The 58418-nt window shown below is 40.1% G+C and overlaps 2 protein-coding genes across 8 annotated transcripts; one reads left to right on the forward strand and one right to left on the reverse strand.

The window, feature by feature from the left end:
- Positions 1–3159: 3159 nt before the first annotated feature.
- RAD51AP1 (RAD51 associated protein 1) lies at positions 3160–11301 on the reverse strand. Of its 5 annotated transcripts, none has more exons than XM_055711364.1 (10): positions 11174–11301; positions 10311–10360; positions 8811–8952; positions 7948–8057; positions 7551–7625; positions 6750–6899; positions 5441–5596; positions 4756–4902; positions 4028–4213; positions 3719–3854 (listed from the first exon to the last, which is right to left on the reverse strand). In XM_055711364.1, exons 1-9 carry the CDS (start codon positions 11284–11286, stop codon positions 4077–4079), a joined length of 1080 nt encoding a protein of 359 aa, XP_055567339.1. In that variant the 5' UTR covers positions 11287–11301; the 3' UTR covers positions 3719–3854; positions 4028–4076. The 5 variants fall into 5 exon arrangements, with proteins under 5 accessions (XP_055567341.1, XP_055567340.1, XP_055567343.1 ...); XM_055711367.1 differs by having other exon boundaries at positions 11166–11264; XM_055711366.1 differs by lacking the exon at positions 4028–4213 and having other exon boundaries at positions 3160–3854.
- Positions 11293–33777, forward strand: C5H12orf4 (chromosome 5 C12orf4 homolog). 3 transcript variants are annotated; one of them, XM_055711362.1, is made up of 14 exons: positions 11293–11428; positions 12732–12926; positions 13188–13333; positions 14677–14858; positions 16488–16587; positions 16679–16800; positions 19001–19107; positions 19837–20034; positions 23448–23576; positions 24688–24756; positions 26321–26523; positions 31258–31315; positions 32519–32586; positions 33527–33777. In XM_055711362.1, exons 2-14 carry the CDS (start codon positions 12749–12751, stop codon positions 33617–33619), a joined length of 1653 nt encoding a protein of 550 aa, XP_055567337.1. In that variant the 5' UTR covers positions 11293–11428; positions 12732–12748; the 3' UTR covers positions 33620–33777. The 3 variants fall into 3 exon arrangements, with proteins under 3 accessions (XP_055567337.1, XP_055567335.1, XP_055567336.1); XM_055711360.1 differs by lacking the exon at positions 11293–11428 and adding an exon at positions 12016–12136; XM_055711361.1 differs by lacking the exon at positions 11293–11428 and adding an exon at positions 12019–12136 and having other exon boundaries at positions 23448–23555.
- The last annotated feature ends 24641 nt before the right edge of the window (positions 33778–58418 follow it).

Raw genomic sequence — 58418 nt, forward strand, 5'->3', positions numbered from 1 at the left:
CAAAAGATCTCATTGCATTACCACCACCGAAAAGCTTTCTTAACAGTGTGCCCTGCTAGACTCAGGTTCCGGAACAGATCACTGAAGGAAGCTGGGGACTGTCCACCACTCTCCGAACACAATTAGCGGACCCTCCCTCCCCTCCTCCTGGGGATATGAACTGCTCAGAATCTCTTCCCCACTTACTTCAACCAATCCCCAGGAAAGGAAATTTTACAGGTAGTTTCTGTTACAAGTTCTTAGATAACTTTTGTTGAAATGCAGTGCAAGGCTGAGTCTCAGCATAGAAAAAAAAAAAGCCTAAAAAATATTTTCAGGAACTTACAAGTAAGTAGAAATATATTTTATAGTAAGCATCTCAAACACTAAACACCAGCTTTTTACCACAAAGATTACTCGCACATTATGTTATCTATACCGCTAATTTACAACTCATCAGTCACTATAACCAAGTATTTATCTATCCCCAACTCCCTCAATTACTGTTGTATACAATTACTTTAATTTATATTTTTCCTAATGTTTGCTGTTTATGTCATGAAATTATTTACTTTCGTACCTATGTACTAGAAAACTAGGATAAAGAAAAATCATATTGATAAAATGGATAAAAAAAATCTGTTTTGAGGAAGAGTACTTATTCTTCCAAATCAAAATCCCTAACCCCTTTACCCCACTGTGATATTTCAACACCACAGAAATAATCATCTGTGACCATGTTCTCTGAACACCACAGAGGAATTCAAAGTCAGTGCAAATACATGCTTTGTCAATACAGTGCCGATTTTCTTAGCACACTTTCAGATCTCATTAGTGAAGAAAACTCCAACAGAAAATAAATGTGACTTTTCCATGGACTGTGAATGTAGACTATGCAATGGAGCTCTTGAGCGCGAGAAAGAGTCAGTGAATATAAATGAGGAAGCTGGATCCAAGAGCTTGGTTTTCATTCTCGTGAATGTGACCAGAGGCCTTGCAAAGGGATCACAAGAGATTGAAGCACTGGGCAATCATCAGTGGCATGAAATTTAACAAGAACAAATGCCAGATTCTGCACCTGGAATGGAGTATTGCTGGGCATAAGTATAAATTGGGAGAGGAAAGGATGGAGAACAGCTCTGCAGAAAGGGACCTGGGCGTGCTGGTTGACAGACAGCAGGGTCAAGAGTTGCATTGTATTTAGAGCCAGCGCAGCCTCAGCTTTCTGATTGCTTTACAAATTGAAACCAAAATACATTTCATGTCATATCATTGTGCAACCCTTGGAGAAATTATACATTCTCCAATTCTGTGCAGCACTGTTTAAAATTTAGAGCAATGAGGGAACTGTAAATGTTACTTTCAGCAAAAGTTAATTTTCCAAGGTTGAAAACAGCTGGAATAACACAGACCACCACTCTGTTATTAACAGGGAAAAAAGAGTTACATAACAATTACAGCCCCAAATTCCATTTAGCTGCTTTTGACCATGTCCTTTAATAACCTAGGGCACAAAAGAAGTTGTCTTTTGTAACAATAACCTCCACCTACGAGCAGGACCTGTTTTCTGCAGGTCAGGTACAGAGTAGCTTTGAAGCATACAGTCACGAACGTTTACTGCTTCCCTTTCAAAGACTTTTTTTTCTAGTTGCCCATGTGAAATTTTTCACTCAAAGAAAAAAAAAGAAATACTGGAAAATCCTCATGAACTGGAAACCCATCTGAACTTTACGGAAGTGCTCAAGGACAGGTGACAGACTGAAAATTATGTAATTTTTGAAAGATGTCACGATTAAGACTAGAGGAACACAAATCTCAAACGTATGTTTCATGGAAAAAAAAAAGTGTGATGAAAGGAGAGTGGAGGAAAAGGGGTTACTAAAACTACCAGCTGTAGAAATACTTTCCTGAAGCACCGCATCGAGAAAATACTTTGCATTGTTACGTACATTTTCCTGTGGCAAGAAAACACGCAACCACATGAAATCTATATTTATCCCTGAAAAAATATAAAAGCAAAGATGACAGTTTGATTTCAGTAGAAAGAGACTTGGTAACTGTGATACATTGAGGGAGCTGCTCTTCTGCACAGCCACTCTCACAGGAAAGCAAAGGACTGAAGCAAAACTGGGGGCCAGCAGACTGGGATGCTGCACTGAACCACCCTGGGGCCCAAGGCTCTCTGTGCTTCCCGTTTTGCTGCAGTCACTTACCCACCCTACTCCTCAGAAAGGGGCTACATGAGTAGGCACAAAGAAAGGGAATCAAGGAGAGGAACAGCATTAACATACACACTCCATACTAGTTGTCACAAGCATTATTCTTGGATGCCTACCTTTTGTCCTGTGGGTACTCCTGCTTTAATCCTGTTTGGAAGCAGTTTCAAGCTCATCGGATCGCAACCTACTGCAAACTTCTGGGGTTTTGATGTGTCATTTTAGCAGGCTATGACAACTCATGATCAAGTCAGACAAGCACTAGAAGACAGCAGGCACGTGCCCCCCTCCCCTCAGTGAGCTCAGCCCAGCTTACTGGATCACACTTCACTCTGGGCTATGTGATTCCATGCCAGGAATCCCAAATGTGGGTGATGCGAGATTATATACCACAATGCCCATGTTTCCTTGTTTCTGGAAAATAGATTTTCATCCATAGATTTCTTCTCATATCTTTCCATAAGGCAAATGCATATTGTTTTAATAAATACGTATTTATTAGTATCTTGTTTTAATAATCTAAGTACTACACTGTCACAAAGTAATTTGTTATACCATAGTTTTATTTTAGGCCACACCATGCTTTTGTCTGTGTAATTACTCTGACTAAGGCTAAATATTCCTTTGTTAACGCAATGCACTCAGTCATGACCAGTTCCCTTAAGCAAGACAAGGAAAAACGCATCTGCTGGGTCATCTGACATAGTCAGTATGCTTAGACCGGAAATTACTTACATTGTGGACTAATAAGTTTGAAAGCTCAGTCTCAGTAACATACCACTTCAACACTTTACAAAATCCCTAACTATGCACAGTTTTCTGGTCTTCAGTGAAGACCAAGGAGCTCAAAGCAAAATCCTTACCATCTAAGACTGACTAATGCCATTGACTTCCAGCATAAGTATGCACATGCAAAAATATCTGCTGGACTGTAGCCAAAATTTACAAGTGAAAAGTCAATAAATTTGATTAATTATATATTTTATTTTAGTTTTTTTAAAAAATAAACATTCTAAAAAATTTTTTAACTATAATACATAAAAATTCATTAAAATCCACATACAAGATATGCAAACATTAACAGGTTTTGAGAGTGGTGACAAACTTTCCAAGAAGGGGGGGGGGGGGGGGGGGGGCGCGGATAGTGACCACTCTTCCAAGAAATACTTTTTAAACTGTGACTTTTACCTCTGTTAAGAATTCATTTCTGGTATCGAATTCTATAACTGTCATAGTGCTGTCTAAACTATTTTAATGCCAAGAGTTTATATACCAGAGAGCTAAAATTATCAGAAAACCATATCAAAAAGGTGGTGACCCAGATATCACCTTGATTAAATAATATTATTCATTAGCACTTAAGGATGCCTAGCATTTTGCAGAATAAAAACTCATTACATTATTAGACACATTCATAAATGACAGTCCTCCAAAATGAATGATGCCATGAAGCTTTTGTTGCCACCCTCTATTTATAAGGAAAACACTTCCCCAAATCTTTTCCTTCATGTGGCACCTTGTCACTAACCATTTAACTGCTGGCAGCACTGGGATGCAATGGTTTGACTCTTGCTAGTCTGGAGAGGCCAAGTCTAAGACACTGAGCAGGTGACTTAACAGAGACGTATTTCATAGAGTTATTACTGCTTCCTGATGCAGCTGAAAATAATTTTAAAACAAAAAAAGGTGTAAGAAGTTTAGAAGGAAAAAATAATTCACATGACTGTTGTTTTTTCATAGTTTTCACAGCAGAACAAAAAAGGTATTCTAAAGATATTGCAAAAAGGTCTGAACACCACACCATAGAAGCACATGAAAATCACCACACTTACTGGGAATCAATCTATTTGGGAGCCAATGCAGCAGGTGCGGTGCACAGTTTTAATTAACCAGCAACACACTGCAGCAACGCTGGACAAGCACATAAAAACTGTTCCCAGTGTACTGTGCATTTCCAAGTGCTCCACAGAGAATCACACAACACAATTCCACGTGGGAAAAGAAGGCTTGAGAGAAATCTTGGACCCAAACAGAAACAAACACATCCAGAAAAGAAGAGTAAATATGAAGGAAAAGCAACGTAAGAGGCAGGAGTCATCAGCAGCATGCTCAAACACCTTAAGAAAGCTTCTAAGCATTTCCTTTACTAGAGCAGTTAAAACACTCCAACATATTTCTAATATTATTTGTTAAAATAGGTAATAATGCAGCATATACCAGAGATAAAGCAAGCTCTTATTGAGAGAAATGATCACAAAACAATCTCTTGATTAAGATTGATCCACACTCTGGAAAAATATTGTATTAACCTCCCCACATAAAGAAGTTAAGAATAATGCTGTAAGAGGAAAAGAAGCCAGAGATAGCTTTTCTTTCTTCTTCTCTCTCTTTTTTTTTTTTTTTTTAAATCTAAGGTCAAAATAATACCTTTCATTGTAAAAGGGCAGCCACTTTTCTGAAATACTGTTTATTTGTTTGTTTACTTGTTTGCTTTTAGGAGAGACTGCTAAAAGCTTAAGTCAACTAATGTATCTGTTTATAGTTACAATCTTACAGGTACCTGGAGGTATCCATCTAGGCTTCTTGTCTGTTACAGGACTTGATGTATGTAGAGGCCTCCCAATTGGTTCTGACAAACTGCACACCACCTTTTGCGTCGGCTCAGATTTTTGTTCCGTTACGTGTGAAGGAGAAACTACAGGTGATACTTAGTTGGAAAATAAAAGCAACCTTAGAAAGATACTCTTGAGCAGAGAAAGCATCACACTGCATAAAATGATAGATCACTGTACAGCACAAACTCTCTGCACTGAGTGAAATAATGACTGTTACTAGATTGTCATATGTTTAACTATACATTAATACAGTCAGTGCCGTTACACTCTGGAATATCAATTCTGCTTTGAAAAGTGGAACTGCAAGAGGAGAGTATGAGATTATAATTTTTTAAAAAAAAAAATCTCAGATCACTCATTGTTATTTAACCTTTTCTTAAAAGCTATAGTTATATAAAAAGAAATGAACTTCCTATTCACTATTGTCTGTTCTTATTGTAAGGACTGTTAGCTTACTATGAAGAGTTTTTTCTTTCAGGATTGTTTTCCTACTCTCCTCCCTTTATATAGGCGCTTTCATCATAATCCTGCACATTCAGTCTGCCAGTCAAATCTGTCTATTCCTTCAGTGAAAATAAAAGGGACTTTTGTTACAAAGAAGTCTATTTCAAATTCATAGTACAAACTTACCTGTAGTATTAATCTTCGATTTGGGAGTTTTCTTCTCTCTTGCAGCTAGCATCTTCTCTCTTGCTTTCTTTTTATTCCCTTTGGCTTTCTTCTTTTCCAGAGCAAAGTCTTCATCATCACCTCCACTATAATCTGAATCTTCTTCTGACTCCACACCTACAGCAAGGAAAAGGGATGTCACCGTTGTACAGGAAATACAATTTACTATTACACTGCAGGGCCTTCTAATCACATTCTAGACATAAAAAACCAGGATATCTGAAGGACACAGTAGAACAAATTTGCACATATTTGTATGCTGAACTAAGAAAGAAATAGCTTCTATAAAATATTTTGTATTTAAAGAATTCTTGTTCTGTACTATAATAATGGAACACCCTGGTACAAACTGCATACAATAATGACTTTAACAGCAGAATTGTCAATATTCCACGTGTGCAAGATGAAAAAGTTAATTTTTTTTGGCAGGGCTTCTGATTTTTACATATTCTTAGTCATAACTACTTAAAGTGAAAAAAACACTACATCTAATTTCAGCTGTAAGAAATATTTTATAGATTTATTATTAAAAAACCCCAGACATTAGCAAATCTTAAAAATAGTTCTCTATCAACAGAAATATCTGGATTATTCCCCTGAAAAATTATTTCACTGACAATTCCAAAAACACTTTCCAATAAACCTTGCAGTAAGGAATAAAAGAACGGATGCATGCATGTTAACCATTGGGGAACTGATAGAGAGTCTATCATATTCTGCAGGTATACAATACTAGACTGCTACCAGAAGCAAGAGTATGATGCTAGACTGACCTCCAATCATATGTAGCATGGTCTTCTGAGAGTGGAGAATTGGGGGAAGGAAAGAAGGGAGGCGACATACTTTTTAGTAAACAAAGCTAATACTGAAAGCACTAACACCTGACACTAGTCCTGAGTCACTGTTTTGATGCAAACCCCAGTCAACAACTGGAAAAATTAAGAGACAGAATACAGACATGAAATTTTCCTGGACAAAAAGGGTAGAAGAAAATTGTTCTGACATACTGCAGCAAATGCAGAGAAGCAGTATCATTTTTGCCAGTTTGGGGAATGTGTATATATAACCTGTAACTTATTAATAATACTTTTATTTAATAAGTTTAGATTTAGTATCAAAGTGAAAGTAGTATTAGAAGATCCATTAAGGGAGGAGAGAGAAGATACAGTAGAAGCAGTATGCATTTCACTGACAATATAAACAACATAAAATATAAGGCATCACATTCAAAGCTCATCTAAGGAGGGTGTACTTATAAAGAAGAACTTACTGACTACAGACTCTGGCTCAGAATCAGCAGCATGCTCTCCGTCATCACTATCAATGGTCGGTAACTTCTGCTGTGCTGGAATTTTAGCTGCTGCTGTCGTCTGCCTACCATCACCCCTAGGTATGTCATCAACCATAACCTGATTGAGACCTAGAAAACAGAAGGCGGTCTAATTAATTCAAATTCACTGTAAAACTGTTCTCCTTCTCAAAAAGAAGCAGGTGTTTGAGTCCCCAGAATTCATCTGTGATTTTGAAGTATACTATAGAGAAGCATATCATCAGCACTTGGTTTCATGTGATTGGCATTTTGCTCTTTTAACTGACCAAACTGTACATTCTGGTTGTGATAGTTATCAAATATTTATAGGTAATCAAGCTAACAAAATGATAGAAGACCAAAAATAAAACTGGAAAAATGAAATTGTTTCCAATGGCACAGCAAATGTTTTAGTCATGTTTATTTGATGCTTATGCATTATGGACCCATTAAGGAGTTGGGGGTAAGTGTAACTTCTTGAAGAAATAAACTCAGCATCTAAAAACATCATGTCTGTTGCTTTTTCCAACTAACTTTTAGTGATCTGTAACAATCTCATGTAGCAACCCACAGGTTTTCCCATTTTACAACTGCAACCAAATTTTTAATGAAAAAATTGATGCATCCTTCAGTTTTTAAGATAAAGACTCTTTTTCCACTTAAGTGAAAATCAGAAACCAATAGAAACAAAGAAGAGATAAGCTACTTAAATGTATCTTGAAATGCTATTTCTGAAAAAACAAGAGTATGAGAATAACTTACCTAAAAGTTCACTGTCTACACTGCAGTTGGAAAAAAGGGGTCTCCTGTGTACATTTTCTGATTCAGTATTCTTACCTGTTTTAGGATCCAGAAAGCAAAAAAAAATATAATTTAAAATATTAGTATACAAAACCACATTATAAAAAGACATGATACTAAGAAATGAAAATGACTAACATTTTTATCTGTCTCTAATCAAACTATATGTTTGGAAGATCTTACAGAAGAGTTATCTTTTCGCACAGACCATAAAAAGACAGGCACTACCTAGAAATTCTCATTTCCTTCTCATGACATCTTGAAATAAAACTTTCAACCTATTTCACTGTAAAATAAACTGTCATGTTTGAATTCACTACATATAAATAAAGAGTATTGCATTGAACTGTAAAGTAACCTTGTTCTTCTGAATTTTGCACCTCCAGGATATTTGCAGATTTTTCTTTGACAGATAAGGCTAAGGCAACTTCCAAATCCCTTTGATAAAGTTTGTCATCCAAGGATATCCTGGAAAAAAAACCCCAAACATGCTAAATAATAAAACAATGACATGAGTGTTATAGATCTATTTCTGACCTGCTGAACTTTTAAAAATTCAAATACTTTTAAAGAAATTGATATTTCAATACATACTCATAGCGTATCATATTATGAATATCACTTCCTGAAACCATTTAGACAAAGTACACAGTAATATTTAAAGCTCACTACACTGGAAAGTATTATGATTGCAAAACATTGTGTATATATATATAAACTAATAACCGGCATTATCACAGAAAAAAGTTATTATGTTTGCTTGAAATACCAAACTGAAATGTAATATTTATACACACATTTACTACCAAAATAATCTGATTTCTTTTTTCATTGACTTTATATTTTCTATCAAGCTTTAAATACATTCTTTTTTAAAGACTCAAACTTGACTTTATATTTCTGTTTAATGAGTACTTAAGTAACTCAGAATTGTTACCGTTATTTTGCACCATAGACAGAAGACGACAACATCAGACATGCAAACCTGTTTCTGCACCTATGCTGAGCTCTTGCTGGAGTTTTTTTTACAGCTGTAGCAAAACAGACACAGCCCACTACCGAACTCAGGCAAGTTTTCTCAACTGCGTAATAATGTTACCCTTGATTTGCAACTGTACCATTAAAGTTGAAAGCTTTTATTACACTAATATATTAGCTGTTTATTCTCAACTGCTGAAACCCAGCTTTACACAGAGTTGACCACATTTCAACATTTTTTACCTTTTACCAGGTGTCTGCTTTTGTGATGGAACCAATTCTTTGTGTGGCTTTTTTTGCTTCTCTTTTTTCTCTTTCTTTGGTTCCTTGAGCTGTGTTCTGGATTTTTTGCTTGAAGGTGCAGCTATACAGGCAAAGTCTTCATCTGTTTGGGAAAAGGCAACAAGCTTTAATGAGTTTCCCTACATTTTTCCATATGGCCAAAAGAAGTCATTCAACTTAATTTCATTGCACACTGCAAATATGCCAAAGAGAACTTTTGAAACAAATTCTATTTTTAAAGAACACAACTACTATTGCTATACTATCCTTAAACGTATTTTAAATGAAAATTTAACAAGAGCTCTTTCGCATATGCTTTTATTCAAGTAGTAATGATTCCAATTTTTATTACTAATAAGGCAACGAAGCTGCAATGTCCAATGTGTTAACAGATTTTCAGTAACTAGAAGTTCACCTTTTGATATGCTGAACAGCTGTCACTTATAATAGTAATATATGTTATTAAACAGTTTTCAGTTCTTGGTGTTTGGTAAATTGTTCCCCTTAATGACTCCCATTCTTAAAAAAATGCAGGCTGCTCCCCTTTTCCTATCATTTGCATATTGCCTCTTACCAAATACAATGCGTTTCTGCAATTTTCAAAGAAAATTAGAATGCATGAAAACTGTCTTTCTTCCAACTAAGGACACTGCATATCACAGCGCAAAAGATGGAAAAAAGCAATCTTCAGTATTCTCTATATGATGGAGAACCTTAGATAAGATCACGAATGGTTCTTAGGATTTACACTTTTATATTACAAGAGGTCACTTATAAACTAAGAAAAGTCATGCACCACTTTTACACTAAGAATCTGCATTAATCCACATGATTCACACAAGACCTTCAACATTACCTATTTTTGCCCTCCCCTTCCCACCAATTCAAACTGTTCCCTGGATCCTGCAAACAGCACAGAACATAAACCCATGAAAGCAAACAAACACTGTAAGAAAAACGCATCACACCCATTAAGGCTTAGAAGACCAGTTACAAAAACAAACAGCCTGCGGTCTATTTTTCTTATCAATGGAACTCAAAATTCGACTGCTATGTCCTTACCCAAACCCCATCAAGACAGAGCCCTATACGAGAAGGGTTAGATCTAGGCATAGATGATTCAACACCTTCTTTATATTCTCATTTACAGGTTCTTGTGAACTGATAATCAGGAGGACAGGGACCAGCCAATTACCACTGAAAACTGAGGCAGGGAGAGAAACAGATTTTCCTGCAGCAAGACACAGTGTATTCACCAGGTTCCTGACAGACTGTGGTTATACTCTCTGGCTTACAACAATCATAGTCTCCTTGAATTAGGAAATTTAGCGCTGTGCCCAGAGTACTTCCAGTGAAAACTGCAACAGCCTTCTCAATGAACTAATTCATTAAAGACACTTAGATGATATTTTGGGCCACTAATTAGCGTACATTGTTTTCATATAAGAACACACCACTCACCGTCATCTTCCAAATCCCCAAACTGAGAATAATCAACAATTTTTTTGTTCCTGTGACAAAAAAACACACACTATTAATCTTTTCAGCCTGAGCACCTTGACTTGCCAAGACTTGATTTTGGGGTAAATCACATTTTACAAGAAAAAAGCAACACATTTTCAAACCTACGTAGAGCCAGTGCCACCGTACACCATACAGTTATTAAGAATAGCTTCTAGATTTTTTTAAATCTGAAAATAACAGTGCTTTTTGTGGTTCTCGCTGTGGGAGCGTTCTATTCTCCCGATGTACACACCGCCCTAGAGCTGCTACCGTGCCAGGGAATTAACTCCTGGGTCACTTTCGGGGACGTGAAACGCGCTTGCCGTGCTGCTTCCAGGCCGTGCCCTGTGCGGCGGGGCCCCGGGTGCTGGCGTTGCCCCAGGCGGGGGGGCACGGGCGGCACTGCCGAGCCCACCGCTCAGCCAGGGATCGGCCCAAGGGCCGCCACCCGGCGGGGCTGCTCTTCGCGGGACGCGGCCGCCGCCGCCCCAGGGAGAAGCCCCCGCGCTTCCTTCCAGCTGGAAGGGGGACGGCAGCGGGCCCGCCTCAAGCCCGGCGCCACGGCGGAGCTCGGTGCGGGGGCGCCGGGCTGGGAGGGGTCCGGCCCGACCGGCGGCCGCGGGGGACCCGCCCGCTCCCTCAGCGAGCAACGGCCGCCCGCGGCGCGCGCGCCTGAGGCTTTCGAGGAAACGTCACGCAGCGCCGCTGGGCGCGAGCTCCCGGCACCGCGCGAGCTCCCGGCACCCCGCGCGCCTCGGGGCCGGGCGGGCGGCAGCGGCTCGCGCCCGCCGCGCATCCCGGCGCCGCACGCACCTCCTCACCGGCCGCGCCATCCCCGCCGCCGCCCGCACCCGCCGCCCGCGGGGGGGGGGTACGCGCGCCGGTGACGACACGGCTGCCCCGCCCCCTCCGCCCCGGGCGCGGCCCAGCACATTCGCCACAAGGCGGGCGGGTGCCGAATCTGCGGCTCCGGACGTGAAGGCTCTAACGGGGAAGCGGGAACCACCTCCCTCCTCCCCGCCCTGCAGCGGTGCCGCTGCCCGCCGCGCCCCCTCACCTGCCCGCCCGCGACCCAGGTGAGCGAAGCGGGAGGACGGCGCCGCGATGGGGGAGCGGCTCCGGGCCCCGGGGGCCCTGCGTTTGTTCTGCGGGCTTGGCGCCTCCCGGGGGAATAGAGGCGCAGGGGACCCTGCAGGCCTTTCCTGCCCACCGCTGGTTTTGCTGCCGCATCTCTGTCTGCCTTCTTTGGCCTGGGCCGCCGGTGTGGCGGCGCTGAGCCTGTGGTGGAGCTGAGGCCGCGAACGCCGGTTTCGGCGGGGGGCTTGGCCCTCCCCGCAGGGGCACGGGGCTGCTCGGCTGCGCCGCGGGCTGAGGCAGCGGCCGGTGCCCCCCGTGTCCTCCCCGCTACACCTGGCTCTGTCGGGCAGCAGCAGGGAGGCGTTCGCCACATCTCTAAGTTGAAATCCCGTTCGGTGATGGGCCAGGAGACCGCTCTGGTGACCGTGAGATTTTTGTTGTTAGCGTGAAGCGATTTAGGTTTGTTCACAAAGAAAGACACCACACAAAAAACTATAAACTGGTCCCATGACTTTTGCTGTAGGAAATATGCTTTTTTTCTTTAGGTTTCTGCTCTTCTTCTGTTTGGACTGTGTCTTTTAGCACTGGGGAGGTTTCCCTGGGGAGATCCAGCTGGAGTAACATGTCTAGCTTTGCAGGTAATCCTCAAAAAAAGAGGAATTAAGTGAGATGAGGAGCCCTAGTCGAGAGAAAAATTACTGATATGGGTATGTGCTCCCCTCCTGTGTTTTCATTCTGTAGACAGTTCTTTTGCTTTTCTTTTGGCTTATTTCTAATGGGACTATTTAAAAAAATAATGACAAATCCTAAATCAGGTTACAAAGTGCCAAAATAAGCTTTTTCTGAAAGTGATTGCAAACTTCCACTCCACCCCAAAGTCTACCACCTGCAGAAAGGACAAAATAAAATCCTAGGGCACCGTGAAGGACTTCAGATTCTGAGACCTGCATGGCAGCAGTTACAGTGAGTCAGTTAAAGTTTGTTATTTAGTGAGGATTCCTTCTGTCCTGTTTCTGCTTTTAAGTCAGGAAGCTTAGGACTTTTAATTTGTAAGAGTTATTATCCAAATTCATATATTGGATACACTCAATTATAGCTTAGCATTCAGTGTTTTGAAAACTGGTATTTATGTTTCAGCCTCAACATAGGTATTTGGAAGTCAAAATTGAGAAGTGTATCTATGAAAAATTTGAGTGTTTAAGTTTTCTTGCCAGAAGCTATCAACAACATTGTTTTTAGTGAGCATTGTTTACTTAGGTTTTTACAAGAATGTAACTCATGTTATTTTCATTTCCAATGCAGGAAATCAACTCAAGAAGATGAAGCCTAATAAAGGAAAGACCTGCACTGGGGAGAGAGACTATGTGTACAAATTTAATGCTGGAAATCAACATTTAGTGCTTACTGTGCCTCTCAAATTCCCAGTGCAAGAGAATATTAGTCATTTGCATGGACGTCTAATGCTCCTGCACAATCTGCCATGCTTTATAGAAAATGGTAAGAATTGATTTCTTGAATTAGTGTCATATATCCATGTCCACAAGTGTCTTACAACCTGTTTTAAGAAACCAAAAGAAGGTGTTTATTAGAACAGTCTTTAATAAATTGTTTTTAAAACAGAAGAAAGGTTAAATAAAATTACTGTCAGTACTAGTAAGGCATCCAAGTAAAAAGCTTTTCAGTTCTGTTTCCTAGATGATTAATGATGCTTCTACTGACATGTTTTGTTGATGGACCATTCTCTTCTTGTTACAATAGACCTGAAGCAATCTCTTAATAAGTTCATAGAAGAGGAAACTATAAAAGATTATGACAGAGAAGCTGAAATGGCTCTGGAAGCAGTGAAATCAGGAAAAGTAGACATAAACCAGCTGGCAGATACTTGGGCTAAAGCTTATAAAGAGGTAAGATTAAGGCTGAAAAGTTAATGTTCAGGACTTGCTTTGTGAGTGTGTGTGTTTAGGTACAGACAGAATCGCATCTGTGAAGATGAAAAATTACACTGAAATTCACTTTTGCTGATCAATTCTTTCTATCTGAAAGTGATCATTAAGTCTTTATCTAACAAGTTCTCAGTCAAGTTTTTTCCTGAATTTGAGTCAAAAGATAGATAATTGAGAGGTATGTAGCTAGTGGTATTAAAACAAAAATAGACTTGAGGGTTAGTGCATTGGAATCGAAGCAAGAGATAGTAAAGTGCTACTTCTAAGTCTCAGTAATAGCAATGAAGACCCCTCTCTCCCCTCGGAGAGACTTTTTGGCTCATTTTCAAAGTTCATGTGACTATTTTACATTATTATAGCAGTGATGAGGCTTTGCATGTGTTCTTCAAAATATAGGAATGCAAAAGAACTGGAGGGGTCCTAGTGAACACAAAAAAAGAATGACAGAAACCGCAGCATCTGAGGAAACGTTTATAGGAATTGAATTTGCTTATCATGGTATATAGAAGGATGTTGTGAAAAATTCCAGAGCACACATCTGTTATAAAGAGAATTGGAAGCAAATCATCTACGTTAATGCATGTTAACAAAATGAAATTAGCTTAGCCTTTAAGAAGGAAAAAATCTGTATTGGGTGAGCATGGACATATGATAAAACACCGAAAGAGTTTGCAGTCTTCTGTGCTAGCAGTTTCTGTGAACAGGTTAGCCTGAGTGCAAGGGTTAGGATTAGATGATTTCTTGATGTTTCCAGTCTACACTTCAATGATACAATCTCAGTTCGTCAACTGAATCTGATGGAAATGATTGCAAAAGTAAGGAGTGTTTCAGTATAAAGGAGCTTGCAAAACTAGCATCTTTGGGCCATTCTTTGTTCAATAGAAATGGCTTTTCTTAAATTGGTGCTGTTTATCAAATTCTAGTGACATCAGTTTAGTCATGCTTTCTAGCAAAACATTTTTGTTTACACAGCTGGTGTTTTGGGCCCTATCTAAAATTCATCAATTACAAATATTGTTGTAGATGTTATTGTTCTTTCCAGGTTGGTGATGGCTCAAAATTGGTAGTTCCTTATTGCAGTCAGAACCTTAATGTTTCTGCTGTTAGTTGCTTTGAAAGAGAAAAAAGCATGAAAAGGGGGAAAATGTTAAAGCTCAAGCAGAATACAAAAAGCTCAAATTAGGAAAGATAATTAATGTATGTTGAACGTTGTGCATGCTTAGTTGGTTTTGCCCCACTGTTGCACGGGATCTTTCTATGTCCTAAAAGGTACCATATGCTTTTAAGTCTCTTGTAACTTTTAGACAACATTAGAATATGCAAAACCTGAAGAAACAAGCTGGGATGAAGACTTTGCAGATGTTTATCATGATCTGATACATTCTCCAGCTTCTGAAATGCTGTTAAACCTGGAACACAATTATTTTGTTAGCATCTCAGAATTAATAAGTGAAAGAGATGTGGAACTGAAAAAACTACGGGAAAGGTATTCCTTTTTTTTTTCTTTTTATTTTTTCTATCTTACTAAATATTGGTGCATGCCACTGGGTGTATACAACTCATAGGACAGCATGTGACAACTTGTATTTGTCTGTGTAAACCTATTTTAGTTGTGTTTCCCTCTTTAAAGTCGTTTAATACTTAGTCTGTATTGTTAGAGTCAGCTATCCTATATTTCCTCAGTTACTGAAAATAATAAAAACCAAGGTTATCAAAGTACTGTAAGGTTTGATTTCCGTTATTCTGTCGACGTTGCAAGTGGTGTGGCAACGTAAAGTGCTTGGGATATCTGGAAAATAAAGTATATGAAAAGATGAGCAAAAGACTTGAACCAGCTTAAGTCAGAAGCTGTTGAATTTGCAGTTTAGGAAAGCCTTTGCAGGATCACGTGCTTCCGACTGATTGAATGGTTGCAGGTAGCTGTTTTCTCCACAAGAGGGAACACATACAATGCAGGTTTTTCTTTCCCACCCCCGCACCCCCCCTTTTTTTTTTTTTGTTTTGTTAGGGTGACTAGGCTAAGGAAAATGAATGCACCCAAATACAGATATAGTATAGATGCTTGTGAGGTGCCTGAGTGTTCTGAGTAGGTCTGTTTTAGCAATGTAGGTGGCAATATTTCTCTTGAATTGTGTGTGTTTAAGCTTACGTTATACAGTGTGTACCTGCTTATATGGTTTCTTCTAGACTGAGTCATACGTATTTCTAATTTGTAGATAAATGTTATCAATAATGTTAGCAAACATTTTTGCTGCTTATTGACTCTTCTCAAGTATGCATATAGAAGAAAGAGCACTTAATCCCAAGAGCAGTAATGTAGAGCTCTTTTGTGATATAGCTGTGTATTGACTCCAGTGGCATTTATCATATCTATTTGTCATAATTGAGAAACTCCATATGGTCAGTGGCAGCTGAGACTATCCCAGATGAACGTAGGTGGTGTTCTGTTTACACAGGAGTTGGCTTGGAATCCCTGCCCCTCAGATTTGTTTTGTGGATACTCATTGCTAAGTCTGTGTTAGGGTAAATCGATTCCTTGCTGAAGAAAGGGCTGAATGTGTGTGAAAGAGTAAGTGAAGCCAGGGATTAAGAAGGCTAAGGAGGGACAGGGTATTGGATGAACTGATGATAGCAGGGCAGCCCTTTAACTTCAGATCCAGGTCCCCTTGTTGAGTGTTGTTTGAGCTGGAAGCTTATCTGACTATTAAAAATAGATGTGTTTTATCCTACTTCCTGGTGTTCACCTGTCTGCATCAACTGTGGTTTTGGTGGGATGAAGGCAAGGGACTGAGTAGGTCCATTTCAGAAACTCTCCTAATGATAAGGATAGCAAAGTGCTACATTAGAGCATCTGGAGGTACTGTCATACCATCTTTTGAGTATCTGTGAGTGCAGGCTTTAAATGCATGAATTCCAATTCCAAAATGAGCAGATGGACAAGGTGATGTATGACATATCTTTCAGCTATGTGTTCAGTTGTATCTCTGCTTGTGATGAGCGTTGACCTGCTGACTGGTATAAAGGATCATTCTGTTGGTAGCTGTATCAATGTTAATGGGTATTCTTCTGCCAGTTTTTTTGAAAAGGTTCCTTGTTGCATTTGCTTCTCTTTCAGACAAGGAGCTGAAATGGATAAGGTGATGCAGGAGCTAGGGAAATCGCTAACAGACCAAGATGTAAATTCATTAGCAGCTCAGCATTTTGAATCTCAGCAGGTAAACTAAGTTCAGTGAACTAGAATGTCATACAAATAATTGTCTTAAAAAGAAACCCCAAAACACTCAACTATCACTGATGTTTTCTTAGGATTTGGAGAACAAATGGACCAACGAATTAAAACAGTCAACTGCTATCCAGAAGCAAGAATATCAGGAGTGGGTGATAAAGCTTCATCAGGACCTAAAGAATCCCAACAACAGCTCAGTCAGGTATTTAATTAAACCAAGAGGCTTCTGTCTGTCATAGTTCAAAGGATTTGCTTTTATATAATCTTTATTTCAAATTAGCCATTTAAATAGGATAGTCACAGCACATAAACCATCATAATTAAATATTTTATTTTTAGCCGTTTACTTGTAGGCATTTATTCATTGTTTAATGTTACAGCCTTTCTTTACCAGAAAGTGTTGTAATGCACTGAACTACAAGTTGAGCTGAATACGGTTTCCTCCTATTTTGCCTTTATTTACCATACCTAGCTTTAACACTATTTCACAAGGCTATCTGGTGCTACCTAAGGATGTTCTGTAGAATAATTGTAGCTTGATAAATAGTAACAGTATCACACGTTTTGAATTAACAAGCCTCTTTTTTTTGTTTGTTTTTGTTTTTTTTCATGTATGCATCGCTGGACAGCTAAAAAATGGCAATGGCAATTTTTAGTGTGAACGCTTGTAAGAGTTGAATGAAAAGCTTTCTGATTGAGGAAACGGCAAGGAAATCAAAATTTGTAACTTGGGGAGATCCCTCACCATTAGTAACCATCTTTGCTACTAATAGGAAAACAGAAGTAAAACCTGATGCTTTCTCATGCCTCACATTAGTAGAAGAGCCTGTCTGAGTAGATTTAGGTGGATGCAGTAAAGAATTTCAAGGGAAACTACACCTTTGAACAAAGTGGATGCCAGTGATAAGAGGGAAAAGGCATGGATCATAATGCATGAAGTATTTAATCACTTAAGTATTTCCTTCTGGGTGAAGGAAGCTGAATGTGTGGAACATGAGGGAAGAGAGAGAGGAGGGGAAATATATTGGAAGATGATGCTGTATAGATTTCTCACTACTTTCCTCAGAATTTTGTTGTCTGGAAATTTGTTTTGGAAGTCTTTTGCAGTTCTTGGGTTTATCCCAGAATGTTCTAGGACTGCATAGCTCACAAGCAAACTGGCCTCTTTCTAACCTAGTGAGCAGGTAAAAGATTACTGCAGTAGTGACAGTCTGTTCAAGCTCTAAGCCAAATCCTAAAATATTTTTCTACATAATTTTCTTGTTAGCTTTGTCAGGTTTTTTTCCACGAATCTTTAAAGGTAGTGACGTTACAAAGGCTATTCATACTTACCACTGTGAACCTCTTCCAATGTGCTGGCCTTCTACTGTGATAAGACCAAGATGAAGCTGCTTGGAGCTGAAAGCTAGAAGAAATGGACTGCTAGAGGTCCAGAGTCAAGCTTCATAATTTTGGATGCTTATAACAGATGTGAAGTGATAGTATTTTAGTCATTGTACTCACATACAGTAGCAGAAAGCGTGATATCTCTGTGTCGAGTCCTGAAAACTGTAGGCCCCTAGTACGTTTGAAAATAATGCACGGGAAGCCTATAGTAGGGCAACTAGAAACTTGAGAGAGATAGAAAAATGTGTTCCATACACCTCTCCCTTTTATGTCTATATACATCTTTATGCATCTAGTTGCTTAGGGATGTGTATATATATTTATTAATGGTGTATCTCAGTTCTGCCTCACCACTGGGCATTTGGAATTAGTGGAATTGCTTGCAAATTTATAAAACACTTGAAGATGAGGCACTTTGAAAACAGATAAATTTTTAATTAATGCAGAAACAAATAGGAGAGATGTTCATGTTCTTTTGTGTCACAGAAACAGTATTACTTATGTTACTTAATACCAGATAGATTAGTTTAGGAAAAAAAAATTAAAACTGATGTCTGAAATACTTCCTGCTTGTTTGAACACTGTGGCATGTTTCGTTTAGCTTTTCTTAACCTTCCATTTTGTATAGAGAAAAAATAAATGTTTTATCTGGTCACTTCATGATTAAGGGTTTGGCTGTTATAAATGGGCTGAGAAGAGGTGGGTTTTTTTCCTTTTATTCTTATGTTCTTATTATCTTATAACTAGGTACTGTGATTTATTTTTATTTTTCAGTCTCAGGATGCTTTGCAAATGAGCTAGTTAATGTAAATCTAACAGTGGGGTCTATTCTTCCTACTGGTTTGCACCTGGAGTATTGCATGCCAGAAAACCCTCCCATGAATGGAGTTCATGCAAATAGGTTGTCTCTTGGTTTCCACAAAGCAGCTGAGAAAACATTAGACGGTTTTCACACAATATTGTTGGTCTTGAAAAGAATTAGGATGAACTTCTCAATACATTTCTCATTATTTTAGTGATGAAATTAAGGTTCAGCCCAGCCAACTGAGAGAATCTGTAGAAGGAAATGGAAGAATTTATGAAGAGCAAAGGCTGTTGGAAGAAAGTTTTACTATTCACTTGGGTAAGTAAACTGACACTAAAACCAAAGATGATAAAGGATGCTAATAAATAATGTATTTTAGCTATGTATTATTTACAGTATTTAACTGTCAATGTATATCGTGTATACAATTTGTAACTGTTTTGTATTTGCTCTTTGTTTGTAAGAGAAGTACAGTGTGTGTAAACTGTATCAAACAGTATTAGCTACCTGAAATATACATAAAGGAAAACATTCTAGAGGCAAGTTTTTGTCCACTCTAGCAAGGTGACTAGTATAGAAAACACACTAACATCAGAAGGCGTAGCAATTAAAAATCATATTTTAACTTATGTTTGGTAAGAAAACATGGGTATTAAATTCATTTCCCATGATCAATTAACAGAAAAACAGATACTTACAGGTTGGGGTTTTTTTGTTTATACGATAGAGGCTTCTTGTGCTGTCTGTTCTGACTACATTAGTATTTCATCTGTAGCCTTATAATAGGGATCAAGGCTCATTTCAGGTACAGATAAGCCTTGCTTTGTGACAGCATGTGAAAATACTTCATTTTTACTCATACTTTGTAAATTACTGATATGTATGTAAAACTGAATATATGGCTAAGAACTTTCTTTGAGTACTGTTGATTATATTTCCCTTAGATATTTTCACAAAACAAGGGAGCACTTTGATCCTTGTGTTTTACTAACAATCCTGAGTTTCCTCTTTTACTGTATGTATTAAAATCCTTTATATTCCATACAGGAGCTCAGTTGAAGACTATGCATAACTTGAGATTACTGAGAGCGGATATGTTGGATTTCTGTAAACATAAGCGCAGCCATCGAAGCGGAGTAAAACTTCACAGACTTCAAACTGCAATGTCTCTCTATTCAACTTCTCTCTGTGGCCTAGTTTTACTGGTAGACAACCGTATCAGTTCATATAGTGGCATCAAAAGAGGTGAGTCCTCTAACAGTGTGTATTGTGTCAGTGAAAACTAATGTTACTTTACTTGCTGCCTTCTCTCAAAAAAACATATTCCCTGTATAATTAAAATTTACTGAAGACCCTAATGTTTTGTTACCTTTTCACAATACCATGTCCAAATGCAGAAAGAGATGGATAAGGACGGGGGACAGTGTTGTGCTGTGGTATGCTGTTATCTCTCTCATCTCTTTCCTAGGTTTTGTGTTTGAGTAAAGAACGTTTAGAGTGAACGCTTCAATGGTGATTTCCTTGCCGTAGACTGGCTTTTTATAGGGGCTTCTAACGCTTTAATGTCAGATGAGCATGCTGAAACCTATTTGCAAAGATGAAAATGAAATATGCTAAGACTTTAAATCGATAAGTAAATGTATAAAAATACCATGTGCTTTAAGTATCTGCAGCACTATTAATTCAATTTAAAATGAACAATAGGAATATTACTTGCCTATTCCTGGAAAGCTTAATTAGTAGCCATTGTAAATGCATGTCTTTTAAGTAATGGGACACTATGATGAAGGTGGTTTGTATCAAGGTTAACCAATGAAATGTGTTCATTCCAGTTTTGGTTACTGAGGCTTTCTCTGGGCCACGTTATTGACTTTTCCACCTTCCTCTTGATGTTTAATACCAAAATATTTACATTTGAAATGTCTTTCTGACTGGAGCCACTATTACTTGTCACTGTTCTTGTGTACTGTAAAAAAAATACTTGGGTTGATGTTCTCTGAAAACAGTGCGGAGTGAGGCTTGTAGCAAGAAGGAAAGGGAAGTGTACCAGTAAAAACTGCAGTTGTATTTGTGCTGTTTATGGTTTCCAAGCTGCTTAATTCTGACAGTTTTGTTTCACACTTGTACTAATTTTAAGTTGCTTTTTCTCTGCTTAAATATTTAAATTCATAACAAATAGAAGATTTATTTTATGCTATGTCTTGATAAAGGTGATAAGACAGACATTGAAGTAATACCGTTAAACACAAAACTGCATGTTCTAGACACCAGTTAGATCTTGCAGCCACAGTAGAGGGGAAAATAAGGAACTGTATCACAATCTAAAATATAATCCTCAATAAATTTTCATTTCTTTGAGTTCCAAAGGAACTTGACAGACTTCACTGTGGGCACGTTCCACAGCTCTCTGTACCACTGTTCTTTTTAAAAACGTTGCAGAAATGAATGTGTCCATGTCTCAGTTCCTCTCACGTAATTAGTTGGATGTATTACTTTAAACCATCAGTGAATGTCTGGTTGTACTGAGACCCTAAACTGCTATAGGTGGCAACTGACATTTGGGTACACTTCGTTAAATCCACTTTGTGGTGGCAGTGGTATCTTCTGACAGAAGAGCAGTAATAAACACCTTTGAGAGGAGACTTTGCTCTTAAATTGTAAGAGCTGTTTGTTGCAAGAGCACTAATCGGAACCAGTTCTCCTTCCTAAAAGGCTCTTTAAAAAGATAAATATGCTAGGGGGTTCAAAGGTTCATAAATTTGCTATACAGAAGACCTTTAAATAATAAATTGATGCTGCTGTTTAAGTAGGGTGTTGGTGGCTTGTGCAGTCCAAATTTCTGGGTTGCAAAAGTGCAGACACAATTTTCTGCTTCTGTTTTAAAGCTGGGGAAAAATGTAAACATCATAACCTTTATTTTGTGATGGGCTAGAAGCTCCCTCAAACCTCTGTGAGATTTTCAAAGATGGTTGGAATTAATTAACTTCATGTGAGTGTGCTACTTATCCAAGCATTTTACATTGTTTTGAGCAACACCAATCACTCAGCAAGCACTGAATGGAGGTATGAAGTCCTGCAATTTACTTGGTTAACCTTGTTTGTTTAGCTCTGGCCTGAGGAAGCCTAGGAATGTGCTTTGTTTAGTGTACTTTGTTAGTTTTGTTGTGTCTGGCAAACGTTTTGAGGTTGCATCTTTGGTAAATCTGTTACCCATTTGGTTCAATTTGTCTCAAAATTCAGGATGTTTGTCGGGTATTTGCAAGATTGAAAACCATGGCTACAATGTTTTCTGTATTTCTTGTAACGTGTAAAAAGCAACTATCAAAATATACCTTTGAAATTTAATTTGGACACATCTCTAGAAAACAGCCTTGAACAGAAGGTTGAATTTACATGTGAACTTTCAACATGCCAATTTAATTCAGACTATAATTTCTAAGCTAGATAAATAGTTTATATAATTTATGCATTGCCTAGCTCAAGTCTTTAATATTAGGACTTTGTGGGGCTACTGTGGCTCAGGTTTCGAGTAGGTGTAGCACACTCAAATGATAAACTAAAACTAACGTTAATTTTAATTTAAATATCAGAGATTTTTCAGTTGTTAGTTTCAATTAAAATGTCTTGTGACCTTGTTTTATCTCTATACACACGGAAGATACAATCTTCTGGAATATGAGCCTCTTCCTCCCTTGGTTTTGGACATCATAATTTAATAAAGCCTTTTGAAAATAGATTTTATGGTAAGAGACTGCATGTAAAAAGATAAAATACATTAAGATTTTTCTCTCTGCCCTGCCTGTTCCAGTTGCAGCCTGTTCACAGGAGTATATGGTGCTTTCCAGATAGGCAATCAGAATACATTAAGAACTGTAAGGAGGATTAGAACAGGTACCTCAAAGCAGGAAGTAAGTAGCAATTGTTTAGTATAGTCCAGCTCATTGCTAATAGCTTGTTTTGGCTCCCATTGACTTGCTTGGAGAAACGGCTGGACATTAGGATAAGAAGCTTAGAACACCAATCTCAGAGGCAGTATGTTATGATCCTGATTATCAGTATAATATTTCCAAGTCTGACGTAATACTTATCAGCAAAAGGAACTTGCAGCTCTCTTCAGCTGATGACACTTTTCTTTAACTTTCAGATCTGTGTCTTGGGAACTAAAAGGAAACAACTGTAATTCCAGCTTTTGAGATACGCTATTTATGATTTTCGTTAATAGCTCTCATTTTTCAAAACAAACTGGAATGCTGTTGTTGCTGTTGGAAGTGTCTGTTATGTATATCTTAATAAAATATCACAGATTGAAGAACTGTTAGTAATAAGGCAGCATTTGTAAAGCACAATTGCATTTTAATGTTCATATATTATTGCTCTTATTTTGGTGGGAATTTTTTGGTCTGGGTGGTTTTGTTTGAAAAGCAGCAACACTCAAGGTTTGGGTTTTTTCTTCCCCAAGCAATTAATTTATTTCAAAAACTGTTTTGGCTCTGCTGTAATTATTTTAGAATTTAAAGAGGAGTATAGCAGGGCTTTATCTGGTTTGGGGGGGTGGGGGTGCCTTTGTAACTGGCTTTGCTTGAACAGTAGAGCAGAATTATGTCATGTTCCTAACCACAGCCTTTCAACATGGATTTTAATCTTATATTTTTTCCTAGATTTTGCAACTGTTTGCCAAGAATGCACAGACTTCCATTTTCCTGGAATTCAAGAACAGCTTGAAATTGTCCAGAAGGTTGTACTTAAGGCCAGAGCACAGCGTAGCAGTAAGTCAAAAAGACATTGTGGTTAGTGACAACCAAAATTACTTTCCTTGAAATAGAATAGTGGTCAGCTGAATGTTTATGGTTATGGGCAAGTTGATTTCACTCTTCTTCAGTTACCTGACCTATAAAATGGAAGGATCAAGATTATTGATATACTGAGAAATCTGCATGAAATTCTCTCCTCATGGACAGCATGTTCACATGATGTTTTTGCTGCTATAACAGGTGTAACTTTACAAAAAAAAAAAAAATTAAATTCTGAGTCCTTAGGTTCTGATCACACTGTCACAGCATGGGAAGTGTATAGGGCTATTGTGCTTTCCTCTGCAGTTTAAACTGCCTGTAGCAACATAGACTTTATCTGACTTTACATTTAAATAGAAATAAAAGAGTAAAGCTTTAAAAATTGCAGGAAAGGAGTTATGACTCTTTCCCTTCCTTTAAAAGTGAACACTAAAGACTGAATAATAAATTGACTAAATGTGATGCTTTTTAGTGCTAACCAAATCCTTCTGAATGGTTTACTTTGCATTTATATTTACCAATGGCTGTGAAATTTTCTGACCACATGGTGTTAAGGTTGTACTTGTACATCATGAAACTTTGTTTTCCTTGCAGAGAACTACTTATGTGATTTAAATACCTCAGTAACATGAATAGATTCATAAGAGTACATAGAAAAACAAGTTTTCTTAGGAACCTGCATATTGCTGTAGTCTTGAGGAAGTAACTGAAAGCTGGTTTTATACTGTTGACATGTAAATCTCTAAAATTTTTCTTGTAATACTAGGAACAAATGTGTTTAAAATAGTTGCGTTATTTAAAAAGCAATGGGAAGGTTCTACATTGTTGTGGGGGCAATTTGGAAAGTTTAGTATTACATCTGAGAATGTTGTGTTTTATCCAAATGAAGAGGTATCGTAGGATGATTTAAGAAAGTTACTGCTTTGAGATAGAATTTGGTTCAGTGTCTATTAAAGACAGCAAAAACAATTCCTGTGCATCCCTCTGCTTTTTGGGGACTTCATGGTAAAAATTCAAGCCAGATAGCATCTCAGAATATCGAAGTTCCATGCCAAAGCACAATTAACAGACAGTGTATTTAATATATGTGCTGTGTATTTATATACAGAAAACAAAAGTAGTGGAAATGAAGAGAAACTGAAGAATATTGAACGAAACCAGTCAAATATTTTGCCAGGTGAGTTCTGTTGCATTTTCCCCCTCTTCTTAAAGCAAGTTGTGTTTTATAGATGCACATTTTTAGCTCTGAAGTCAGAATATAAATCATAAACTAAACCTGAGTTGACCTCAATCAGAGGAGAAGGATGTTCTTGTGGCTAAGGCAGGGAACTGGGTGTCAGGACATCTGGTTTCTATTCCCAGCTTTGCCACCGCATCATGTGGCTTGGGGCAAATCACTTCTCTATGCCTAAAATTTCTTTTCAGAATTTGAAGATGAAAAAAAAATCTCTGAGCATCTTGGGGAAAAGGTGAAACTGAAATACTAGCAACTAATATTGTTTTTGAAAATAATTATATATATATCACTGTTGTGATACAATGAAGCGTTTTAGAAGTTTTTTTTTTTAACTTTGAGAATGTACAAATCTGTCCCCCTCAAAGAGGAATTATCTTCTGTATGTATTGTGATTTTCAGTAAGGAAAGTTTCTGTGGAATTTGAAGACTAATACACAGTTGTAGGGGGGAGGAGTTAAATCCATACAACCCATGGCCGAATAAGAGGGCTTCTTAAAATTGCCTTCATGACTGTCTTAGATCTTGTTAGTATAAGTGGATTATAAATCGGCTTAGGTCCTTAACAGATAAATCCAGGTCAATCTTGCTGCAGTGGTTTGTGTATTGCTACTGTTAGATGATCATTGCTGGGCATTACTATTTCCTTAGCAGTCATCAGAAAAGCATATATATCTATTCTTCAGCTGTCCTTGTGCAAAGGTAGTATCTTAACTTAAACGACCAGTGAGAATGGGTTTGAAGAAAGGTGTTTGTCTGTTCACTGAAACAGTAGGGATATTGCATACTGGCTTTTCTGTTGACTCTAGTATAGAATTTTGATCTCCAGTGGAAAGGTGAGATGGAGACACCTGCATTTTGCTGCCCCTTACTCTTTCTCTACCTTTAATAAATGAATATAAAGTCTAAAAATGCCCTCACCAAGATGTCTTGGGTAACTTTTTTGAAAACAGCTCTGTAACTAATCTTGCCATTGTTAATAATTAGAATTTAAAATAATTTATTGATACGTTAGTCTTCCAGTACGTATCTCAGTTGTTATGTAACCCACTATCTTTTTTCCACAGACTTTTTGCATCCTTTATTTTAACCCATCCATTTTTGCTATTTCCGCCTCCCACATCTGTCTGCAATTCAGTGCTTACATTATATATTTTGAGTATTACACCTCCTCTCTGTTTGTTTTTGTTTCATGCTATATATAGATCATATCCGCCTGTACTGGCACTGTTATGTCTTATTACACCAGGTGTCCCTGATGCCAGTGAAACCCATCAAAGCAGGGAAGCGAGTGTAAGATGAATGTAAAACAATGATATTCCAAGAGATTTTAGATCAGTTGGTTTCTAACTTTTTTTATCTCCTTATGTATGTGTTCTGATCTCTGTTGTATATTTGTATTTGCCTTTGTCTTAACTGACCCTATCCTTACATAACCTAACAAATTGTATTTCAGTACAGGTCACTACCATGATAACTTGCCTTCTTGGTTTATGTTGCTGTGTAGGAGAATTCTACATCACGCGCCATTCAAATCTCTCTGAAATTCATGTTGCTTTTCACCTCTGTGTGGATGATAACGTAAGATCTGGTAACGTAACTGCTCGGGATCCTGCAATCATGGGACTGAGAAACATTCTCAAAGTTTGCTGCACACACGACATTACTACCATTAGTATTCCTCTGCTACTGGTGCATGATATGTCAGAAGTAAGTAAATGTAAAGATTTGGTTTGTTTTTATCTTCTAGGATGCAACAAAAGAGATTTTCTCAAAGGGTGTTTCATGCTGGTTTAGGCCAAATAGGACAGTTTATCCCAGTCACATACTCCTGCCACATCATTGTGCTGGCCCTCATATCTATATGGTGACCCAAATTAAGGAACTAAACCAGTTAAAAACATTTCAGCCAGCTGAATCACTTCAGTTTTTTTTATTCCTGCCCCTCATTTTGGACACTTCCTTGATCCAGCTCAATTGTACCAGTATTAATGAAAGATGGGACCGCATGCCTGGAAGTCTCTGGCAGCAGCTCTTTCTTAGAAACTAAGACTTCAGAGTCACTGATGTGATAGTGATACTAGAACCCCAACTAATTGTTGCTAGCTAGAAAACCTTAACAGTAAGTTTTATGAGCAGCAGAACTAGCAAAGCTTGGCTGGGAGTTCTGTATCCCCGAACACTACTCTTTACCTTCTCAGCCCTACGCAGCAGCACCCAAATTCCACCTTTTGCTGTGAACTGTCTCCTTCATTGCCTAATCAACTGCATCCTTAATTCCTATCCCTGTTTCCTCCCTAAGCCCCCCAAATACCGACTAGGCAAGAAGCAGCATATTGCTGAGGCTCTTTGTAGATACAAGTGTGCTTTACTTATTGTGCTGAGCTTTTGTATTCTCTTTTTCGGTGGGACACTAATGTAGCGCTTGCCTCTTACTCAACTGTAACTTTTCACAGTGCACACTAATGTAATACCACTGAAAACCTCTTTCCTCTATCACATCTGGCTCACAAGATACTAGCAGAGAAGAAAGGGGATGGGAAGGAAGGGAGAGAAGCAGTGGACAGGTAGTACAGCCATATGCCTCACCTCCTTAGGAGGTGAAAAGTCTATAAACTTAAAAAAAAAAAAAGGGGGGGGGGGGATAAAAATAAGATAATGATATTACCAATACCTTTGCATGGATAACTGTAGTCTGTTGTGAGGAGATTTTTAAATAACCCTTTGATTTTTCACTTGTAAATTTCAGTGCTGCCTTTCCTCCTTTGAAAATGCCTGACTTAGAGCAAGATAAAAGCTCGCCAGTGGATTACCTCTAACAGTGACTTTTTAATAACAGAATTTGATTGGAACGCAGTTCCAGATCTTTTACAAGATCGGAGTCTATTATTGTGAAAGTGCAAGCAATGCAAAACTTAAGTGTCCACTAATTAAGCTCCTAAAGGATATAGTTCCATACATAAAAGTAGACTTTTAGGAACAGATGATGTTAGTTCTGAAATTTTTCATTTCTGGTATCAAGACCTTTTTTGGGGCACAAATGCAAGTAACCAGCTTGCAGGACAGCAGCCTGGATTACTCGTGGGACCCAGTGACTCAGTTACTGTGTTTCATAAATTTATTGACCTTTTTTTTTCCTTAAGTTGCCATTTGACTATATTCTTTTTCTCCTTTTTTTTTTTTTCTCTTTTCTTTATACCTTGCTAGTTTTAGCTTTCATTTGCTTATCTGTAATTTAAAATACAAATAAAACACAAGACCAGGTGTTCACATGCTTTTGAGTGTGTTGTTGCTTGGATGTGTGAAGCTGAAGAATTACCTTCTTGTCTAGCACTGGATTCTTAAAAGGTCCTAGTAAAACAGTTTACCTTTTATATTAAATTTCACGTCTCTGTAGAGTAAGCAGAAAGTGACCTGTACGATAAGTGTATGTTTGGCCAAAACTCTGTTGTGTGAATTGCATTAGCAGCATTGTGTATTACAGTGCTTTGCAGCTGGCTGACCTCATTTCAAACACAAAAATATGTAATGTTGTTGACGGAAAAGTGAATAACAGATTTCTGAAAGTTAACTTGAACTTGGTGCCTTCTGCAGACCCAGTTTTGAATACACATTTACCACCTACATAAAAACAGTTTTGTAAAGTGGTTAACCAGGAGCACAGCTGCAGAGATGTTTGCATGCTTCAATGTGACGGGTATCCATCGTGAGTTTTCTCTGTGCTTTTCCCAAAGTTTTTCTCCTTCCTATAGATGGAAGCGTGGTGTTTATAACCTCACAGAAGTAACGAGTGTATTATCTCAATGAAGCTATTACATTTCATTCCTTAGTTTTCTTTAGTCTGTTTTCTTTAGTTTTTCTTACGATGAGAACAACAAAAATAGATTACATTTCTCTGCTTTTATTGTTAAGTTAAACGAAGGAAAGAAACTGGGTTTGTCCAAATTCAGGACAACTGAGGCATTACTGTCTGATCACTGTTCTGGATCTAATATAAACTGGGGAACAGAATGGCTCCAGTAGCATGGCATAACTGAAAATGTTAGAGCTGGCACAATTTTTTGGTAGTTTCAGCACAGAAGCCGTTGCTGCCGTCTGCTCAGCTACACTGAGAAAAATGTTACTTTTCAGGGATCTCAGTCAGCTGTATCTATTACCATAAGTTAAGAGAAAAATGTTTGGGGAAAAAAGTAGAAATTAAGGGAGTATAAGCCGTGTAACAAATATTTATGAACACTATTTATGTATATAGAGAGGTTATTGGTGGGTGTGTTAACCTCAAATATTTCTTGTCTGAATTTCCCACCTTTTAAATATATAGCTGCTCATACAGTGTTTAGGGTTTGCATAGATATGCTTTGAGTAAACATCTTGCTAATTCTTAATTTATTAAAATTAACATTGAAATTTGGTTTGAAATCTTTGTCTTATGAGACATTTATGGATTTTGTTTACATTACTTGGTTATGACATGGTTATGCAAAGGCATAAGTCTTTAGCTTTATAAAAGCAGCAGTCCCATGTAGTGAGTCTGTCACAAATTTGTTTGAATGAAGAGGTTTGCAACACATTTTTCTGATCAGTGATGCTGACTCCCTCTTTTTTTTTTTTAAATAAGCAGAAGAAATCTTAATTTGACAACAAGTACTTGCATCCTAAAAAGTAGCTGGGATGTGGTCTGTGCTGGTGAATAAAACCAGAAGTCCAAGGTGTATCTTTACTTGAATACTATTAAACAAAACCCATTATAGGAGATGGGGTGTTTGCTTGTTTTTATCCTGTCTCCTGCACTGTAATTTCAATCGGTACTTAACAAATACTTCATCGTTTCCACAACTGTTTCTTAGTTTGCATGTAGAGAAAAATCCAAATAACATGGCAAAATCATGAGAACTTACATTTTCAAACATGGATTAGAATTGAAACATTACTGTGTCATTTTCAGTTCTTGTGGCTTGCATGGAGTGACATTCTGGATCCAACCTGTTATTTCCCTGTGTGCCCGCAAGATTTAACATCTATGTTCCTCTGAAATAGCCCAAGGAATGGTGTCATATCCTGCTGGTTTAATCCTTTTAAGGCTTAGTTCCCTTTATTGATTACGTAAGGTACTCCTGAGTTGCCTTCAGAGCAACAGGACCTTTTTAGATGTTTGGTTTTTGCCTAAGCCAAAACAGTGATCAAAGCTACCAATATATGCCTACGTTACTTGTGACAGAAAGCACGCATAAGTAGATAAATTCTTCCAGAAAGCTTAGAAATGAAAAAAAAAATTATGTCCAGCATTGTTCAGATTAATGTATTGTATACCCTGAAAGCAGTGTCTATTGATGGTAGTGATTTACATAATGAAAGACAGTTTTCTGAAAAGATATTTTTAACTTACGCTGTTTTCTGTTTTTAAGTTGTTACACATTTTCGGGATGGCAGGAGATACTCCCACCTAAGTAGGAACTTTTGGCTTTCAGTAGTTGTTTAATGCAGCCATGTTCAATGCACTGTTGCAGTGTTATCAATTAGCATGCTTAGATAACCTTGTTTCTCAAATAAATATTCTGAGTCCTGAAATTAAGCTCTTTGATACTGACAGATTGTACGGTGTTTGGTGCTGCAAAAAAAAGGCTGGCTTTACTGAATAGAAAATTATCTAAAGCTTAAATTTGAGAAGGTACATAGAATGGATAAATTTGTTTCCACATCTATATTCCTGCATTCAGACCAGAAGGTGCTGATTTTCATGTTGGAGAGTACATCAGAACAAATAGGTACTATTTAAACTGAGAGAGAGTAGACTTAGATTAGATAATCGGAAGAAATTCTTTTCTGTGGGGATGGTGAGGCACTGGCACATGTTGCCCCGAGAAGCTGTGGGTGCCCCATCCCTGGAAGTGTTCAAGGCCAGGTTGGGTGAAGCTTTGAGAAACCTGGTCTAGTGGAAGGTGTACCTGCCCCACGGGCAGGCAGTGAGTATGTCAATAAAACTTAGAATCACCAAGAACAGTTAGGCTCCTGGCCGCACTTCCCAGCAGTAACCAATGATTCCTCTTTGGCTAGCTGAAGCGTGAATCTGACAGTTATCTGTTGGACATTATACATTTTTCTGTAGCTCCGTAGGGGAATTTAATAACCCTGTTTCCAATGACAGTTGTAAGATTGTCAACAGTATTTTTATTCAATATCGCAGCTTAAAAATTTGTAGATTGTTCTGACAGTGGGCTGTCCTACCAATAAGCAGTGGCATGCTTTTAGGGTCACCTATAGGGTATATACTACCTGCCTAGAGTAGTCTGGAAAACTGAATCCCTTTTTATGGCCTGTAATGTTGCTTGAATACCTGCTTGGAAAATGGGGTTCTGTGGCAGAAATGTATTATTTTTAGTAACTTCCCTATTGCTGCTCTTGGTTAGATCATTGGGCATTGAGTCTTCATTTATTAATTTTTAGGAAATGACCATCCCGTGGTGCCTGAAGAGGGCGGAACTTGTGTTCAAGTGTGTCAAAGGTATGTTAGTGGGTGCTTCAGCTAGGGGGGGCGGTTTGTGTTACATGTGGTGACATCCAGCCTTGGCTTAGGTTGTGTATTTTCTTAAAAAGGTGTTTTTCAATAAGGTGTTGTTTGTTTAAAACATACACTTACATTTTCTCTTTAAAATTGCTAACTATCATTAGTTAACTGTTAACCAGGAAATAGGCTCAGACACTTCGAAACATTTTTAGTCTCTATTCTAAAAGATCTTTACAATGTAGACAGTAGAAGGAAAAGCCCTTACTGCTGCCTTGAGCAGTCTCTGAAGGAAGGCAAGAGCTGGTGGTTCTCTGCAGTATAATTTCCAGTGTCGTCTTTTTAGTTTTATTTTTTCAGACAAAGAGACTCCCTGCATTTTTCCAAGACTACTTTATACACTAATTAATCTCTTTGCTGGAAAGTCCTCATGACTCATCTTGGTTTTCTGTCTTTCCAAGTGGTGTTATTACTTACCGCATTCTTCTGTGCTGCACTCAAATACTTGAACCAGTCATTTAGAGTTTTTAAAATGTCAGTAATGTTAAGTTTTCCTACCACCCACTTGAGGAACCTCTTTCTATTGTGACCTTTATTAATTCACGATGGAATATCATCCATGTAGCCACTTTCATTAAACAAATATTTTTCTGAGTATCTTTATTTGCTGCATGTTCCGTGGACACGCATTTAGTTCATTTGTAAGGATATGCTAGCATAAAAATGCCATATCATAACTTGAGCAACAAACGAGCGCTGAGCTTTTGCCACATAAGTAGGTCCAGGTAGTTTCTTTTGCTGCCAGATTGTCAGCGTACTTTTGGCAACAGACTTGTGACCACATCCACATTAATGAGTACATCAGAGCTAAAGGAAAGAGCTGTTTCTCAATGAAAGCAGGCCATTGAAAGAACTCATAACACGTATATTTAGAGAAACCTCTCACTTTTGCTGGCTAGCACTGGTTATTCTGCTCTTCAAGGGTATATTGATTTTCTCTGTAACACCTCATTAGATTTTCCAGTTGAAGCAGATTTCAGCCAGGACATTGGCCAAATCTGATTTAAATGTGATTAACGATATCCCTAGTTACAGCAGTTAAAATCCTAATTGTACGTGAAAGCTCCCTCACTGCTTGCTAACAGTGTCATTGACAGGGAAGATTGCATTGGTAATGCATACAGTATGAATGCTGGTTTTTAGGTTTCATGATGGAGATGGCCTCGTGGGATGGAGGAATTTCTCGGACTGTACAATTCTTGGTACCACAGGTAGGTTAAACCTTGTTCCAGCAGACATTTAACTTGAAGTTAAATGTCAGCAGATCTAGTTTTTGTTTCTTTGCTATGCCCTGCTCTTTTTGTGTAAGCTTAAATTACTGTAGTTTTGGTTCCTTGCCTATAAAACAGGAATGAGGGGTTTATATTTTTTGATGTCCTGTAGTATCTTCTGAGGATGCTAACATTTCAAACTGGGAGGTTCACCTTTACAAACGGTGAATACATCACCTTTGAAAAAGATAATTTTTTACTATTATTTACTCTGAAGAGGTGGGCTAACCTTGCATTACATAAGTTTAGGCATTTAGTAATCATATTGTCCAGCAACTTGGAAGGTTGCAATGCGCTGAGTTCAGTCATGCTTCCACAGAGTCATTAATGACTCCAGAAATTTGAAGTTAATTGTAATTAAGATTCCAAAATGATTTAATTTGGAGTTCTAGCTAATCTTCAGAAACAGGCAGTTTGCCAAAGGTGGCCAGCACTAAGTTTTCTTTGTTTTAAAAAACAGTACTGGAAATAATATAAAAATCAGAGTTATTTTAGGAGAGAAATCACTACTTTATCAAGAAATACATGTTAACTGCTGGGCAAGGAGGAAGCCAAGAATAAGTGCTGAAGTTGAATCTAATCCTGGAATTCAGAGAGTAGGAGTCCTATAGATAAGAAACAGCACTGTCCTGCGTATGCTAGGCAGAAATAATCAATTACTGGAAACGGAGACATCACATAGGACACAAACAGTATTTTTAGGTCAGTCTCTTGATTGAATTAGAACACATAGTTTGAAAACAATCCTTGTGAACTTCTGAGAAAACAGCAGTTCTCTTAACTGTCAAGAGCTGAGAGACACTTAATTCTTCCCAACTACAGCAAAAAGCCAAAGCTTACTGGGGTATTTTTTCTAATTCTTTCTTTTTTTTTTTCCCAGACAATTTCTGAGGAAATGTTTTACCAGCTCAGTAATATGCTTCCACAAATCTTCAGAGTATCCTCTACATTGACTCTTACCTCTAAGCACTGAATTATGTGCAGCAGTGAGACGTATCCTGTTGACAAAGCATGCGATTACAGAGATTCTGGACTGGAATGTCTCTCTTCTGAGGGATGATGACCCTGAAGTGCTATTTGTTGCAGTTTCAAGAATCATGTCACCCTAATAAAAGATAAATGCTGTCTGTACTTGGGTATTAGCAGTTGATTTTTTGCCTTTTGCTTTGTTTCAGCACAGTATTAATATTGAATTCCTCACCTGTATCTGAAAGACATTCAAATATAACTTATCGTATGTTATCTACAGAAATATAGGTGATTCTTGTGTAGTAGGAATAAGAGCTTATGGTAGGAGTAGGATCTTCTGCGTGGTCTTTAGGTTGTTGAGTTTAAAACATACTTTATTAATTTGTTCAGTGACATTTAAAAAAAAGAAAAAAGAACGATGTCAGGTGTCTCCTTAGCATAACTGATGTAATTTGTCACGGTGACTGCACAATAAAATGTATTACTGCCTCATTTTACTGTTACAAAATCAAAGACATGAAACAAGCATTTTACGTGCTATGTTTTGTAAATCACAGAAGTTATGTTAAGAAGGGGGGTTCCCTCAAACCCTTTATGTTAGATCAGCCTGTCCATTTCCCAGGAGAGATGAGACCCTTGTGCCTGCCCAGCCTGCCCGCTGCCTGCGCTGTGACAGCCCGCTGTATCGGAGGGGATGTGACCAACCTATTCAGGGACCCCCGCTGACAGCGTCACTCAGTCAAATCCCTTACAACAATGACTCAAACCTCCAGAGACTTGTACAAAATGAACTTCAGCTGGAGATTTGAAATGAAGATTTTTTATTATGCAAAATACGTATTGGTGGCAGAGTAAGTTTTGAAGATTGCTGGTGATAATACACTGATTGCAAAACAAGCTTAGAACGATACACCTAACAACAGCTAGCGTGTGCTAGTCAGAGGCTGAAGTTCTTACCCAGTAGGTGGCCCTACGGGGTAGAAGGCAGGTTCAGCCTGCCAGCTGATCCCAGAAGCTACGATGGAGTCTTCCCTAACTTCTCCCCTCCTTTGCTCGCTTTTTATACTTCGTAGTATGTTGTGTATTCATTGGCATACACGGGTTGGGTTAAAGTTTCTCACTTCCAATGCAAATTATTATGCATCCTCAGATAGCACTGCTGAAGTTCGTTACTAGCTATGCATGTTCTCTAGGTGGGGTCGTGCCCTCTTTTGGGGGGCCTATTTGAGTCAGAGGTTGAGATCTTCCATTGCCACAATTATCTTTCCCCTATTTTCAACTAATTTGCTATTGGCATCAGTGGATTGTGACAGTTTATCAGCTTGTCTCCTCTTACAGCCAGAACTTTCCTCGCTTGAAGGCTTCTTTCTGCGTAACTTAATGGTCGTCTTTTCGCTCCCTGTTCTTTGTTCCTCATCATTCCCAAGGCTGACTCCCTTGGTTAGAAGTCACTTCGTTCATAACAGCTTTAGACAGTGGGTCAACTTGACCGAGCTTTATGCACAGATTGATTTAACATACATTTAAACACTAAATCAGAGTTTGGTAATTTGGGAGTTTAGACAGCAGTTCCCCATTCCTGGACTTATTTTAGCCCAACACCAGTCCGTTTTCTTTACATTTAAGTGGAGCTTGAGTAACTGTAGTCATACATATTTTTGTTACTGATTGGTGTCACGTACCCAGTGAGGTGTTGGTATCTTGGAGGCGGGTAGCTTTGGGATGGAGGTGTGCGTTGGTATTACGATGGATTATTTCATCTGAGGAAAGTAATTTCACCACAATGGTCGGCTCAGCAGCAGACATCTCAGGTTCTTCATGTGACAGCTGCCATGCAGCTTATCAGCTGTGTGGTACCATCAGACTCCCCTTCCTGCAGGGAGCACAACAGAGCCTGGCTGCGACGTCTCCACCTCCGTTACTCCTGCCAGCACATGCTGAGGTGGCAGGGTGTGCTGCTTAGGGAGCCGTGGTAAAGTAGATTCCATGCATGCCAACCATCCTGAAAGTGATAGCTCTATTTTACCCTAAAAAGCTTTCTGTAACACTACGCTTCTGTTATGTCCCAGTTTTCTCTAATCCCCCACCTCCTCAGTAATTTTCCCACAAAAGAGTTTAAAAAAAAAATCAAAATAACATACCTGTGACAATAGTTAAAACTTTTAATTATTATCTTTTTTTTTTTTCTTTTAGTACGTTAAGTATTTGCATTATTTTGAGATTTCACATTGACAAGTCTGTCACATGAACAACTTTATAAGAAAACTATTATGTTCTGGAGTGTGGTACAGGTGTATTTTGCTGCTTATTAGTTCTTAATGTTTCACGACTAAACAATCTAATCAGAGATGACAGGGAGGCAGGTCAAGATGCAGCTATGAAATTTCTTGAGACAAACTTGAATTCACTCAAAAAAAAAAAAAAGCAAAACAAAAAAAAGCCCACACCCCCTTGCCTCCCCATGATGGGGGGTGAGGGCTAAGTTGGGAACTGCTTTTCCCCTGTTTTGGACAGGCGAGGATTTTTAAACTCAGCTGTGGACCCAGGAGGCTGGAGGCAATCTTTCAGTGCAGAGACTGGCCACAGGAAAAATCTTGTCTGAAACTGGGATTCTCAGGGTTGCCAGAAGAGTCAGGCTCTCAGCAAGGAGTGGGGCGGGGAGGGGGACCCTCCTGAAGTCCCCAGTTCCGTTAGGTAGGAAGCACAGGGATCTGGGCAGAGCTGGCTTGGAATCTGGGCTCTGTTTCCTCTTTTCCTATGTATTGCTGAAATTCTGCGCTTGAAAACTGGAGATCCTGTAAGCCAACTAAAAACCCCACAAATTATTATCTATTTTCATCGTGATTTTTTTTTTTAAATTATAATTTTTATTATTATCTAGTTTGATCAATGTGAAGATTGCAAAGCTCTGTTCTGGGGATACTGCACAATTTAAAACTCTCACTGTGAATCCAAGAAATATTAATGAGTTCATGATGTTTTTAAAGTCACTATATAATTAACAGACTCTTAGCTTAGTATTTTTATCAGGTCCTGCATGCTGTACTGAAGCCATGTAAGTGACCCAGCAAACATCTATTGCTGAACTGTCAAACGCTTTCTCTTCCTCTGCCAGCAACTTCTAATTTAGAAGAATCACGCACGTAATGTGACCTAATTTGGTGTTCTAGAAAAGAAGGATGTAAATTCATCTAGAAGGAGCTGGATTAATCCTGTTAGAGCTCATTTTACATTGCTGGCCTTAAGCTGAAATCAAACTCTGGTCCCAGAAAAGCAAGTGCGCTAACCACTATTCTGTTTGTGAAAGGTGCGGCAGCAGAAGTATTCCTAAGTTTTTAAACTCATCCATGTTGTGAAAAATGTCTGTGTTACATACTTGATCCTTTTATTTTATTTTGTTTTTCATTCAGTGCATCTACCAACAAGTAGCCCACAGAACAAAAATTGAGTAAATAATTTTGCTTCTATTTTTAGATCCTTTGTTAATAAAAATTATGCCTGAATTCTCCTGTTAATTTACCAGAGTGCAAAAACACCATTTCATTTAGTACCACTTGTGTAAAACTGCCACTAATTTCTAAGAAAATAATAATTTTGCCTTTCATTTTTTGAATCTGTGTGTAATGCAATCCCCAGAAGGTTGCGTATAAACTTTTCAGCATGATCACCGATTGGTCTTTGATACTAAAAAGGACAGACACCTCTCAGGTGAGGTTTTGGAAAATCAAAGTGGTAGGAATGGTATGGGGAAACTATTAGTTCTGCTTAGAATTGTACTGAAGCCTGGCGCTTGTAAACACTGGATTGACTTGCCAGACTGAATCTTAGTCTAAAGGATTCTTGATCTATCTATTGTTCTTGGTTTTCATATCTGTTCCCAAGGAAGTAGTGCTTAACAGCAGATTTTTAGCTGTCTTTGTAGAGAAACAGAATATAGAGATGGGATGACCTAAACTGTACTTTCTGTTTGATCTGTACCTGGCAGCTGTACAGGACGGTAGTGTACAGGCTGCAATTTATGGAGTACAGCCATGTGAGAAATCCTGTTTGGGTCATGAGAAGCTATTTGAGATTAAGGGGAAAATGACTCAATAGGCATGAGGTTTTCTATTTGTATACGCAGTGCAGCATCCCTTGGAAGGGTGACAGTGTCTAATGCCTTGAAAATGTGTAAAATTGTACATGTGGCTTGTCTTGAATAAATTGTTCTTGCCACTAAAAGAAATGAGAAGCAGATGCCACTGTAACTTTTTTTAAACTGCCCATGGTGACCAGTAGGAACTGCAGGTGCCCTTTACAGAATCTGAACTGAGGTTATTACAAGAAAAAAGGAAAAGTAGAGATTTTCAATTTGTCAAGGACATAGCTTACTAACCTTCAGACTATTGTCTTCATCTATATGATCTGTATCCGTTTGCTTACATGGTGACTGATGACAAACAGGAGGAGAAGAAAGAAAACAGCTGAGAAGCAGATTTACAGACCTTGTCCCGACCAGACTGCTTTTACTCTGTTGTAATTCCAAAAATTTCACTGTTAGTAGATGTTACTGTTGGGAGAGTAAGAATTGCATCTGAGGTCTTCCCTTCTGCAATAGTTCACTCTGGATAGCAGAATCTGTGTTAATGAAGCACAGTTGAAAAACCTTATTTTATAACTTTTCCTATTGTAAGAGAGATGAGTGAAGCCACAGAAGTTGATTATGGAGAGGGGATATAATTTAAAGGAGGAAGTTACAACAAAGATTACGTGTTCTAGCCCAGTCCTGTTATTTGTGCAAGCTCAGAAGTTGATCAATTTACTTGACCTGTACCTCATTTCCCCCTCAGAGGAAAGTTTAATCTATGCTTGTGTAGTATTTTGAACGTTAGCTTACATTTCCACATTTACTCCTATTTCTTGCCTGTACTATATCCAAAAATACAGTGCTGTTCCCTGGTATTCACACCAGGTCAGAAGTGTAAAGAGATGCCTGGCCTCTTCTTGTATCTTTGGCACATTGAGGTATCAGGGCAAACCATCAGTGCTGCATAAAAATAAATTTATTACTTCATACTGTGTACTGGATGTGGCAGAAATCAGTAGCAACCACAGAACTGTGGTCCCGTGTGACCACAGAATTGGAAGAATATATTATTATGCACAAGTACAAACAACCTTATTTCTGGTTGTCTAAGTTGAAGGGCTTGACTTTATGCTATAATAGCATTTAAACACTATTTTGTAATCTTACCCCAACATTTAGCAGTGGAACAAAACAAATACACATCACAAGGAGCAGCACCTGGAGACCAGCCACAACAGTCACCAGAAGCAAGACCGTGATGAACCGAGTACCCTGGTAAAACTTCCTACCCTTGAGAGAAAGGGATACCTCCAGCCACGGGCTGGTGTTCTGTGCGGGAAGGAGTCCTTAGGTGAGCACAGCCTGTCCTGCCAATGGCTTAAGCTATTTGTTTCCAAAATTACTTTGGAAAGCTGGACCAAGCCCAGAGGGCAAGGAAGCTGGGCCGTTACAGGTAGGATGGTCAGCGGGTGGGATCAGTTCATCTGCCATACTCTGTGCTCCCCCATCACCAGGCTGTCCTGGTGATTTTAGGCTATAGAGGAACCCATAAGAAAATTGTCAAGCTCTTTTTAAGATTGTTTCTTGGAGATTACACCAGATTCTGGGTAAAGAAAGGTGGTTCATAGTTCTTTATTTCCATTCCCGCATCCATCAGAATAAGCTGGAAAGGGAGGAAAACAGTGTTCACCCTTTTTAATAAAGGTTCTGAAAGAGAAAAAGCATTTAAACTAGTCAACGTAAGATGTGAAGTAAGTCTTGCAAGCTCTGCCTAGTTATTTGAGCTGCTCCATACAAAGTGTCACGTCCAAAGTCTGTGGCTTAGGAGGACCTACCAACAGTATCATTATAGAGGATCTACAGCAGAAGTAGAAGAGTACAGCAGGAGTGACCCCCTTATCAGCTCAGACAGATATATCAGTGTACCCTGGGTAAGGGAAAAGGTGTTTAGTCCATTGCCTCTGTCCCATTGAACAAGTACAGCTGCTGTCTGTGGAGGAGGAGAGAACATCTACCAGCCTCCTGGGAGGTGGCCCCTGTCATCAGGCCGGTGGGAAGGCTGGGAAAGTGGATGACCTGCAGAGATGATGGCAGCTCACACAGCAACAGGCATCATACCTGGAACAGCTGGGCTGAGTGGGCAGTAAAGAGAGGGCACCCACTAACCCTGTCTCATAAGGGTATTAAGGGGCAAAGCATAAGGAAAATTAACGGAGTGGAAGAATGCAGTGTAAAACAGCCCAGAGAAACTTCTCCTCCGTGAACGGTCAGCTCTCTTTCTGTTAAATTTAATAATGCCTTTGAACTAGGAAAAACACTTAACAGTCCGAACTTCACTAACTTAAACGCATTAACAGTCTCTGGCTGTGGCAGCAGAGGAGTGACAGTACAAGGAAGTCAGCTGGAACAGCAACATGATTTAGACAAGGCCAAAGGATATGGCCGGGAAATAACGGATGTAATTTTGCAACCATGAAACGTTCGCTGTATGTTTTGTAGAATATAGCAGAATGGACTGAGCAGGCCACAAAAAAGACTGCAGAGGTGGCAGAAGACACTATAAAGAGCAGGGTGGCAAGCACAGCTTGGGGAAGATGAGATAGCTTTAACAAGCAAAGCTTCCTTTGGTCACTTTCTTTTCTTTCTTTCTTTTCTTTCTCACCACTTCTTTGTTTTTTTATTGGAAAATGCACTATGGTCTTAACTACAGGATGCATAGCTCTTATCTCACTGGCTTTCTCTGCTTTCAGAACGGATACAGAACAGTGCTTTCAACCAGCCCTATGCAGGGCTGAGAAAAGGTGGAGAAAGTTTCTCTAGTGGGGATAATTATCAATACCCATAGGAAAGAAAAAGTCACAGAACAAAACAAGCTTCACGTGCCATGTTTGTAATAGAGATGTATAAATATGAAGTATCTAGCATAAAATATTCCATGTAACATAGAAAAACCCAAAAGCTAGCGGCGTTAAATCATAAAAGAACTTGGCACAGGCTAGCACGTAATGATGTGACGTGTCTGCACTTCTCACCAGAGCCCTGGTAGATACCAGCATGTTTCAGATGGCTGTTGCAGTTCACAACGTCTTCTAGATCTTCACTCCAGTCACTGGGAATGCAGCAAAAGATACCGTGATGGAAAAGTCACCAACCTTGTGCAGTCCAGGGCCCACATGATGTGATACTAGTTTTGATAGTCTCCCTAGTTTTTATTTAGCAGTCGTCTTTATTCAGGGCTCACCTTTTGCTCTGGGTTTTCCTGGTGTAAATTCAAAGTTCACTGACTTACTCCAAAATTACACAGATGTAACTGAGAGCAGAATTTGGCCTTGTGTGCCCTTCCAAGGGTGCTAAGTTTGAAGAGATACAGAGTAACGATGGCTAAATGACAACTGAAGGGGAACATGAAAACCATCTGTAAATATTTAAAGGATGCAAAGATTAAAGAGGAGGCGTGTTTGTACTGCCTGTTCCAAGGGTTTGGACTTAACTAATGGGGATAAAACTGAACAAAGAAAACTATGTAAGAACTAGAGAAACGATATTTCTAAGAACTTACAAATCGATCTCATAATGTACAAAACTTTCTCTGGCCATGGAGAGATATCCACTGTGTAATTTTCAAAATGACAGGTGGATACAGTTATGCCTTTGTGTTATGAAGTACTCTTGAGCTGCCTGGGAGATGGCAGGACAGGGCTTCATGTCTGCCTTTCCGATTGCTCAGCTGAAAGGGATTGATTTGTTCCTCCTTCTGTTCCATCTTTGGGAAGCACATGCATGACCATCTGAGTCACGGTTTGTCCCCAGTTGGCTTAATATGTTGGTCAGTTTTCAATTTGCACGAAGGAGCCTACCATGGAGAAAAACTCCATTCCTTCAAGACATATTTTCTGTGACCTTGGGGGAAGAAATCCTGTAGCTGAATTAGTTCAGGTTTGGATAAAGGGTATGGAGAGTCATACGCTACAGGGCACTGCCAGCTCTTTCCTAATGGGCATTGGTTCATTCATAACAGTGCTAGGTACCACCAGAGTATCTTTGAGACCTAGTGGTTTCCATAGGAGTTCAAGGCCCTTGGCCCCCATGCAGGAACAGACCCCGTATATATAAATTTAGGACTGTCTCGAACGGGGAAGTCACCAGAGTTGAAGATGGTTTGGTTGTCTCCCAAAAGTCTTATTTTAAGTGCCTTAAACTGAACCATAACAGCTCCTGCCCGGCATAAATTATAATCCTCCAAAATGCTCTGTACTCACACATGCAAGTCATTTATAGTGACTGTTTCAACTTTGTTCCAAAGAACACTTTTAAATCCCAGCAGAAATAGCATCACTCCACAAACAGGGGCCTGCTTCCTTCCGCCACTCCTCGGGTGCGCAGCATCCACTTTATCAGTCTGCTTGCATGCCGGTTTCGGAGCGGAAATCCTACCAGTGCAAGCCAGCCAAGCCTCCTTTTTTGAGAAACAAATATTTCCTCGCTCACCAGTAAAAGGTGGAAATTGCAGTGGGTCTGTAACAGGAGTTTGGCCTCAAGCTTGACCAGCTACACAAGAGGATGTGAGTGCTTCTGTTGAGTAGTTGTTTGGAAACCGCTGCCTGACCACCAGTTGTTATCTTGGATATGTTTTTAGCCATTTCGGGCAATTCTCCCTGCCCGTGGAAGTGGTTCTTTCTTTCGAGCAGTCCATAAATTATGGGCAAGTCCTGCAAGCTGATGTTAATACATGCAAAATGGTACATACCACTCTTGCGTTGATAGCTCCGCATCCTTCTCAGCTCTCTTTATGGAACCTTCCTGTTAAGAAATATGAACTGCAGATAAAAATACACTGTTGGCATCTTTCTGAGGTTCTCTTGGTTTCTAAACCTTCAAAATAATTCAGGGAAGGGCTGCCTAACCATGAGGGATATTATGCTTTCCTTGGTCCAGAAGCTTTTACTAGTGCCAGTTTCTGCTGTTTCAGTGGATGGAATTTGCTGTGCAGATTGGGCCACTGCTTCTTCGGTTCTGCCTTTAATAACGGACTCGCTCTGGAGTTCTCAAGGACAGCAAAGTTTCCCCATAACACATTTCTTACTTGTGTTTCTCAATCACTTGGTAGCTGGCAGTTATCAGGAGTCCCAACAGACACAACGATGTACAGGCAAAGCTAAGTGATGGATGTAGAACTCAACACGAGTAGCGTAAAAACTCTGGATGCCCCTCCGTGGCACCCAGCACACGAGTGACCACGGCAATACAGAAGAGAAAGCTTTATGTTGTGGACATTGTAACCTTAATGGGAACTAGCTGCCTCACTCTGAAGTACCCAACACTCAGCAAAGTCAAACTCACCATGTTTCCAATTATCTAGTCCTTTTAAAACACCTGCCATTGCATCAAACAATTTATTCTACTAAGTTGATTTTAAAATTGAATTACTTAAGCGGTTGAATGATACATGGTTGACAGTTGCACAGAAGACAGGCAACAGACTTGGAGAGTTCTTGTGGTTAGCACTGAAAAGAGACCTTATTGCTTTCTACAACTAGCTCAAAGGAGGTTGTAGTGAGGTGGGTGTCAGTCTCTTCTCTCAAGTAACAAGTGATAGGATGAGAGGGAATAGCCTCAGGTTGTGCCAGGGGAGGTTTACGTTGGATATTAAGAAAAATCTCTTCACAAAAAAGGGTGGTCAGGCATTGGAACAGGCTGTCCAAGGAGGTGGTTGAGTCACCACCCCTGGAGGTATTTAAAAGATACGTAGATGTGGCACATAGGGACATGGTTTAGCGGTGGACTTGGCAGTCTTAGGTTTATGGTTGAACTGGATGATCTTAAGGGTCTTTTCCAACCTAAATGATTCTAAGAGTCTATGAAGCTACAAACTGCAGGCAGGAGGGATAAATTACAAAGAGATAAAATGTTGTTAATCAGGAAAAGTCTACTGACTGGGAACATTATCAGACTATAGAAAATTTAGAATAATTTAAAATCACCTGGACATTAAAAATCATTTGGACAACAGATGGAATGTTCTGTCACACCGAGGTGGGAGCCTCTCTGTGAAATGCAGAGGTCACTCCTTGCTCCTGTAGCTTTCTCTCCAGCCTTATGCTCATGTCAACCCCACCACAGCCAGCCTGAGCAGAAAGGAAACTTGCCTGTTGCTTTTGTGTTTGTTGGTTGCTTGTTTTTAACATTTAACTCACTATTTGCAGGACATAAAGTTCTGTGAGATCGGAGTTCATTATGTACTCCAGGACACCAAAGTCCTAACTCAAAGGCTAGTGGAATTAGCGAAAATGAAAAGCCAGTGGAGAACAATGGAGATCTACAGATCAAATCCGAGAAGATTTGATCCCTTTATTATTAAATGGATTTCTGTCTGCCCAGACTTTTCTCACAACCTTGGCCTTTCATGCTTTTTTAGCCAAAAGCCACCAGCAGCCATGGATGGTCAGACCATCGTGGTCTGCAGTGGGGTAACTAACATGCCCAAACTCTGATAAGGCCTTGGAAGAAAATACCAGCACCCACAGGTCAATTGATGCAAAGTATTTGTATTTGCAGTCCCACACCAGGCAAAAGACCATTACAAGGGTCTTCCAGCCAGACTAATGTACTTAATAGCCACGCTCTCTCCTCCTGGAAACAGCAGGATTTGAGTTGGAATGGCTCGGTTAGTTGTTCTGCCATGACTGTTGTCTCTGAGCTACCAGATTAACTACAGTTCCGTTTGTGAGCCTGTCTTAATTCTCACATACACGAAACGCTATCTAGGAGAACTGAACAGGCTTTCCCCCTCGAAAAATAGAACATAGGGAAGACAAACAAATTCTCTGCTGATCAGCTGAATAATCCAGGTAAAACTAAAATGCTATCTTCAAGAGGATGACTCAAACCAACACTAAAAGAAGGCTTTCAAGTAACTTTTACTTAACGTAATGCAAGTGATGAAGCCAGAGATAAATCTTTCCAGACATTTTCTATAAAACCTCTGCCTGTCTGTTTAAACTTCTGAAGTCTGTAATGAACACCATTAAGGCTGTTTACAGTGAAACTACAGAATTTGAAAAGCTAAAGCTCAAAATGTTCATATCATGAATCTTTGCTGGATGCTGTTATACTGACTGACTTTACACTCAGTCTTCTCCACTCAGTTGCATGCCTAAGCCAAATCCGGGGCTTGTTACAACAAAGTAATATTAAATACTGACCTTACTGAACTTTGTGGGAGTTCTGCTGTTGGCTGCAGTGGGTCCAAGATTTCACAGCATACCTTCTAGCAGTATGTAATGGTTAAATAAGAAGATGAATGTGTGAAAAATATGCAAGACATCAAATCTTTGCAACTCTTCTGAACAAAAGTTTGTCTAGCAACCAGCTCTAAAGGCTCATAATCCAGACTGGTCATCAGATGAATAAGACTCATTCCCTTGGTGTCATCAATGCCTCATGGCATCTTTAGCCAACTTACCTCCTTTCAGCTGCTTCATTTGAAAACCATGGATTATGAAACATAGCCTTGCAAAATTGAGATATATAATGCAAAACTGCTGGATAAGTGTCATAATATACTTAAACCACCAGTGGGCAGATGGTTTTCCAGTAATCATACACGCAGCTCCTCACCATTTGAACAGATACTTCCCAAAGCCCCCTTGTTAGCACTGCATCAGTGTAGGGGTGCATATCTCATGAAAAAAAAGAAACAAATTAATAGACCCTTCCATGTTTCATGCACATCAGTAATGTTATTCAGGTGCTTGTGTTTTCACAAGATCTGGTCGCTTGCAGAAAAAGGGAAAGCTTTGAACATTTAACTTGCACTTTAAAAAAGAAAACACAAAATCCACTGCAAAAGGTCTTTGTGATAAATTACATCAGATACCATCCAGTGTGTTCAAAAGATCACCCTAGTCAGAGAATTATTCTTAGCCCTATAGTAATCATCATATGTTAAGTTAGATGGCTGTCTCTCTCCAGCTGGAAATATGGCATGAAGGTCAGCCATGGCTTGATCTTTTCTATAGTTGGCAAGAGTCCCACTTCAAGTAGGAGGTTAGACTAGATGACTTACAGAGGTCCCTTCCAAGCAACATCTCTACGATAGCGTGACCTCACACTTATGTTACAATTAAAGGGGCTGTGGTAATATTTTACAAATCTTTAGTATGTGCAGAGCTCATTAAGGGTATTCATATATAAACTGTTTAAAGGCAGGGGCTTTCAGTCATGTTGATTCTTTACCTGTGTACACCACACTTTAGACAGCAGTGTATCTTACTTTTGCTTACAGTAGGAAATAATTTGCTGAAGGTGGACAACAACATTTTCTAGTTTTTCTTCTCCCATATTTATTTCACATTCAGTATTTATTGATGAGGGCGACCAGCCCCCTTGTTTGGGTGTGAGACCCACTAGGTGAGTCAGCTGGTGAGGGTCTCCCCATGTCATTTTCCAGACTGGGGGGGGTCACTGCCTACAGGGGTGTGGGACTCAGTGAGGCGTGCTGCGGGAAAAGCATTTTGGGATTGCAGCAGACCTATTATGGGATGTTTAGAGAAAAGGCCAGAAGTGGGAAGAGATGGATCAAGGTGGACTAGGGAGGAACAAATGTGGAAAAACAGAGGTATATGCGGTGAAAAGGGGACAGCTGCACGTAAACAGGTTGCTGGTCAGTACACTTGTCTGTCCATGCCTTGTGCCGGGTTACTGCAGTGCCTCCTGTTTTCTTCTTAAACTTCATTCCTGACTTTTCCTAGTTGAGGGGGTCTCTATTCTGTGTGCACGTGCGTGTACAGCAGTCTGAGTGCCAGTCCCTGGTGAGGGACTCTTGGGTCAAAAGGGGCCATGACAAGCCAGCCACTGGGGAGACTGGCGAGTGTGCCTGTTGTGCGGGTGTGGGTGTCAGCGTGTGGACCTGCTAGTGAATATCACGCTGGGCTACCCGCAGGTAGGATAAGAAGCTTGGCAGCCAGGTATTGGAGGGGCTGTAAGCAGCCAGAGCATCTGAGAGTCAGCTACAGAAGGGACTGTGGTGCGGGGGGGTGAGCTGCTGGGGAGACCAGTGGAGAGACATGTTTGTGTATGGCTGTGCATAGGCAACTGGGGAGGCAGGGACCCAGGGGCCACATTCTGGGGAGACTCAGCAGCTCAGTCACATTATGGGGGGAATCCTTAGGGCATGTGTGTGTCTGCACAGGTATGCAAGGAGGTCTGAGGAGTACCAGCAATAAGGCTTGCAGGACTCAGGGGCTCGTATGTCCAAGTGCCAGCAGCAGGGCAGATTGAGGACTGGGGCAAGTTACTGGATAGACCATCTAAAAGCACATCAGCTACTGGACAAGTAGCACATGTGTATATACATATGTATGTACACATACATGCATACACACACATACATTTTCAACCAGTGAGCTTTCATCCTGATTAGTCAGAGACGGTAACAGGATGAGGCCACTGGTTCTGTTTGTACTCGGTTGAGCGCTGTGTTGTCTGCCTGCCTTGATCTGTAGGACCAGGCACGTAGGTATGTATGTACATACTGTGTGCACGTGTGGCTAATGGGAACACATGTTCAGCCTTGCTGCCTGGGGGTAAGGAGCTGCAGCACCCTTGGCTGGATTTGGCAACTCCCAGCGCTCTGGAATCCTCTGACTCCCCAGAGCTCTGATTTCTTTTTGTGCTGATGGAGAACTTATAGCTCATCTGTCTCACAGCTGAAATAAATTAGACCCACTACATACACCAAATGCGAAGTCAAGGGGGAGAATGGATTTACTTATGACTACAACTCTGCAGAAATGTATAGGGCCCTAATTCAGAAAACAAATATGAGTCTAATTGCAGATATACGAAGTGTACCCAAAGTTATGCTCATACTTAAGCACCTTTTTAAAAAGGTTTTTATGACAACAGGGAGTCATTTTCATGGCTGAATTCACAATCAAGGCTGTTGTTCCTAATTTTGCTTCTATCCACAATAGCCTCAGCATTCATTAGCGCTTCCAACCCAGGTTGGGCGTCTTTTCAGTTGCCTGGCCTAAGTTTCACACAAGGTAGACTGGTAACACACCTCTCTCTGCAGTGAGGACACATGCCCCATCCACATGTTTCCTGGCTTCTGGGACATGCACTAGAATTGGTGGTTTCTTCTCATTCATCCCTTGTTCCAGCCAACCCTGGCTTCTCAACACATTCTTTTCCCTTGATGGCCAAGCCATTCTCAGGGGAAAGCTGGACTTGAATATCCAAAAATTTCAAATCTAAAGTGGGACTGTAAATTGAGTTTCTGCTTCAAAGAGATTGATACAGTCTTATGTAACTGGCAAATATTTACAAATGTAGGGCATCGCTGCCGTGGCAGAGAAGAGCAGGCTGACCTTCCTTCCTCTTTGGTGCCTAACCTCAAAAAAGGGTTTGGGGCTACAAATCCAGACCTGAGAGAAGGGCCTGAATCCAGTGGCCTTTGCAGACATCCTTTAGTATTCTCTTATGACTACCGTAGACAGTGCTTCCATAGCCTGCTGGCTGCTGTCATCACCCTGGCTGCCTTCCTCTCTGCTGACGGTTGCCACCCCCACTGGGTGAAATGCTCCCTGAGCCTCTGTAGGCAAAATGAGGTGGGTCAGAATTGCTCCTCGTTTGCCCTGTATAAACTGCCTCCATTTGAGTGAAAGGCAGCAGCAAAGAGCAGCAGTAGGTGATAATCTTTCAGCTGATGTCATGGCAGTGGGAAGAAAACTCAGTCAAGGCTGAGGTATTAATTCGAGCAGGGCAGTGGAGACAGCACGCTTATTCCTATAAGGGGATTAGAAAAAAGAAGAAAAAAAAAAAAATTAAAGAGCATTTGGATCTTTTCTGACTGCCCTTCCCATTCACCAAGGGTTTCAGCTTCCCTCCCAAAAAAAGGCATCAAGAATGTGTCAGTGTAGGCTGTATACAATACATGCTGGATCCATGTCATTTGTGTATTTTCTGCATTTTATGGGGAAAGATGCATTTAGTTGTGACTTTTGCAAAGCTCAGGCCATGCACATAAAGGAAAGTTCTGTCCTGTCTATCCAAACACCAAGAGACGTCTTCATTTTTGAGTATCCAAACTAAGGCAGCTTAAGCAGGTTGCCGCATTCTGAAAGCCAAGCCCACATGTCTGAAGTTTATTGCATCTCATAAATAGGGGTACTTGGAACTGTGAGCTGTCTGGGAAAGCACACACGCAGTGCAATGCTGCAGTGGACGGGCACAATCTGGCTGTTTCACTGTCGTCTGCTCACACAGTGCTTGCTATCACGAGTGGCTCTGTAATGAAGCATTCTGCGCAGTAATAACTGCCTGCCAGATCACCTACTTGCTGCATAAACCATCTTAATTTTTACAGTGGAGTCTTACACGGGCCAGACCTGCCAGACACTTAGAAAAACAAAGCAGAACAAGAACAAAGATGATAAGCAACCCAAGAGAGGTAAGGATGGGTCAAGCTGGAGATGGCAACAGGATTCAGCAGCAGATGGTATAAAAGGCTTTAACCTCCTGCGTTTGTGTCAACCAGGCGGTAATAAAGTACAATTCAGGACCTATTAACATGTGCTTCTGTGGCCAATTCTTAAGGTGGTTTCTCAAGGTGGATTTTTTTGTGCCATGAGCACCACTATTTTTCACAACATTATTTTCATGATAGGTTATTACACATTAAATTACAGCATTCCCATGCCTTCAGGCTTTTTTGTAACAGTAGGAGAAATGGTGGGCTGGAGAAGACAGCTGGGTTTGCACGTGGTACATGTCAGTTTACTTAAGCAGAACCATTTTACTGCTGCTAGAGGAATGCAGCAAAAGGTCAATGCTGAAACTCCACTAAAGTAAGCTGAGCGCGCATTCCAGCTGTGAACATATGCTCACTACTTGCTTGATCAAAAAGGAAATTTCAGATCTCTGCTACGTGCTTGCCTTGACCCTGCTCCATACCGCCTGTCTAGCATGCATCAGACAAAGTATTCTTTAATCCTGCATAGAATACGCATTCTGGTTAAAGGATGCTTGGAATAATTGCATATCATCATAAGAAGCGTAATATTAAACTGGAAACATGCACGATAGTGTGGAGGTGGATGTCAAGAGAAGAAACGTTACATGAATGCATGAAACGTATGGTTTTATTTCTTAGTCCTGTGCACCCATCACAACCTGACCCTGTCCAAATGAAACTCGTCTTTCCAGGGGAAAAATAAACTCAACGTTATTATTCAGGTCTTGCATTGTCCTTGCCTGTGTCTTCTTCGAATGTTTAATCTTCTACTAGAATCTGCCTGATCTGGTCAATGTCAGAGGAAGAATTCTGTGCTAAAAAATACACAAAAAAGCCACACCAACTTAATTGGGCTGTAAAATATTGCAGAAGTGAAGCTTTTATAGCTACAAGAGCTTTTGGCCGATTTAGAACATGCCCTCATGTTTTTATCACTTGATAAAAATAAGACTCGGACTTTTTAATAGAACAAATTACTTAGGTTTTATATTTAACCACAGTCACTGTTAAAGCTATAACTGGTTTTCAGAATATTTTAGGAATCTGATCTTGATCTTCCATATGTTAAAAGCCATCACAACAAATACCTTACCCTGTGGCTCCTGACGGAGGAATAGCAAGGTGGCTGCAGCCTTAAACACAAAGTGTTTATTTCGTGCTCAGATTTGCTACCCTTATGTCAGAATAAATAGCATAAATTATTGTTTCAAGGCAAGCAAGGAGACTGACAAACCAGAGAAACCTGCAAATCTGAATGATATTTGGAGAGAGCGCATTGATGTTCTAGTTACTCACAGCCAGCTCTTCAACAGCTCTCAGACTTCAGTGAGAAAAATGGCACTAGTACTGACGGCCCCTCGATGCACTGGGAGCAGAGGATATTTTGGCACAGAGGGGTTCGTTCCTTTCTGAAAATGAGACTTGCAGGCTTTAAAAATATTATTCAATGACCATTGTAATCAACCATATTAAAACTGAGTTTAATGATCTCACCTTGTCTTTGGGTTGTGCCTTGGGGGGAAGCTTCAGTTAATTTAACTGTGTTGTACAGTCATTAGGATTAGTAGCAAACCATCTAGAATCACATACAGATTAAAAAGAGGATATTAAAAGTATGAGGTTAAAGAACAAGATCTCTTCCTGCAGAAACCAACCTCCTTTTTTGTATATTGTTTTTTACTATGGGTACTATGTGGGATGACCACATAGTACAAAATCACAATGAATAATAATTTTGAGAGTGAAAACAACATGTGCATAAATATAGTAGGCATTTGAGGAAGAATCCGTCACTAGCACCAGATTAGTTTATTTTCACTGACTCAGCAAGTTTGCAGTTGGCAACACAAAGTGTAGGAAAAGCTGATATAATGAGTGTAGGGCTGGCATCCATGTGACCCCGAAAAGCAGGAGGAATGGGTTGATGGGACTCTCATGCAGTCTAGCATTAACAAATGCAAAGCCCCGGCCCCGGGAAGGCATTGTCCCTGGCAATAGGTCAGCCAGGGCACTGACTGGAAGGGGAGTAGCCTTGCTTTTAGAAAAGGCTGGTGATCCTGGTGCACAGTGAGCTGAATCAAAACCAGTAGTTGTGGTGAGGAAGGCCAACCACATACTGGGCTGCATTAGCAAGAACATGTCCAGGAGGCTGAGGGTTGAGGGAAGTGATTATTTCCCTGTAACTGCCACTGGTGAGGCCACATCTGGTGTGCTATGTCCAGTTTAGGGCATCCCAGCACAAGAGAACGGTCAGCAAATTTGAGGAAGTCCAGTGAAGAGCCACTAGGATGCACAGGGAGCATGCTGAATATGTTCAAGGAGAGGCTGAAGGTAATCTTGGCAATTTACCATGGATCAAGGTACTGTTAAGCTGTTTGTGACATTTTTGGCTGAAGAAAAAAAAAAAAATACTTCTGTTTGTCTTGGAAAGATGCCTTTTGAACAAGATCCCGGATATCGGGGAAGTCATTCTGTCATCCTTCTTTGGAGACTTCACAAAATTCAAACACTGCAAGCGTGTCATGATTGTATCCCTTCTTCAAGCACAGCAGATGTCAACAGGGTGCAACTCTAACAGCTCTCCATAGGAATGGTACAGGTCTCATAGAATGAATAGAGATCATATGATGGTTCAGTTCCACTTTTTTAATGCCAACATTTACCTTTTTCTGTATTTTTTTATAATTTCTTTATTAATCCTGTTATACCACTGAGATATAGGCGGTCTCATCTCCTTCGCCTCTTCTCTAATACTGATACTAAAAAAGAGGTTCACTAACTCTGTTTATTTTGCACCTTCTGCTCCTTAATGCTCTGATTTTAAAACTGCTTCTACCTTCTACATGTGCATATCTTTACTGCTGTAAGTAGGCCAGTTCAGCAATCTGCAGCAGCATGTGCCTGATTTTGAGTATGTGAACCATTCCAGCTTCCACAGGAGCCAATAACCAGACTCCCAAAGTGCAACTTGCTAAAAGTTAGGTACTGGTTGATCCCAGTCACCTGTCACATATCTTTGTTCCTTGATGATGTAAGCTACAATACTTACTAGCTGCCTATTCTCCATATATTTTTTTAATGTTTGCTTTGCACTTTAACTGTTTTTGGGGTTTTTTTCCCTGTATGCCTCTGCAGATCTGATGTGCTACTGACAATTTCAAAGATAAATTTCCACACATGTGCCTGTGAAATTCCTTCCAGTCTTTTTTGGTATCTTTCAATGCCATATCATCACCTTTCTGTCTCAAAATGATACGGTTTTGCTGTTCTCTCTTTTTCCCCATTTCCTGGGCAGACTTCTTCCCTTAATCTTTCTTTCCAGGACTAAGTCTTATCAGTTATATTGCCTTAAACAGCTCACTTATCTTGCATTCCAAGTCCCTTGCAAGGTCTCTACAAATTTGGAGCTCCTCAATAAGCTACTGCATAGCTTGAGCTCTCTTTGCTGTATTACTTGTCCTGTTGTTGAGGAGCTAAAAATTACCCTATTCAGAAAAGGAGCTATGTGAACAAAATCTGAATTACTGCATTTACGTATGAAAATTCATCCTGTCTGTTTTAGCTTGCAAACCTGACCAGAATATAGATCACTTCTGAAGTGGCCCCATTTCTTCATTTAGCCAATGAACTTTCTCTTTGGATGAATTTCTGGTGGCTAACTGAGCTTTAGCCACCCATCTAGATAGCTTTCTGAGAATGCAGCTGCAGCTTTACTGGACCTCTGGTGATGAGGACAGGATACAGTTTTGTATACACATTTTGAAAGAAGGAATGAAAAAATCTACTGTTAATCCTATGGATCCAATTTAAACTCAGGTCCCTTTTAATCATTCCCCGGAATCGACTTATTTATACTGAATAGCAAAGAAGTAAAACTCCCCTAACCTCCCACTTTTGTTTGTCTATTTATAGAGGTTTACATAGAGAGCAACATAAAAGGAAAACACTACATCCATTTTTAAGCTAAAATGACATTTTGGAGCCATTGAAAAGTTCAAGGTGACATCTGATTTATGCTCCCAGGGATTGAAGGCAGAGCAGTCAATCTTTTGGACAATTTTAAGGACAAAGTTCTGTAAGGAAAAAATATTTACCCTTGAGAGTGGTGCAGCACTGGAACAGGTAGCCAGAGAGGATGGGGCATCTCTTGCCTTTGAGGATAGTTTTTCAGAGCCTTAAGTGCCCCAGGAGGCTGCAATTACTCTGTACAGCCCTACCTGTGCTCTCCAAACTGCACCCTCTGCCCATTACTCCAGGAGCTCCCTTTAGGCTCAGAGCTGCGCCTTCCATCCTGGCCTAAGCTACAGCACGGGTGGTCCTGTTCCCAGTCTGGTTCCTGGAGACTCCTGTGCCGTTATTTGGATTTCCCAGTTCAAACTGGGACCTATCTTGCCTTTCTATACTGAGCAGTGGATTGTCAATGGGACCTGTTAGTATCAGCACTCCTGCTCTGCTCACCCCGTTTGGGTGCTGGTGAGGACGTGGAGCTGTGCCCTGGCTGAAGACGCTGCCCCTGCGCATGCTGTGGTCACCCTCAGCTGCTGGCTTGCCTTCCCATGTGGAGCAGCCTCCTTCTTGCCACTACCTGATGAGGTTAAGAGTTTGACTGGGCATCCTGCTCTTTCTTTGGAATTAGCACTGCTTGGAGCAGGGAGCCGGCCTTGATGAACTCCCCAGGTCTCTTCTAACGTAAATCTTTCTGTAGTTGATTCACTGGTTACTCAGGGAGTTAAGCAATCAGGGAGACTATTAATGAGGCAGAGCAGGAGAAGACATGAGGAGTTCTTCAGTAATATCATTGACTGTCTAGATTTCCTCCCTGTATGGGGGATTACATGGTTGCTTTGTACATGCAATACAGAGAGAGTATGGGAAGAGGACAGGAAGAGATGTCAAAGGTAGGATCCTTTCTATGGAAATTAAACAACAAATTACAACTGCTATCAAAGATGGATTACAAGCTTTAGCCCTTCGAGTGTTGCCTGCCCTGCAGGAAAAAAGCCTGACAAAACCAGGAAAGAGTTCAGATGACTGCACAAGAGGCCCGGGATTCAGAATCATCCTCTGACATATGAGGAGGGATCCAGACCAACAGACGAAGGATTGACATGAAAGAAAAAGTCCTCAACTGAGCTAATGGTACACAACAAAAGAAAGACAGTTACCTGGCAAATGGCAGAAACTATCTTTAACTTTCTACACTGGATTACAGCATATCATCTGAATAGCTTCCACAGTCGGGAATGACCCAGAGATCTGGCTACCTGGGCCCTTGGACAAAATCTCGTCACCACCACCAACAGAAACAAGTTATTTTTGCTTTCCTATTAATAATGCTACCTAAATGGGGCATTTAGCATCCCTGTTCCTGCAATGTCCCTGTTCCTGCTGTAATGAGAAAACCACACACTTAAACTAAAACTAAATTAAACATGTTGCACGTCATTCCCCTCTTCTAATAAATAACACCGAACAGATCCCTGTGGGGGCTGGTGGCTGACACTTTTTTTTTTTTTCAAGCTCAGCATTTTGCCCTTGGACTGTTTGTCCTTGCAGAGTGGGAACAGCTGAGGAGGTGATGAGAGAAGCAGCGTGGGCTGATGTGCAAAACACCAGCTTGGGAACCCACAGGTTCACTGGGGAGTCACCACTGTCTTATGCCAGTCATTTCAACCTCTATAAGATACAGAAAGGCAGACATGGCCACCTCAGAACTGTTCAGGGTGGGATTTTATCATACCCTCAAATGGAAAAGAACCAGAATGCCAGCTACACTAAAATGCATGTCTTGCTGACAGCTCTGCACTACAGCAGTACAGTGCGCTCTGCACCTCCAGAGAAGCCCAAATCTCCTTCAGCCTGCGCTGGCAAGAGCTCCACAAGGGTTTGTGTCAATGCAATCAGCAGCAGCTATGGCTGCTCCTTGTGACTCAACACCAACTGCTTATGCAGGCTATGTGGGCTATCTTCTTCTCCCAGCCCCTAGAATAGAAGTCAAAACACAATTTCCTTCCCTAGAGGACTCCTGCCTCTGGGTTTCTATGCCAAATTTTGCTGTGACAAGGTCTTTTACCATCTTATACCAGCATACTCTTCATGCCAGTCCCTCTACTGCCTTCTCCTCATCTCACCTCATCCAGAGCATATGTTCTCTCTCCTCTTGCTTGCTCCTTGGCTGTTCTCTCTTCATTGGCTCTCAACCACTTAACAGAACCAGCCACAGCTGTACCTTATCTACATTGGCCAACCCGCCACCCCTGAAACCAACCCACAGCTGTATATGTCAATGCTAATTAACCCCGCTTCACTCTTCTATAAAACTTCAAACAGGTATGAACCTAGGAAAGATCCTGTGCAGAAAATGGTAAAGATAAAGGATGCAAGTTTTGCTCTTTACATCATTGTACAATGAGAACAGCTCTGCTGCAAGAAGGGATTCTTGGTCATGTCGTAAAGAGCAAGATTTGCCTATGACCTTACCTGTATGCAAGCACAGCAAAGCTACTCTGTGTTCCTATGAAGTAGCTTCTGTGGTAAGTCCTCAGGAGAAAAAGATGGATACGTCTGACTGGATCTGTGCTTGACATACCCTCTTCAGAGTATGAATTTAGCATGAATAAGCAGTAAATCAAGATTTCTTCCAAGCAAGCTAGCATCCATCTAGTCCCAAATCCTCCACAGTTTCCTTTGTGAGTAGATCCTTTTCCCCTCTTTCCTCCAAAAACCAGCAGGAAGCCATTCTGTCCTTTGTGCCTGTCTGTAGGAAATTAGCATATGAAAACTCAGTGAGCACCCTCTTGGAGAAATGGGAAGTTAATTATTTTAGATGACTAAGTTGTTTAAATTATCCACTCTCTTACCCAGGTACCCCCATACAACAATATGCTTGTGCCCAAGTGGCCTAGCAAGGATCACTCTGTGTGACGTGATGGTCAAGGTAGGTTCCCTGTCAAGTCTTCACCATGTATCTTGGATTCCTTTTTGACTGGTGATGACAAACTGGGTTTAAAGAGGTCTTTTATGTGCTTTAGGATTCAGTAGTTGTCATGAGGTGATACTTTGGCTTCAGAAGCTTGCTTGTTTTCTTCAGCCTCCAAAAGTCTTCAGCAAGGTTACTCTTTGTCATCTTGTTTATTCATTTTGGGTTTCTGTATGGCTACAAATCTGCCTCTTTGCTGTGTAACAGGAAAAGAAATAATAAATGCAGTGTGCTATAACCCTTTTTGCATCCTCCTGCTACCAGAGCTCAAGTCTTCTGCTGAGTAATCATCTACAGTGGCCCTATCTGATCTAGTCTTGATGCCAACAACATGCTCCTCGGTGTTTACCAGTTCTACAGCTATAGTCACATCCTTGGATATCAATACAGCCTGTCCCTCAACCCTCACTCCATTATTTTTTTCTGCTGCTTTTATACTGTGATTCATATTGCATTCATAGTAGTCCTAGCAGTTGTGTTACAAATCTCTACATGCTGACCAACAAACCCCATTAGTCTAAAGATGCTCTGGTGGGACACCATGGTCATACTTGGGCTAACAGTGTTTTATGCAAGTTATCCAGAGCCTGCAATACTTGCCCTGCCACAACAGTCAGATTTGTCACCTGGAAATCTCCCTTCTCCTCTGTTCCACCACCAGCCTGGGTCTTTAACACAGATGAGGTGAACAATTTTAGTCTGTCCTTCTGTCTTTAAATGAGGGATTGCTCTTTCCAAGCCTTAAAATAGAGAGAGACTTTTAAAAGATTTGAAAATCGAACTTAGGACCCTAAGTCATCATGCATTTTTGAAAGATGTGCTCTGCATCCATATCATGTTACTGCTCAGCTGTGTGGCTTTTCCTAGGCTATCTGAAAATGGATCTGTACTGCTGTGTTTCAGAGGAGTGTTATTTTCATATCATACTAAAATACAATGAAAATTTGTTACTTTAATTAGGTGGTAAGCACTGTCACCCTGGGCCTTAAGATATTGATTAAGCACAGGTTGATTGCTGAAATAATTTTTTACCATTTTGGACTTCACAGGATTTATTTTACTGCAAATGCTACTAGCGTCTCCCTTGATGCCTTCCAAATTTGCTGGGTACATGAAGCCAGGAGAACATGCTACCTGAAAATCAAAAGGTTACAGTGTTTTTTTCTGGAAACAGCTACTTCACGGGTCAGGAGGATAACTTTACCCAGAATGAGACATCTTTTAGAGGAGACAAGACTTGCCTAATTGAATCGTATGCTCCAGAATTTACATAGCAGTTCATCTTCAGACTGCTTTGCTAATACACAGAAACTCAGCAACCTGCTGGCCACAGGTCAGACTATGGAATGGTTCAAGACTCATTTCAGCTCCATGCAGAATTGCTGAGCAGTATAAGACTACAGCATACATTTCGTCTCCCAGCTGCACACCATTCAATCTTAGGCCAGGTACCAAGACTCTTGGTCTTATGAAGGCCAGATGTCCCAGTGAAATCACAATTTTTAGCTGTTTGGTTTTTTTTCCAGATCAAGCAAAAGAAGTTCTGATTTTGGCAAGAAAGAAATCTGGCTACCTTTTCCATACAGTGTGCTAGCAGTTCTACTTGCTCAGCAAGAAACTGCAGGTGGGAAACTGTCCCCTGGTCTAGCTACCTGAGCTCACCACAGCTCTCAGAGTCACTTTCCAGCTGGGCTGACTAAAAGCCAAAGCAATGCACCTGATAGACTTGGAAGAATTTATTTCATTTTTTTATTCACTCTAGGATTGAGGGTACTGGGATGTGACAGTGTGCAATCCCACAAAGTGCTCCTTAATGGGGCCAACAGAATAGCTCACTGGGAATCTGCAGTGACAGATGTGCCAGCACAAGTTAGAGAAGCTTTTTTAGCTCATGCCTTTGCTTTGCTATGAGAAACATGACAAATGAGACACAAAGATGCAAAGGTGATCAAAAGCCAATGATGGAAAGCCAGGTCTGCACCCTTGTCTCTCAACCCATGAAACCACCAAATGCTGTTTTTCCTGCTGATTGGCAGTTATGTTCTGATTTTCCTCCTAGGACACTGATTGTGAGAAAACTGCAAAATTACACTTGAAACATTCTCTAGAGGGAAAAAAAGTCAATTGGAAATAAAATATTGCAGCGTATTTTATGGACAGGGATGGCTCTGAGATTAGGCAAGGTTTCCATGAGTCCCACGCACTGGGAATGGGCAGGCCTTCTTCAGACTGTAGCATAAGAT

The sequence above is a fragment of the Falco cherrug genome, chromosome 5 (genome assembly GCF_023634085.1).
Source record: "Falco cherrug isolate bFalChe1 chromosome 5, bFalChe1.pri, whole genome shotgun sequence".
Taxonomy (NCBI): Eukaryota; Metazoa; Chordata; class Aves; order Falconiformes; family Falconidae; genus Falco; species Falco cherrug.

Coding starts and splice junctions, on each gene's coding strand:
- RAD51AP1 (XM_055711364.1), bottom strand. CDS start 11,286: ATGTGCTGGGCCGCGCCCGGGGCGGAGGGGGCGGGGCAGCCGTGTCGT. Junction 10,361..11,173: donor CGGCGGGGATGGCGCGGCCG/GTGAGGAGGTGC, acceptor TTTTTGTCACAG/GAACAAAAAAATTGTTGATT. Junction 8,953..10,310: donor TGGGGATTTGGAAGATGACG/GTGAGTGGTGTG, acceptor TTTCCCAAACAG/ATGAAGACTTTGCCTGTATA.
- C5H12orf4 (XM_055711360.1), top strand. Junction 20,035..23,447: donor ATATAGTGGCATCAAAAGAG/GTGAGTCCTCTA, acceptor ATTTTTTCCTAG/ATTTTGCAACTGTTTGCCAA. Junction 31,316..32,518: donor TGTGTTCAAGTGTGTCAAAG/GTATGTTAGTGG, acceptor GCTGGTTTTTAG/GTTTCATGATGGAGATGGCC.